This window comes from Enhydra lutris, unplaced genomic scaffold, assembly GCF_002288905.1.
Source record: "Enhydra lutris kenyoni isolate GAN:26980312 unplaced genomic scaffold, ASM228890v2 scaffoldscaffold3, whole genome shotgun sequence".
NCBI lineage: Eukaryota > Metazoa > Chordata > Mammalia > Carnivora > Mustelidae > Enhydra > Enhydra lutris.
In genome coordinates, this window is record NW_019154087.1 from 39367470 (window position 1) to 39439558 (window position 72089).

The 72089-nt window shown below is 36.7% G+C and overlaps 2 pseudogenes; one reads left to right on the forward strand and one right to left on the reverse strand.

Annotated features, from left to right (window-relative positions):
• Positions 1–11798: 11798 nt before the first annotated feature.
• LOC111152761 lies at positions 11799–30559 on the forward strand (annotated as a pseudogene).
• A 2221-nt stretch (positions 30560–32780) lies between these two features.
• On the reverse strand, positions 32781–33522 carry LOC111157516 (annotated as a pseudogene).
• Between the last annotated feature and the right edge of the window lie 38567 nt (positions 33523–72089).

The following is a 72089-nucleotide window of genomic DNA, read 5'->3' on the forward strand; positions in this document are numbered from 1 at the left end:
TGTGGACCGGTTTTGCAGGCTGAGAGATCCTATTTTTAATTACATTTTCCCAATAGTAAAGAGGAAAATTCTCTTTCATTGCACCCAATGTTTATCAGGCCAGCACTGAAACGAGCCATAGAGCAGGTTCTGTTACAGAATTTTTACCCTTGCTCCCTCATCTCTGAGGTGTCTTAAACAAACTTGAACCCTATAATCACCATTCATGGGTGTAACGGGTAGCTCAGCGTTACTTGTGGCCCTTCAACCTTCTCTTTTGATTATAGTGAAGCTGTTAAAAACAGTTCCTCACATGATTACTCTTTCATTTTTCCTTCCTCTGACCTTTCCTGGTTATTGTCAGCTCTTTGGGCTTACCCCAGGCTTCAGTCCGAGCATTCCTTCTAAGCAGCTGAACTTAGCTCTTGCTTGTCCCTTCTCATTATCTTTTTCTACAGTCCCAAATTACAGCCATGGGTCAGGAATTCTCATTCCTCATGCTTCAGAATTCACTTCATTTCAAATGGGTTTTCCTTTACCCCATTTTCAGATTATGAATAACTTGCACATTGAAAGAGATGCTGTATGCTTGCATTAACATTTTTCTCCCAAGAAAGGTAGAAGAAGGTCCAAGGTAATTCCACTATGCCTGGGGCAGTAATTTTAAATCAACAAGTCAGAACTACATTTCAATTGGCAATTATCACGGCATCAGCTGACTTAAGCTCTTGAGTTCTAGCATCCTGTTTCCAAACTGTCACTAGTACTGTGATATCCCAGGCGTGAAATGTCAGTAGCACTGATAGAAGCATCTTACAAAGCACACGGTATGGTAGGTGATGTTCATTAGCGATGACCATGTACTTACTTCCCAAACGTGATTCCCAGACAAAAGTAACACCCGGGACATCAGCTTGTTTAATTGGACTGTTCTGTTCAGCAGTGATTCAATGACAAAGGGAAGAAATAACATGTGCTCTTTCAGAATTCACTGATGTCTCAGTCACACCACTCCACAGTGATTTAAAGGGTGCCTGAGGCTGTTTTGTGCTCAAAAAAATACCTCTTAATTTTGATGGAAGTCCCAGTTGACAGTCTCATCAGGAATACTATATATCCTTTCTGCTGTTAGCGAAAATTTTAACAGAGTTGCCCAACACATACGTCTTTTCACTTTAAGACACCATATTGTAATTCATGGTTTGTCTTTTTCTTTTCACTAATACAGGGGAAAAAATCCATGTACAGATCGCTATAACATTTTGAACTTCCCATCAGTGATTCTTGGACTAGTGATTATAATTCCATGGCTCCTTAAAATATACTCTGCTATAGAGCAAAGGTAAACCATCATTTTCTTTTACCTGGAGATTTTGAGGACAGACATTAAGGTGGATGAGAAGGCCCCTATCAGTGATGCCACACAATCAATGTCTGGATCAAGTGAACCACTTTGAAGTCAACACAATAAAGTTATTGTAAGAAAACATCCCTAGTGGAGAAATTAGAAGTCTTGTACAATGTTGGTGGGAATGTAAAATGGCACAGCTACCATGGAAAACACTATGGAAGTTTCTCAAAATATTAAGAATAGAACTACCACATGACCCAACAATTCCACTTCTGGTTATTTATCCAGAAGAACTGCAAAAGAAGAAAAAAAAAGAATTTCTATTTGCACTGCCATATTCATTGCAGCATTATTCACAGTAGCCAAGATGTGGAGGTAACCTAAATGTCCATCTGTACATGAATGGACAAACAAAATGTGATGTATACATACAATGGAATATTGTTCAATCATAAAAGAAGGAAATCCTGTCATATGCTATAAGATAAATGAATCTTGAGGACATTATCTTAAGGGAACTAAGCCAGTCACAGCAGGAAAGTAAGTACTGTATGATTTCACTTATATGAGGTATCTAAAGAGGTTACATTCATTGAAGCAGAAGGTAGAATGGTGGTTTCCAAGAGCTGGGAGCAGGGAGAAACAGAGAGCTGCTGTTCGACGTGTAAGAAGTTTCAGTTATGCAAAATGAAAAAGTTCTAGGGATCTGCTGGGCAACATTGCTCTTAGAGTTAATAATACGGTGATGTACACTTAAAGTTTTGGTAAGATGGTGGAGCTAATGTCATGTGCTTTTTACCACAATAGGAAGGAAGGAAGGAAGGAAGGAAGGAAGGAAGGAAGGAAGGAAGAAAGGAAGAAAGGAAGGAAGGAAGGGAGGGAGGCAGGGAAGAAGGGAAGGAGGAAGAAAAACGCACCCTTGTGACTAGTATAGTCAAAGCATAATTGTCATAATGATGAGCTAAAAAATATGACCCCTACTCTCACACACAATGATATAACTATCAGTGATGGCACATTCCTCACCTCTGTCCATGTTCCACGACCACCAGAACTTGCATGTTATGAAAAAAAAGGAGAAACAGAAAAATTGCCAATCTCTTTAATCCTCAATTTTCTGTATATCGCAATGAATAATAATATTATCTTACAGATTTGCTGAGTATAATACATGTATTTAAAGAATATGTCCAATTTCTGATATGTATGAGGTGAGCAAATAAGAAATGACAATTATCATGCTAAATTAAATGTATTTAATGTAGACTTCTTTAGTTGGTAAATTTATATGATCAACACTGATATGTCTACATTTAATTGGACTTTTGTGTAATGAAGTGACTCAATCATGAAGGGAAAAAATAGCATGGAGATTTTCACAGTGGACATAGCAGTTTCTCTAAGAACCAATAGCAGTTCTCAAGTCAATTAAAACACATTCCTGTTAATTTGTACTAAGTTGTGTTTTATTTTTAATTCACAGGTTGATTTTCTGGGGAAAAAAATCATTGATCTTTTCAAATGCCAGTGCATATAAGTTGTACCAAAGTTTAGTTTTTGAATGGGTATCAGCAAAATATGGTGTTACTCTTTGGTATCAGGTAAATATGAACTCATGGGTGATCAATGGATAGGTGACTATGTATGAAACCTCCATGCATAGTCGTTTAACATCATTAATGATATGAATAGGATGAATGGACAAGGGAATACATTGAGGTAGTCATTCTTCCTAAAGCCAGAAGAATGGACCAATGAGGTTCACTGCTGAGTCCTTCCCAATGATTTGCCTCCCATCGAAGGAAGCTGCCTTACCCAAGCTTACATCTCCTTCCTGATCTTTCCACAGAGATTCTGACCTGAAATATAAGGCATGTTGTTTTAGAATTATTATTTTCCCAGGATGCCTGGGTGGCTCATTTGGTTAAGTGTCTGCCTTCAGCTCAGGTCACAATTGCAGGATCCTGGGGTCGAGCCCCTCATCAGGCTCCTAGCTCAGCAGGAAGCCTGCTTCTCCCTCTGCCTCCTGCTCCCCCTGCTTGTGCCCTCTCTCACTCTCTGTCTTTGTCAAATAAATAAATAATATCTTTTTAAAAAAATTATTATTTTTCCTACCTATGAATATTGTCAAACATATAGAAAGATTGAAAAAACATTACAGTGACACCATGTATTTACCACCTAGTTTCTACCACTTACATTTTATTATACTTGCTTTATCAGATGTCTATCTATCCATTTATCTACTTGGATTTATTATGAACATCTGAATATTTAATTTAAAATATTAGTAATCATTGTAAAATGCAAAATTGCAATGAAAATCTACCTCACCTACATCAGGCTGCACTGTTATCAAGATATTTTAAACTGCCTTATCTTGTTCTTATATAAGATGTTCAACCAAGACAGAATTAAACTCATCACATGTTCAAAGCCTGCTTGAACAAGGAAAGCAAGCCTCATTATATACTTTGCAGATATACTGACAACTAATAGAGCCTTCCTCTACTGAAACCTGCTGAAGAAATCAAACCAATACATCATGAGGTATGAGTATTTCTTCAACGCTACCTGATGGACAGAGATCCACCTATCATTCCATCATTCCTCTCCAGGAACACTTGTCAATGAGAGATAGCTAGAAACCTGAGTGGCAGATAGAAAGTCCAGAACAATTTCATTATCCTGAAAGCCGGTCATATTTTTCTATTGCCAAAGTTCTAGTCCCAGGTTTAAGGACAAATTTTTCTCAAGAGATTTTGTGAAGCAGAAAATGCCTGTGAAAATATTAGATATAAAAATACAAGTGAGATTCATAGTTGCAAGACTGCTTCTGAAAATATTCAGAAAGCATCTTCTTCAGGGGTGATACAAGAGCTTCAGTTTGTGGGGCTACATCATTAGCATCACCTTATCATCATGCTAGTCCAAAAGCTAAAGTGGTGGGAAACTTAGTTACAGTTGGGTGGGGGTGTATGGGGGGTGTTAATAACTTGGTCACATTGTTATGTCAGCTGTACCCTAGATTGTAGAAGCTAACAAAGGAAGTTGCTCCTCCACTAACTGCAGTTGAGAATGAAAATCTATTTAGTCTTACTCACGTGCAGTATAATTATCATAGGAGCAACCTAGCAGTCGTCAGTGCTGAAAAAATATTTCTGTTCTATAATGTCAAGCCTTAAAATGCAATTGTCAAAATTATACAAAATCTCAATAGCTAAATTTTATCTAATAACATTTCAGATTTATTTTTGTATTTGACATGTTCTTTCTATTTTATGATATCCATATTGACCAGCTGTTGGTTTTAACATTTGAACATTCAACCTCCAGCCAAAATGTGTATTCACTATACCTTCAGTGAATTTGATAGATGGTTTTTCCTTTGTTAAGGTGTCAGATTATTTTTATGTTAAAAACTTATGTTCTGTGGCGCCTGGGTGGCTCAGTGGGTTAAAGCCCCTGCCTTCAGCTCTGGTCGTGGTCCCAGGGTCCTGGGATGGAGCCCCACATTGGGCTCTCTGCTCAGCGGGGAGCCTGCTTCCTCCTCTCTCTCTCTCTACCTGCCTTTCTGCCTACTTGTGATCTCTTTCTGTCAACTAAATAAATAAAATCTTTTAAAAAAACTTATGATCTATATTTTTATATTTTAAAATCATATCATATTCCTGGAAAATTCTTCCCATTCAGAATCTTTAAGTACTTTTGAAAAGCAGTATTAAAGTTAATTCTCACAATTATCTCTTTTGGAGTTAGTGTGAGCTTCCATAAAATCAAAAACAAAACAAAATGTAAAACAAAAACCCAGACTGTGTTTTATTATTTAGAACACATACACGGATTTCAGAGCTTGTATGGAGTGATTTCTGGTTTCAAAAATTTCACTAACCTGATGTTTTTTCACCTTTCATGGACTGCATTATTTTGTATAAAACTATTTTTATATTTTGTTAGTACAGACAAAAAGTCAGAAATCAGATTTTGAATGCATAGCTTTACTCATTAAATATCTGATACTCATTAAACGTGGTTAGAAGTGAAAGAGTGAAATGCAGAGCATGTATGAAAGAAATGGAACATCTATGCCATGGGAAGATGCTGCTTGCTGTGAGTACTTTGTGCACAATGAGCCCAGACTTACTCCCTTATTAGGAGCAGGTGTACATTTAAACAACTTGGGTCTATTTTTAAGGCTCTTATTAAAAACAGCTGGACAAATATTTCATGAATCTCAGGAAAGAAACTGGAAGAGAATGGCTCATGGAAATAAATAATATGGAGGGCAAAGGGCATTTGAGTAAAGTATGGAGAAGGGAAATTTGCCAGTTTAAACAGGAAACAGAGAAAGGAAAGATCAAGCTTCCTGACATGAAGCAAGACTTTGTTTGTCGAAATGAGATTCATCTTCTAAGTGAAAATAGGATTAGTAGGTGAAGAGCTAGCTGACGCTATATGTAAAGGTTGTATTGACCTAGAGGGAGGTCGTAAGTTCTAACTACATTTGATAGGTGACTTTCAAAGGAGTTGTTCATGCTGATGTTTGTAAAAATGGCTTAAAGAAAGTGTTTGCATTTCCGTATAGTGTGGGTGTACCCAGACTATTCAGTAAACAAAATGCTCTTTCACTCTTGATGGTTAAGGAGAAGAAGATTACTCTTGTCATGATGGAGTTGTAACCTCTTTTCTGAGTAAGATATATTGGCTCTTTATTTAAAAAATAAAAATAATAATATGGTTTTCTAGGCTGTACAGAAGAAACGTGTACTTTATTTCTCATTAGGGACCAAAGAAGCAAGTGGAATACTTTGGGTTCTATATTGTGGTACAATTACACTTTCTCTTAATAGCTTTCTTGTAGTGAATCTTGGCTCACAATTTATTTTAGGAGAGGTAATGATTTCAGCTGAAGTTTCACCAATAACCTTGCTCAGCTACATGACTGGAATATAAAAATGCCAGCGCATTACCTTCTTGGAAGCACAAATCTGATGGCACGCCTAAGACCCCTAGAGGGAAATGCTCCTCTGTAGGCAGTATTCACATTGTCAGAACAGATGCAATTAGGAAAGCTAAGAGTATTTAGTCCCTAGAATTGTGGCTTGCCTGAACAAAATGTGTTAGCTTTTGTTGGTTCCAAATCTTGCCAGTTTTCTCATCTTTGCTACAGCCATTTTAATCCCTTCACTTTTCAAATGCTATGCCTGCCTCTGCCACCACATTCTTTGAAGTGAAGACAAGGAGAAGAAGAAATACAATTCTCTTCAACAGTGATAGATCCAGGAATGGATGCATAGGTTAGACATCGCTTGCCCACAAGCTATTATTTGAGAGATAGAGGCAAAACCTCCCCCAAACTCCAACTTCAACCACTGCCTTATTGTCTGAAATTATACGTTTTTAAAGGGTTCATTGGATGGAAGAATTCAAGGCACAGCAGATCTTCTATGGCAGAGAACTATATATACATATATATAGCAGGGAGTCTCCTATAGGGTGTCCCAAAGAATTCACCCATGCTCCTCCAGAGAGAATCTGCTTTTGGTCGTCTTTCACTCAGAGGTCATCACCAAGGAAACTGTCACAGTCAAGAAAGGAAAAGACCAACCCCAATTAAGTAAGAGTCATTTGACTTACCCTTTTCTCCCATCTCACTTTTTTGTCCTCAATACACTAGACAAAAAGAGCTTCAGTAAAGGAAGGATGGAGAAATGTTCCTGGGCCAGACCTTTTCACTTCCCAATTCCTAGTCCTTTGAGCCAAAGTCTTGTCACTGATGGCAGGAAGAGAAGGATTTAAGTTGGATATAAACTGGTCCAGCCTGATGTTTAATAACTGAAAGGGAGGATAAAGCTATGGGGGTTTCTCTTAAGATGTCACTATGTAATAAAAATGAAAATTCTCCAGAGAATAGTTGAAGGAAGTGATTTTGAAAAGGAAAAGATTAACAATGTTGTATCTTTGTCCCATCAAGTTCACACTGTTCATTAATCTGATTACACATTGTTACCAGTAATTCATATTTAAATGAGTGTGCCTAATCCTTTCCTTATTTAGTAACTGACATGAAGTCACAGAGGAAATGGGAGAGCTGATAAGGGAAGGGATAGGAAATAATTTTGAAGTAGGAAGGCATTTTTGAGGGGGGTAGCCTGGGTAGTAATAATTGTAAGAATCAGAGCTACTGTGGATTAGGCTTTTTTTTTTTTAGATTTATTTATTTGTCAGAGAGAGAGAACCCAAGCAGGCGAGGCAGCAGGCAGAAGAAGAAGGCTCCTCACTGAACAGGGAGCCTGATGATGTGGGACTGGATCCCAGAACCCCAGGATCATGACCTGAGCCAAAGACAGAGGCCCAACCGACTGAGCTACCCAGGTGTCCCTGTATCAAGAATTTCACATGCACCTTTGGAGAATCCTGACTGATGAGGGAGGAGAAGGCACTCTGAAGACAAAGCACAAGCTGACACCATGCAAACATCCCCTTCCTTCCCCACGCCCCTCCCCCACTCCGTGGGATCTGTGTGACATTCCTTAGGCATTCCTGTCTGCCCTAAAACTAAGGGAAGGGGAAAACAAATGGTGACCTAATAGAGACCACTGTCCTACAGGACATGAGCCCATCAGTTTACCAGTATATGAGGTGATTTTTTTTTTTTTTTTTTGGTCAGAGAGAGAGAGGGAGAGAGAGTGAGCACAGGCAGACAGAATGGCAGGCAGAGGCAGAGGGAGAAGCAGGCTCCCCGCCGAGCAAGGAGCCCTATGTGGGACTCGATCCCAGGACGCTGGGATCATGACCTGAGCTGAAGGCAGCTGCTTAACCAACTGAGCCACCCAGGCATCCCTATATGAGGTGATTTTTAAAGATTTACAAGGAAAAAGCATTCTTATCAATTGCCTAACTTTCAGAGATCCATAACTCAACTTCCTGGAGCCCTAACACCACCCTCCGCTCCATAGTGATGTGGGAAATAGAGCCAAAAGGGAAGTAAGCAAAATTCAATTTCTTTATGACCTGTAGCCTATTGACAAGGACCTGAGATAGGTAGAGTACAACATTCCTCCAGGAGCTCCTAACTGTCTCAATGTGAATGCCTTACTAGAAGGAAAAACAACTTTAACATGACAATCGCCAGGCCTCCAGGATCTTGTGAGTCTTAGCATATGAAAATTCTTTTGAACAACTAACTTTTTCCTTACCTCCCCCAACTCCCAAGTATATTATCAGTCACCTCTCACAACCCAGTGCCGTAGCTCTTTCTGCCCACAGGTCCTGTCCCTGGGCTTTAATAAAATCACCTTTTTGCTCCAAAGACATCTGGAGAATTCTTTCTTGGCCATCAGCTCTGGACCTCATCAATATTCCAAAACTATGTCACTGACAACTGTATAAATTAACTATTATTCATCCCAGCTTGCAAATAAGGAACACACCTCAGAGAAATCATGTGAGTCATCTAAAATAATGAGTCCAGAGTCAGGACTAGAAGATAGAGGATTTGATCCCAAGGATCCATACTGCAGTCATTATATATGCCATGTGTTCCCAAGAGGGCAGAAGGGCAGGAATTTGAGGAGTAATAGCGTTTGGGGAGTAATAGTGGTAGGGAAAGAGAAGAGGAGACAGGAACCCAGAAGAGAAAAAGAAAAACAGGAAAAAGTAGAAAGATGCTGGAGAAAACATTTTTCAACCTACAATTATGACAAGGACTGACCTAAAATACTTGACCTCATTGTAGTTTGTCCATGGAAAACCAAAGCACCGACTTAAAAACACATAACATTTTAAGTGCTTTTTCTTTATTAACCAGCCCTTGGTTGTATATGTCTGTCTTTCGGAAAGGAAATTGTATGAACCTTCAATATTCAACCACAAAACCTGTTCCAATAAAGGTCAATGTTTTTGTTTCAGATAAGCTGTTTGTTTCCATGTTTGGAAAGATCTGAGCCAAAAAACAGAATGGTAAATGGAATGAATCCCTAGTCCTTCCTGTGACTTGGGTTCATTCCAAGTGTTTTCTTATGTTACAAAACATCAGACATAATAATATTCAAGTATGACCACATAAATACATCATTTGGCAAAAATATAAAATTACATGCCATTACAAAGAAACTTGATCTACTGTTTTCATTCATTAATGAAGACCTGTGAAAATTTTTAAAGTCCTCTTACATGAATACAATATAGAAATAAAGGAATAACATTATTTTTTACCCAGTGCCTAACCTCTCCTTGAATACCTGTGGGCAAACCTAGAACTTAAAATCAGATTTACTTGCCAGTGAATTTATTCCCTGTATACCAGTCTAGTCAAAGACTGCGCACCCTCACAAACTGAGGGTTGCTGGGGGGAGGGGAGGAGGGAGAGGGTGGAGGGGTTATGGACATTGGGGAGGGTATGTGCTATGGTGAGTGCTGTGAAGTGTGGAAACCTGGCGATTCACAGATCTGTACCCCTGGGGCTAAAAATACATTATATGTTTATTAAAAAAATAAAAAAAATTTTAAAAAAAGACTGCATACCCTCAGTGTGTGTATACATGTATTTCCATGTTCGTATGTGTGCATTTGCACGCCTGTGGAAAATTCTGCTTCTGTTTACTGAGTTATGCAGATAAATCTAGAGATCCTGTCAGAAGTAACTTTGGCTACTTCACAATCACACTTCGCATTCTCTCATCATCTATTTGTGAAAAAAAAACACCTGCTTTTAAATCTGAGACCAAAATACCTAAAAGTTAATTTAAAGAAATTTTAAGAAATTGTGTCATAATTAAACCAAGGGTTTAAAGTACAGTTGGCATGCTCCATTCAAACCTTTTTTTCCCCTATTTAATTCACACAGAATTTCTTTTCTTAACATAAACTGTTCTCTATGTATCTGCTGCTCACCATAAAATGATTTCTTCTCTTACTCTGGGAATATTAGGATATGAGCAATAGAAAAAGCCTGCATGAACTTTGGTTTGAATGTAAACTCTGTCTGTATCAGCCATGGGAGCTTAGCCAAAGAAAGTTCTCTGTGCCTCAGTTTCCCTCTCTCTAAAATGTGAACAATAATACCTATCTCATAGTGTCCTATAAAGATTAAATGACAGAATATAAGCATACTGCTTAGCACAGTGCCCAGGACACACTGGGAAGCAGTATTAGCACCCAGTGGTTAAGGGGCTCCCTTGGGAGCCAGACTCTGATAGTCCTAGCTTAGTGATTCGGGGCAAGTTTGTTGATATGCTATGCTACACTTTTCTCATCTGTAGTAGTGAGGGTATAATAATAACATTCCCCATGGTGGTTGGATTAAATAAGATAAAACACTTAAGCTACTTTTAGAATACTGTCAATAAAAGTTAGCTATTACTACCAAATCAATGGTAGTAATATTTGCTAGTAATATTAGCATCTCTAATAAAAATGCAGTTTTATTTTTATGAGGAAAAATATTTTTAAAAAATAAAAACAAAATAAAATATCCATTGCAAATGGCATATGCCCCACGACGTTAAGGTCACTCACCTCAGCTCTAGCCTTGTCTCCATAGAGCAGGGATTGGCCAGAGCTTGACCACCAGAGGGAGAGAAGAGCTGCTGTGTGGTGCTGCCTCCCCCTACCCCGTGGGAGCTGCCACCTACAGAAGCCTCTTTTAAGGGCTTTCAAAGAAACAGTGATACACACAAAAGAACTAGACCAGTTCTACCCTTTGGGAAGAAGGCGCTTTCCTGTGTTTCACTGTACATCTTATTTGTGGACCCATTCAGCCTTTGCAGATCATTTTGAATCCAATTCCAGGTTTGCCCTTTCTCCCCATCTCTGCTCCCAAATCCCCCCAACCCAAGGCTGGCAGCCAGAATATTCGCCTCACCCTGTAGTTTTTGCTCAGCCAGCTATTTCCTGCCAAAATGAAAAACAACTAGACATTAAAGGGAGTGAGAGTGTTCCCGCCCACATGACACCCTGAAGTCTGACAATCACATCAGGCTTTTTTGAAGGAGGTCGCAATTCAGGTTTGGGAACTAAAGTCACGAAATGAGTACAAGTGAGTAATTTATACACAAAGGAAGGAGTCCCAGATGTAGACAAAAGTAAAAATTGTAGAGTGAAACAATTGTCAGTAATGGAATTAATTGATTTGAGATTTTGATTCAGAAAAACCTGTTTTCTAGGTACCATGTGATCAGTATACCCACAGCAAATCTCTGGAAGGATATGTATATATCAACGTGGTAACAGAGATGATCTCCATGTAGTAAAACAGTACTTTATCTCCTCTAAATCTCTTGTTTCTGTATTTTCCAAAATGTGTGATTCTTTTGTGATATAACATTAAACTTAAATTTATATTAGTGATAGCCAGCCTCCAAGATGATCTCCCAATGATCCCCACCTCCGGGTGGTGATACCCGTGGGCTGTCCCCTCCCACACTGTGCCAGTGTTGGTCTGTGTGACCAATAGGATATGACAGAAATGACGGTACAACACTTTCAAGGTGAGTTTATAATAGACGGTGGCTTCTATCTTGGGTTTCCCTCTCTCTCTCTTTCTCCCTCATCACTTGCTCTGAGGGAAGCCACTGCCATGTCATAAAGACATGACCTACTTGGCAAGGAATGTGGGCCTCCAACTGACAGCCAGTAAGGAACGGAGGCCTGTCAACAACCTCATGAACGAGCTCAGAAGTAGATACTCCAGCTTCAGCAGAGCCAGGAGATGTCCAAGTCTCTTTCAGAAAGTTGTCCTATAACCTCACAAGAGACCCTGAGCCAGAACCAGTCAAGTTCCTCACCCTCTCAGATTCTTGAGCCTCAGAAACTTGGTGATAATGAATATTTGCTATTTTAAGCAGCTATATTTTGGGATAATTTATTACTCAGAAATAGCTAACTGATTTTTTTTTTCTATAATATTGAAGATAAAGACAAACTGATGGAGAAAATGTATTTTTTCTTAAAGGCGGCTTGCAAGGAGAGGAGAGGAGGGCTTAAGCATTATTAACCTTTATCCATAAAGGCTTCCAAAGTGAAATATCTGGTTGATATGAGGACTTCAGAACTCCTTCTTCAATTATGTTCATATCTGTGAAGAGGGAATATTTCCCATCACACATTATATCTGGACTGATAGAAAACCTGAGGTAAAGTGAATCTAAGTGTGGGAAAGAACCCTTAAGGCTAAAGTAATTTTGTACCAGCTTGGGAATTTTATAAAAATAGCCTATGGCTATAATTTTATTAAAAACTAGACTCAAGGAGCAAATCCAAATGGAAAGCATTGAGTTATTACTTTCCTGCCCTGACAGCACAAAGAAATCATTCTAGATCTAGAGGGGCCCTCGGGCTCTCTGCTGACTAAATTATACCTCTGAAGAGGCTGACCGAACATGGTGCTTTATGCAATATCAACATTTTACCAAAACTTGTCTGGAAGGTGAAGCCTTTTTTTTTTTTTTTTAATGATACTTATTTCCTTGGAGAAATAATAGAAATTATCTTCCACGTCTTTTTTTTTTTGCTCTACCCTTGATACCTTTCCAAATAGGCCCCAGCTCCCTTTTAAAACAGACAACAGATGAAATGATCTGGGTTTTTCAATTTGTTCTTACTCATTTGGCCATTTCTAGCTCCCTACCTCTTAGGAAATGTCAAAAAAAGAACACACAGCAATGTGGAACAACCAAACCTTTTCATTTCACATCATTGAGTATGCACAGAGGTAACCAGGATGACTGGAAGCCAACCTTGTCATCTGACCACGTGAGCACATCAGCACCCTCCCAGACACTCAGGAAGCAATGTCGGAGCACACTGGGGGCACCCTGTCAAAATCTCACCCATCAAGGCCCATAGCAAATGCATTGCCTTCTTGAACCTCTCCCACGATTGCTTAATCTGATTTTTTTTTTTTTACTTTTTTCCCCAATTCCTTCATCAGTACATTTCTTACACCATTCTTTTATTCTGACTTCTTGTTAATGTTGTTGGTATATTCATCTTCATTACACCCAGATGGTCTGCTAGTTATTGTTCTGGACACTGGCAAGACAATGATAAGGGATGCATAGTTCCTCAAAAGAAACTAGGAAGACACCACAGGGATCCTCACAATCCTGTAAAATGGCCCCTCTCTTTCCTATCCCATTTAAAAATGCTGCCTGTCTCACCCCCTAACAACCAAAGAGATCAGTATTTAGAAGACTATAATTAGAACCCATTATTCACCATTATTCAGCATTATTCAGCACTACTTCTCCTTGCAAAAAAAATATGCAGAACACCCTCATCATATTTGCAACCTTCTTCTTTAGACACAGGAACTCCTAGTTTTCCAGAATTTTCCTCTGCATTGCCCCGTAGCCACCCAACCTCTCAGCAGGCCCCTTCACTTGTGCCTTCTAGGATGGTTTCTGCAAAGAAACTTCCACCCTCATGTTTGTTGAAGTTTCCTATAGTTTTCCTGCTTTCTTGAAACCAGGCTATGCCTCAAGGGCACTACATTCCCCATAGGTCTTGGACATGGGGAATGTTTGTGCTCCCTCTTCCCATATAACACTAGGAGTTAGCACAGTTGGCAGACTCCTTGCTTTCCATCCTGGCTTCCAGATCAATGCCCCCACCCCATTGTCATAAAAAGAAAAAACAAAAGTCACGTGTTTAAAATACATGTCATCATTATACCAACATTCATTCTCACAGACATCTCATTCTACCTACCATTCACCTACCTTTCCCCTGGTCACTTCCTGTATTCACTGGAGATTTTAGCACTAGGTTTCAAGTGCTTATTCCTACAGAATTTCTGTCATTGTTCATGGTGAGCTTAACATCAATGTAGATGACTCATCCGAACATCTAGCTCTACAAATCCTTAGTTCTTTTCATATTCAATGTTTTGTACTTCACTCTGCCACTTTTGTCCATGGCTTATAACCTTAAACAGAGGGCTGGCCTATGGCCTACATGTCCAGCCCACTGCCTGTGTTTGTACAACCTGCAAACTAAGGATGGATTTTATATTTTCAAGTGGAATATGTCCATGTTCATTTGCTTATTATATTGTCTATGACTGTGTTCATGTTACAATGGCAGAGTGAGACATTGAGACAGAGACTCCATAGACTGCAAAGCTGAAAGTGTTTATTTTCTGTCCCTTGCCCTACACTGTCTCATTAATAATAACTGCAACACCTTCAAACTCCCATTTGCAAAAGGCCCCCTCTTATGGCCCCCTCCTCTCCTTCAGGTCTGCTTGAGCAATCTTTAACCACGGATCCTATAGATGCTGCCATCACTTACTCTTCACCTCACCTCTCTCATTGCTTGGGCTGGATTCCAAATCATTAGTATATTTACTCCCTTGCATATAGCCTCAACATCTACACCCCTCTTTTTTTCTATCATTCCAGCCTGTTATGACTGTAACTAAATCCTTGGTTAAGTCTGTTGGGTCCGTTATCAAAGAAACGAGACTGAGACAAAGTGAAAGTTATGCAAAGCCTTATTCTATGCCAAGCATTAGAAGTTAGACTGACCGGCTAGGGGAACGAGGCTGAGACAAAGTGAAAGTTATGTAAAGCTTTATTCTATGCCAAGAATTAGAAGTCAGACTGACCGGCCAGGGCCACCTCTGAAGAGAGCGACGACCCCTTGGTCCTACAGGCTAGTTTTATAGGGCACAACCACAGACCTCTACATATGTGGCTTTTGGCTGATTGGATGTTTCCACCTGTCTGGCCTTGTTTTAGGTGTGTGTTTTAGTAACAGTTACCTGGAACCGATATCAATAACTGTTGAAGCATTTATTAAACAACAAAATGTCTACCTAGGCAACATGGAGTCACTATGGTGAAATAGGCCCAGGCAGGCCCTAGGGGTTTAACAGGTTTTAATGTGGAATTGGCCCAACAAGTCCAGCTGTCTTCCTATTCTGTGCCTGTCCCTGAGGAGCTGAAGATGGCTAGAACGATAGCAACAGCCACAGCACTGATATCCCCAGTGGCCAGCTAGCCCCCCCTTACTCCAGAGGAGTATCTTTGAGAACAGTCATCCTTGCCACTCCAGTCAAGTACTCATGGAGGATTGTTCAGAGTTCTCATCTTTGATGGATTATGCATCACCATGTTAGTCTTGCTTTCCTTTCAACTCTGTTGTATCATCAATTTACCTTGAACTTGTCTTTTTTTTTTTTTAAGATTTTATTTATTTGACAGAGAGAGAAAGAGAGAGTGTGCACAAGCAGGCAGAGAGGCAGACAGAAGGAGAGGGAGAAGCAGGTTCCCTGCTGAGCAGGGGGTCTGACACAAGACTCGATCCCTGGACCCTGGGATCATGACCTGAGCTGAAAGCAAACACTTAACCAACTGAGCCACCCAGGTACCACTTGTACTTGTCTTTTACAGCCTTAAAACCTTTTTGGTTCCAGCTTGCCTGCAGTAATGTTTTTACATATTTCTTCTGTGTGCATTTCCTCCAAACGCATATCCTTTAGACAATATCATTCAGTTTATTTCCAAGTGAACAGTGATGAAAATCATGATTAAAATGTGTATCTGAAAATTTCCAGGATATCAGAAATTGATATTGAAAAAGGAGGTGCCTGTTTAAATTATGAAGGATGCAGGATTATAGAAATTACAGCATATTTAAACTGAGGGCTGAATATATTTCAATGTTATCATTGTAGCTTGGTGTGTATTTATATAAACTAATTGGGAGGTAATGTCAAAAGCCTGAATTTGAGTTGTACAATAAAGGAACCTTCTGGCCCTTTTATGTGAAAACTGGCCGCATGGCTTCTGGAAGACATTTAACATTTCTGCATTTTAGTTTTCTCATATGTGCACTGAAAGCGTTTGCTTAGCTACTTCTAAGGGCCCTTCCTATACTAAAATTCTATTATTCTGAGATCTACTCCTATTCTTCCTCTCATATTCCATTGAAGTAAAAGTCCCTTTGGTCTCATAGCCAACTTCATCTCTTATTGAACAAGAATTGTTCTGTGTTCTCAAGTCTGATCTAAATAGCTCTTAAAGAGAAATAAAAAAAAAAAATTGAGTCCTGATTGACTCAGACCTTTACATCCTAACAATAGCTATTTGATATAGTCGCTGGATAAAGCAATGGCTCTTCTATTGATGTGTCTGTCTGCAAGTTCAGCCAACCAAAAAGTCCATTTGGTTGAGTCGTCTTAGCACCGAACAAGGTTTCATCCCAAGGGAATATATCTTATTGTAAGATAAGAGAAAATGTGGGGTAATCTCTTTTTAAAATCTTTGTAAATCCAGACGCTTCAGCTGAGAACCTGTCAGGGGAAGTGGGGGAGTAGTTTAGGTAGATTTATATATATATATATATATATATATATATATATATATATATAAATAAAATATAAAAATATATATATATAAAGAAAAAATATAAAAAAATATATATATATATATATATATTTTAAAATTTTATCTTTTTTTAAGATTTTATTTATTTGGCAGACCGAGATCACAAGTAGGCAGAGAGGCAGGCAGAGAGAGGGGGAAGCACGCCCCCTGCCAAGCAGAGAACCTGATGTGGGGCTTGATCCCAGGACTCAGAGATCATGACCTGAGCCGAAGGCAGAGGCTTAATCCACTGAGTCACCCAGGCGCCCCAGATTTATATTTTTTAAAACTAAATTCTACTGGATCTCAACAAAAACAGCAATCACTGAGGGAATAGGGACGCCTGGGTGGCTCAGTCATTAAGCGTCTGCCTTTGACTCAGGGCATGGTCCCAAGGTCCTGGGATCAAGCCCCATATTGGGCTCCCTGCTCAGCGGGAAGCCTGCTTCTCCCTCTTCCACTCCCCCGGCTTATGCTCCCTCTCAGCTGTCTTTCTCTCTTTCTGTCAAATAAATTAAATAAATAATCTTTAAAAGAAAATCACTGAGGGAATAAACTACATGTAATGGTGCAGTTAGAAAAAATTGCAGGTATTAGTTCTGTATTTCACAGAAATCTTTAGAGTGAAATAAACAAATATATATTCTATGTGCACTTACATACACTGAGACCAAACTTTTATATCTTAATAACTATGAAAGCATAAGATAAAATCAAGTCATTTTTCTGAACTATTAGTCAAATGCCTTAGGAAAAGTTGGGCTACTTTACGGCAAAGGGAGTTCTGTTTCAGACAGGATAGCTCTTGTTGGAAATGTATAAATAAGGCCAAAAAAAAAAAAATCCCAAGCAGAATTTTTAAACATGTATATGATGGGTAGTTGTATTTATAAGGCTTTTGACATTTTCAAAGTATCTGAATATCACTTTTAATGATTAGTTCATATTATTAGCATCTAGCCCGACATCTTGTTCCAAAAATTCAAAAGGTATATTGCTAAGATCATGAAAATTTAAGCTGTCTTTAATGAGTTATATGAAATGACTTTCTCTCTTTTTTTTTTTTGTCAAACTAACTCTTTTTATTCTTAAACATCTCTCCTCTGAAGTTTTTCTAATCCTATTTCCCCTAGAAGATTAATCACTGACATTCTGTTTTTTTCTTTAAATAGAAAAAATGGTCTATAATTTTAACATGCATATTTTAATCATTTGCATATCTATCTCCTTCACAATGCTGTTTTTTTTTTCCTTTCTGTGACCCTAATACCAAGCGTGGACCCTGGCACACAGTAAGGACTTAATAAATATTGTTAAACTAGTGAGAAAACTGAAGTCCAGGGAAAGGTTTTTGCTACAGATCACATAGCTTATTAATGATAGTGCTTGAACTAGAATTCCAAAGTCCCACCCTTAGCATGATGCTTTTCATATGATTTGCAAATATTTAAGGAATTAATAAATCTATAAGTTAATAAGGCTAAGATTCCTAGGAACTTCCCATTATACTTTCTGTTCAATAAGCAATACAGCAGGTCTCATTTTTTTTTTTTTTTAACCAATCTTCTGACAACCTGGATTAAATGAGGCAATAAGATTACTATAAGTGGGGCGCCTGGGTGGCTCAGTGGGTTAAAGCCTCTGCCTTCGGCTCAGGTCATGATCCCAGGGTCCTGGGATCGAGTCCTGCATCGGGCTCTCTGCTCAGTGGGGAGCCTGCTTCCCCTCCTCTCTCTCTGCCTGCCTCTCTGTCTACTTGTGATCTCTGTCTGTCAGATAAATAAATACAATCTTAAAAAAAAAAAAGATTACTATAAGTAACTTTAAAGGGACCAGATATTTAATGTACATTTGACTATTTTGGTTTCATGGACACAAAGTCTTCACCAACCATAAAAGCTAATCTTTATCTGTTAATAAAAATCTACTGAATCTCTCATGGTTTAAGCCAATGATCTAAGAGACAACTTTCTTACCAAGTTGAATATTTATGCTACCAACACAGCTATCCAAGGGTTTTTGTTTGAAAATTCATTTTGGACATGGGTCAGTCCATGTGTCACAGATGTTTTAGGGAAAGTTGAATGTCTTCTCTCTTGTTTTGAAAGCAGAGGAGTAAACTTTTTGTTGAATTAGACAGGATATTCTTATTTGACCTTAAGAATCATAGCATGGGGGCGCCTGGGTGGCTCAGTGGGTTAAAGCCTCTGCCTTCGGCTCAGGTCATGATCTCAGGGTCCTGGGATCGAGCCCCGCATCGGGCTCTCTGCTCAGCAGAGAGCCTGCCTCCTTTCCTCTCTCTCTGCCTGCCTCTCTGCCTACTTGTGATTTCTGTCTGTCAAATAAATAAAATCTTAAAAAAAAAAAAAAAGAATCATAGCATGTTTTGGATGTATCACTTCTCAGAAGCAAAAGAAGAAATCTCTTCCCTTAAATATCCCCAAGTCTTACTCTCTCATATCAACCAGATATTTATGCTTATATGACATTAAGAGAGGCCTTTTCTGATCAACCTTTTCTAAAGATTTTAATTTATTTGACAGAGAGAGAAAGAGACAGCAAGAGAAGGAAGACAAGCAGGTGGAATGGGAGAGGGAGAAGAAGGCCTTCCACTGAGCAGGGAGCCTGACTCGGGGCTTGATCTCAGGACCCTGGGATCATGACCTGAGCTGAAAGCAGACGCTTAACAACTAAGCCACCCAGGTGCCCCTGATCAACTTTTTCTAAAATAAGACCCTATTCAATTAATTCCTGGGTTGCAAGGATGGTTCAATATTCACAAATCAGTCAATGTGGTACCTCATATCAGTAAGAGAAAAGGATAAGAACCACATGATCATTTCAATGGACACAGAAAAAACATTTGCAAAGTACAACATCCATTCATGATTTACAAAAAAACAAAAAAACAAAAAACCCTCAACAAAGTAGGTTTAGAGAGAATATACTGCAACATAATAAAGGCCATCTATGAAAAACCCACAGCTAACATCATACTCAATGGGGAAAAACTAAGAACTTTTCCCTTAAGGTCAGGAAGAAGACATGGATATCCACTTTCTCTACTTCTATGCAACATAGTACTAGAAGTCTTAGCCACAGCAATTGGACAACAAAAAGAAATAATGGGCATCCAAATTGGTAAGGAAGAAGTAAAACTTTCACTATTTGCAGATGACATGATACTATATATAGAAAACTTGAAAGACTCCACCAAAAAAACTGTTAGAGCTGATACACAAATTTAGTAAAGTCGCAGGATGCAAAATCAATGTATTGAAATGTTTGCATTTTTATACACCAATAATGAAGAAACAGAAGGAGAAATTAAGAAAATAATCCTATTTATAATTTAAATAATTATAATAAATAAATAATAATAATAAAATAATAAAATATGAATAATAAAATATGAATTATCTATGAATAATCTAACCAAAGAGGTGAAAAACCTGTACTCTGAATAAAACACTGATGAAAGAAATTAAAGATGACACAAATAGAAAGATATTCCATGTTAATAGACTGGAAGAACAAAAATTGTTAAAATGTTTGTACTACCCAAAGCAATCTACACATTTATTGTAATCCCTATCGAAATACCAAGGGCACTTTTCACAGAACTAAAACAAACAATCTTATAATTTGTATGGAACCACAAAAGATCCCAGGTAGCCAAGAAAGCTTGGGGAAAAAAAGGGGGGCGGGCAAAGCTGGAGACATCATAATTCCTGACTTTAAGTTATATTACAGAGTTATAGTAATCAGAACAGTATGACATTGTATGATAGTGACACATAGGTCAATAGAACAGAATAGAAAACTCAGAAATAAACCCACAATTTGGTCAGTAAATCTTTGACAAAGCAGGAGAGAATATCCAACGGAAAAAAGAGTCTTTTCAACAAATGGTGTGGGGAAACCTGGACAGCTATAAGCAGAAAGATGAAACTGGACCACTTTATCATACTACATAGAAAAATAAATTCAAAATGGATCAAAGACCTAACTGTGAGATGTGGGACCATAAAAATCCTAGAAGAGAATACAGACAGTAACTTCTCTGACATCGGCCATACCAACTTTTTTTCTAAATAGATCTCTTGGGGCAAGGAAAACAAAAGCAAAAATAAACTATTGTGACTACATCAAAATAAAAAGCTTCTACACAGCAAAGGAAACAATCAACAAAACTCAAAGACAACCTATAGAATGGGAGAAGACAATTGCAAATGATATATCTGATAAAGGATCAGTATCCAAAATATATAAAGAACTTACACAACTCAACAGCCCAAAAGTGATAATTCAATTTAAAAAATGGGCAGAAGACATGAACAGACATTCCTCCAAAGAAGACATTTCTCCCTTTCTCCATGAACCAACATTTCATCCAGATGGCCCACAGGCACACGAAAAGATGCTCATCATCACTCATCATCAGGTAAATGCAAATCAAAACTATCATGAGATATGACCTCATACCTGTTGGAATGGCTAAAATCAACAACACAAGAAATAATAAGTGTTAGTGGAGGATATGGAGAAAAAGGAACACTTACGCACTGTTTGTGGGAATGCAAACTGGTATGGCCATTGTGGAAACCTGTATGGAGTTTCCTTAATTTAAAAATAGAACTACCCTATGATCCAGCAATCACACTACTGGATATTTACCTAAAGAATACAAAAACACTAATTCAGAGTGGTACATGCACCTTAATGTTTATAGCAGCATTATTTAACCATAGGCAAGATTTAGAAGCAGCTCAAGTGTCCATCAAGGCATTAATGGATAAAGATGATGTGGTACACACACACACACACACACACACACACACACACACAGAGGAATATTATTCAACCGTTAAAAAAAAGAATGAAATCTTGCCATTTACAATGACATGAAGGGAGCTAGAGCGTATTATGCTAAGTGAAATAAGTCAGTTAGAGGAAGACAAATACCATATGATTTCACTCATATGTTGAATTTAAGAAACAAAACAAATGAGCAAAGAGAAAAAAAGAGAGATAAAGAGATAAACCAAGAAACAGACTCTTAACTATAGATAATAAACCGATGGTTACCAGAGGGGAGATGGGTTGGGGGTGGGGATGGTTTAAAAGGGTGATGGGGATTAAGGAGAGCACTTGTAGAGATGGACACCGAGTGATGTATGGAACTGTTGAAACATTACATTGTACATCTGAAACTAATATGATGCTGTATATTAACTAACTGGAATTAAAATAAAAACTTAAAAAAAGAATAAATGGCATCATTCAAAATAAAGTAAATAAATAAAATAGGATCCTACTCATGTTCTTCCTTTATCCCCTTACCCTGTTTCCTACACCTATTATCACCTGATATATTGATTGCTTACTCTTTTTTATAAGATTTTGTTTATTTATTTCAGAGAGAGAAAGAGAAAGAGAGCACAGGTAGGGGCAGAAGGAGAAGCAGATTCCCTAATGAGCAAGGAGCACAACACTGAGCTCGATCCCAGGGCCCTGGGATCATGACCTGAGCCAAAAGCAGACATTTAATCGACTGAGTCACCCAGACACCCTGTATGCTTACTTTTTTCATTTTCTTGTTATTACATATGTACTGTTCATATATAACGTATATGTGTTATCCACATTTTTCACACTTAATATTTTTTTAGTAACGAGTGACCAAAATCATAGATAAAAGAGAGATCCTACTTTGGGTAAAGTTTAGGCTAAAGATTTAAAATTTGATGAGGATATTGTAGGCCTTATCATATGATTTCTTTCATTTTATAAGAATGAAATCAATAACAATAGGTAATTGGTTCGGACCTCGCTGCTCCAGCCTCTGGGACACGTCCTGTCCTTCCAGCCTGCAACTAGCAATACAGAAAAAAAATTCCATATCATTTACTTGTCCGTATACAACTTAAGTGAGCAAAAAAATTAAAATAAATTATAACAGTGAGGGAAATCGTGCATATCCAGGCTGGTCAGTGTGGCAACCAGATCAATGTCAAGTTCTGGGAGGTAATCAGTGACAAATAGGCATCGACCCTATGTGAACCTACCACGGTGACAGTGACCTGCAGCTGGACTACATCTCCTTGTACTACAATGAAGCCACAGGTGGCAAATATGTTCCTTGTGCTATCCTGGTGGATCTAGAACCCGGGACCATGGACTCTGTTCCCTCAAGGCCTCTTGGGCAGATATTCAGACCAGACAGCTTTGTTTTTGGTCAGTCTGAGGAAGGTAACAACTGAGCCAAGGGCCATTGTACAGAGAGGGCTGAGCTAGTTGACTCAATCCTGGATGTGTTGAGGAAGGAGGCCGAGAGCTGTGACTACCTGCAGGCCTTCCAGCTGACCCACTCCCTGGGTGGGGGCACAGGCTCTGGAATGGTCACCTTGCTCATCAGCAAGATCCAAGAAGAGTATTCCAACTGTGTCATGAACACCTTCAGTGTAGTACCCTCACCCAAAGCATCTGACACAGTGGTCACGCCCTACAATGCCTTCCTCTCCATCCATCAGTTGGTAGAGAACACAGATGAGATCTACTGCTTTGACAATGAGGCCCTTTATGACATCTGCTTCTGTACTCTCAAGCTGACCATGCCAACCTACAGGGACCTGAACCACCTTGTCTCAGCCACCATGAGTGATCTCAACACCTGCCTCTGCTTCCCTGATCAGCTCAGTGCTGACCTCCACAAGCTAGCCAACAGCATATTGCCCTTTACATCTCCCCACTTCTTCATGCCTGGCTTTGCACCTTTGACCAGCCAGGAAGCCAGCAATATGTATATATTCATATATGTATATATTCATATACATATATGTATATATTCATCCCATTAGAGCATCTGCTCAAAATCATGTCAATCAGTCCCAGGTGTAAAGGAGGTTACGGAGTGTAATCTGTTAAGTACAGCTCTGGTTGTATCAGCATTTCCTGTTGAGGAAAGAATAGTAAAACAATCTAATAATAATAATAATAACAATGACCTCAAGAAGCTTGGAAATCATGTAAGCCATCGCTTTGAAAAAATATATATATGTGTACATTTAACCTCATGTCACCAAGTTATCATAATCTGTCAGTTTATACTTGCATTTAGCTGCTAAAAATAGTTCCAATAACAGGGAGTTAAAATAAGATTCTTCTTACCAAAAGAAGTAAACAGTTAGTGACATTGGTTCAAAGTTATTAGTACTGAAGTATATGATCTTCCTCACCTTTTTTCAAGGTCCCAAGATGGATGCTCTAACTTCAGCCATTCTATCCCCTTCCCAGAAGAAAAGGGAGAAGGACCTGGCTTCCAGCTGGGGCGGCTCCTTAAAAGAGTTGTCCTGGAAGCCCCACCCACTGATGTGTGATCCCGTCTCATTAGACACCCAATTGTAGAGAGGCTTGGAGCTGTGATGTTAAACTGGACATAGTACTGTGACCAACAATAAGCAAGAATTCTGTTACTCAGTGGGGATGGAATTGACACTGAGCAGGCTTCTGGGAGTTTGCAGGCTGCTGGGAGTTCACAGCCTCCCTTCCCTCACATTTGGTGGTCCCAAAAGAACTACTTTAAATTACTCTTCTCTAGTTAATCCCTTTTTTTTTTTTTTTAGATTTTATTTATTTATTTGATAGAGATCACAAGCAGGCAGAGAGAGAGGAGAAGGCAGGCTCCCCGAGGAGCAGAGAGCCCGATGTGGGGCTCGATCCCATGACCCTGGGATCATGACCTGAGCTGAAGGCAGAGGCTTTAACCCACTGAGCCACCCAGGCGCCCCACTATTTAATCCCTTTTAATTCACACCTTGATACATCGGTCTTCTGTCATCTAACTTCTCTATAACAGTCTATTTTTTTCTGTATTTTATATCTATCCTAGATATTTTATATCCTTCCATCTGAAATATTTATCTATAATTAAATCCCTTCTTCTAAAAATGTCTTTTTTGCTTTGTAGAACATTCTGCTGATTACCCACACACTGTCAGGCTACTTACTCCTCAGCCTCCTATCTTAACTCTTTGCCCCTTCTTATTTCTATACATTCTCACTAGCAATATCATTTGCACCTATGGCATCAATTTTAATATAACCCGCCTTCCTAGGGTCCTCTTAGCCTCAGAATTGAATTGTGAATCACCTACTAGATACGTCTTTGAATTGCCAACTCTCCGGTAGATTCTTGCATCTTGACATCTTACAGGAAAATCGGATTCTGGGTTTTCAAATTGAATTTGTCTCCGCCCCATCTTTCACCCCAAATCTCTCATATTTTCTATCCTAGTGGATATGACTGAATGAATAAGGAGAAAAAAGATAAATTCAAAAAATTATAAATCCCCTATTATGGATCTAAATATTAAAATGTTTTTACGCCTCATCTCGTTTCATTTTCACCATAACTTTTGAGGTACTTTAGGGGCACCTGGGTGACTCAGTCAGTTGAGTGGCTGCCTTCATGATTCCAGGGTCCTGGGATCGAGCCTCACATTGGGCTCCCTTCCCAGTGGGGAACCTGCTTCTCCCTCTCCCTCTGCCTTTCTTCCCCAATCATGTTCTCTCTTGCTTGCTCTGTACTCTCTCTCTCTCTCTCTCTCTCTCAAATAAATAAATAAATAAACTTTTATTATTTTATTATTTATTAACAGAGACTTGGAAAAGATTAATGATTAAGACCAGAGAGCTGGTCTAAATGGTGTTCTCCTTTAATCTTGAGTCCAAAATCATTACATTAGGCTCTTTCTCTCTTTCCCCTTCCATTAAGATATTTGATGTAAACTTCCTTATACCTACTTGCCTAGGGAAAGTGACTTCTACCTCAATCCTCACAAAATTCAGCAAAGTGTACCTTATAAGTAAGTTTAAATACCTCTGTATTCCATAGCCATTGATTTACATGCAGTATCTTAACAGTTCTTATTCACACTAATACAGATACTTTTAAAAGTCTTCTTACCAGTGTTCCCAGATTTTCTTTTCTTCATTCTCACAAAAAAAAAAAAGAGAGATACTTGCAAAACTAAATTCTGACCATGTCAGTACTTTGATTTTATTCTTCCAGTGACATTTTATTATATACAGAATAAAGGCCAAGTCCTCAATGTGATAAATAGTCTGTCATGGCTGAGCCCATGTCTGCTTCTCCCTGTCACCTCACATTTGTCCTATGCTTCAGTCATGAGGTAGTACTTAATGACTCACTATTTTTGCATATGCTGGTCCCTTCCCCTTCAGCCTATCTTGACAACTCCTTTTCATTCTTTGGCATTTGAACTACATATCATCCTCTCTTGGAAATTCCCTGGCTCTTCCAGATAAATTTCTCTCTCTCTCTCTCTTTCTCTCTCTCTCTCTCTCTCAAACCATAGTACTCTACTGCATGTCCCAATACCTAAATGAGAATGAGACCATCAACTCTGACCTCTTTGAGGTCTATAACTGTGTCTCTTATCTCTGTGAGTTTAGTGCATAGAAACAGTACCTGGTGCTAGAAGTTCACCATCAAGTATGAGACATGTTTAAAAACACATAATATAGTAGACTATGTCCAACCACAGGATGGACTTAAGATATCATATTAATATAGACATTATTTGGGGCACCTGGGTGGCTCAGTGGGTTAAAGCCTCTGTCTTCTGCTCAGGTCATGATCCCAGGGTCCTAGGATTGAGCCCCATATCCGGCTCTCTGCTCAGCAGGGAACCTGCTTTCCCCTCTCTCTCTGCCTGCCTCTCTGCCTACTTGTGATCTCTGTCTGTCAAATAAATAAATAAAACTTTAAACAAAAAAAATATATAGACATTATTTATCTGTATCTTGATGTGTTATGCCATTTCGCCTTCTTCCTCACAATTAGTAAAAATAATGAAATAGGTTAACTCAGATTTTGTAAAATGTTAGTGACATGAAAAAGAGACTAACTAGTATTATATCCTTCAAACATCCAGTGAAAAACAAGGAATGCATTTTACATGTATAGGACTTTGCTCTTTTCTCATTCTAAAACACATGGGATACTTGCTGTTGATTCTCCCAATACTAGTCAACTTTGCTGAAGTAATAATTCCAAGTTTCAGTGAGTTACTACCACAAATGTTTCTTGCCCATTAATGTGAAATATAACTGTATCTCTATACAAGGCACAGGCATTGTGTGGTGGGATTTCTCCTTCCAGGACCCAGGATAAAATAGTCACCTCCTGGGATTTGTTAAAATAGCATGAGAGCAACCTGCCATGTATGCAACTGTATGCCATGATTCTTTCACACTTACTCACATTTACCTCAGCAGGTCACCTGGTCAAGGCTGCTGATAGAGTAAAAAGTGCTAGGAGGCACTGAAAGGCAAGTGGTAATGGCAATGAGATACAATCCTCCTATAGAAGAGAAAATAATTGGTCGTGAACAATAAGATCATCTACCTGAGTCAGTCATGTGTGTGTGTGTGTGTGTGTGTGTGTGTGTTTTATTAAAATTTTATTTATTTACTTATTTGAGGAAGGTGGGGAGCAGAGGGAGATGGACAAGCAAACTCCATGATGAGCATGGAGCCCGAAACTGGGCTCAATCCCACGACCCAGAGATCATGACCTGAGCCAAAACCTAGAGTTGCACGCTGAACTGACTGAGGCATCCAGGAGCCCATCAGTCATTTGTTTTGTTTTGTTTGCTTTTATTTTTATTTGTATTTTGTATAACATACAGCAGTGGAAAGAAGGCTCACCAGAAGTCAAGAAGCAAGAACATCTGTCTCAGCCCTTGCCCATCTCACTTAATCTCAATGAGATTCAGTTTCCTCCTTTACAAAATGAAAGGATTAGACTAGATCATCTGAAAGGTACCTTCTAGTCTGGATTATATGATAGATGGAGTGTAAAACAAACATAAGAAAATTATGAAAAAAATCACTTCCCACTAGGCCACTCAGGTTTTGTGTCACATTTTCTCATTCTATCATGATCAGGAGGAAATGCAAAACAGAAGAAAAGCTGCCCTCAGCTTTTAAGGCCAGGTTCAAACACATCATACCACAGATGTAAATCCTTTCATACTTTTTGTGGGGTTGTTATTTTTTTCTGTCCCATGATAGAAAAATCACTCTTCTTCTCTTTCATCTGACAAACATATAAGCCATATGTATTCCTATCTGTTAAGAGTTTTTTCAGTTACACATAACAGATATTATAACTCAAATTGTTGTACACGATAAAGATGGTTTATTAGTTAACAGAGTTACAAAGTTTAGATGAGAATAGGTTTCATGTGCCTGATCTGATGACTAAATGATTTCACCAAAACATTTATCCCAAGACTGGCTCTTCTTGTGGTCATGAGATAGTTGCCAGCTACAAATGAAATAATGCATGTTTCTCCTTCTAGTTCAAAGGGGGAGTGCTTACCATCCTAAGGATGGACTAAAAGCTCTGGGCTATCCTTTGAGTGGATCAACTTTTGTCCAATGCTGTGAACCAATCACAGAAAGAGAATATGATTTTTTTAAAAAAGATTTTATTTCTTTGTCAGAGAAAGAGAGAGAGAGACCACACGCACAAGCAAGGAGAGCAGCAGGCAGAGGGAGAAGCAGACTCCCAGCTAAGCAGGGAGCCCGATGTGGGGTTCAATTCCAGTACCCTGGGATCGTGATCTGAGCTGATGGCCCACGTTTAACTGACTGAACCACCCAGGTGTCCCAAGAGAATATGATTTTGCTGTTTGGTTTCTGCCTATTCAGATGCCCATCGCTTCACCCCAATGGTGAAGGGATAGAGTGAATACTGGAGGCATAACTGATCAAGGCCATAATAAAAGTCAAAGATTTAATGAGGATATTTTAATTACTGCTCTGCAATTAAAACACTTAATGAAGATATTTTAATTACTGCTTTGTAAATTTTATCAATATTAAGAGCTATATCACTACCATATAAAAAGAGAGAAAAATACAGTAAAAAATCTACCACATTTACATATCCATAAACATATTTTTTATGCTTCCAGTAGAAGCTTCTTGACTTCTGATTAACTAATTCTAATCTGAATTTTGTAAATTTCCCTTTTTTTTTTTCCTAAAAGAATATATTTGAATAAAGTTAAATTATCTAACTTGGAGAAGCACCTAAAAGTCTTTCTGGGGGAAAAAAATGTTTCTCTATAAATGGTTAAATTTTATGGCGGGGGGATAGAAATCCAATCTATCATCCCCAGACATTTCCCTTGATTCTTTTAGCTTGCATTCTTGATCTTCAGGGTGTCATAACCTATATTGCCTGATTAACTCTTTCTGACATAAATAGAATATTCTTGTATATGTGGAAATAACAGGAGACCACTGCATTTGAAGGGGAGAGGTCCAAGAGTAAAACACACAGCACACCACAAATGCCAATCCCTTTCTTGTTTCTTTTTATTTCATTAAATAACTTCCTCTTAACTTCCAGAGGAGTCCTCAGGAAAGCAGACCATACGGGTAGTGCGTGGAAGAACTATATAGGCCCCTTTTTTGGCTTCTGGAGAATCAGGTCTTACAGACATGGCTTGAATCTTTTACATGAAATACTGGGAATGTCTAGATCATTGGCCATACTTATTCCAAAAGAAATGCCAAAATGTATTTCACACACAAACGTAAGTGATTTTTGGATTATCTGCTTTTGTTCCTCTCCAATAGCTTGGAAAATTGAGTCAACTGCATGTGAACTTCTTATTCACAGCTAGACAGAATATTGCCTCCTCTGAATTATTCATGCTAATTGTGGAGAAGGAAAAAAAGTATGAATACATTAAATTTACAGATGAACAAAAATATCTGTATTTCCATGGCATATTGCATTTATCACTGAGATAGACTATTTCACAGTATATTATATTTATAATGTTTTGTCTATTAGAGTTGGAATTTTGGAGGTACCCAGTGATAAGCAATTGAGTCATGCACTAGAACCACAGAAATTAAATCACAGTAGGTCATCTTAAAGAATTATGTGTTTTTTGGAAGACAAATACGAATACTAAGGTTTACAAAACAGTAAGACAATTGCATAGGAACACAAGGGCAGAGAAAGAGGGAGTTTGCAGGAACCAGGATATTTCAAGAGTAGGTAACAAAAAGCTGAATGTTAAAAGATGGGCTCTCTAGCTGATGAGGAAGATATAATGAAATAAGGATACCTCAGAACTTGTAAAGAAAACAAAACATTTCATTGAATTTTGTCCAGCTCTCAGTAGAGGCGGTATCTGGGGCTTGGCTTTTGCCACAACTGTATCACAAACAGTTATGGCAGCTAAGATTAAAGTATTATACAAAGAACCAAAGCATTTGAGGGCTTACTTTTTTAAAATGTAGGTTACTGGATGCCACATCTGATCAATAAATATGAGTGCTAGTGTTGGTCCCAAGAATCTGCCTTGTTATAAAACTATCCAGATATTTTATTTTTCGAAGATTTTATTTATTTATTTATTTGTCAGAGAGAGAAAGAAAGAGAGAGAGAGAGCACACAAGCAGGCTGAGTAGTAGGCAGAGGCAGAAAGAGAAGCAGGCTCCCTGCCGAGCAAGGAGCCCTATGCGGGACTCGATCCCAGGACCCTGGGATCATGACCTGAGCCGAAGGCAGTGGCTTAACCGATTGAGCCACCCAGGCATCCCCAGATATTTTAAATATTTACTGAAATTTGACAATTATTGTTCTATGACATTCATGCACATTGTAATAACCTAGGAAGCCTTAAAAGATGCCAATGCCTGGATCCATGAAGATGTTCTAACTCAGTCGTCATTATTTTTTCATGGTTTCCCAGCTGATTCTAATGTACAGCCAACTTTGAAAATCACTTGTTTAAAGGAATGATCAGTACATTGTTTTTCTTACCTTTCTTAAAAAAGATTTATGGATTTATTTTAGAGAGAGAGGGAAAGAGAGAGTGTACAGCTGCACATGGGTTGAGGGAGATGCAGAGGGAGCAGAGGATCAATGCAGGGCTAGTTCTCTTAGTCACCTCATGAGATCATGACCCATGAGATCATGAAACATAAGATCATGACCTGAGCCAAAACCAAGAGTCAGATGCTCAACTGACTGGGCTACCCAAGTGCTCCTGCTGACACATCTCTGCAATGACATTTGGGATCAAAAATTCATAGCCCATTTCTGTAACTAAAACCCACTTCTACTAGTGCCATAATAATGACAATCTGATTCTTATGTTTGTGTTTGCCAAAAATTTGAAACAGACCTTGCAATCTAGTCCAACCACCTAATTGTTGCCTTTATCCAAAACACAATCAGGATAACCAAAAGAATATTAAAGAAAACAAAATCTTTAAGGAGAAAGTATCTGGCAATCTCAAGTACTGTGTGTTGAGATTAAAGAAATGTTCCAAGAGTTCTATGTCAGGTGGCTCCCAAACCATTGTTTCACAAATATATTTTGATAGTGATATGTCCTTCTACACATGTGAATACACCAACTAATCATTGTGGGTTTTCAAGTGTAAATGGCTTCTTTCAAGATCTGGTGTTTGTTGTAAGATAATTTAGGGAAAAGTCACAGTGAATTTTTTTTTCCAATTTTATTGAGATACAATTGAAATTACATTTTATTAGTTTAAGGTATACAACATAATGATGGGATATATGTATATATTATGAAATAATTACCAAGATAAGTTTAGTTAAAATCCATCACCTCATATAGTTATAATTTTTTTCTTGCAATGGATTTTAAGGTCTACTCTCTTAGCAACTTTCAAGTATACAATACAGTATTGTTCACTATAGTCCTCAGGCTGGACATTACATCCAAGGACTTATTTATTTTATAACTTGAATCTTGTACTTTTTTATCATCTTCACCCATTTCCTCTACCTCTGGCAACTACCAATCTGTTCTCTTTTTCTGTGAGTTCATTACTTTTAGATTCCACATATTTAGTATTCATCTTTCTCTCTCTGACTTATTTCACTTAGCCTAATGCTCTCAAGTTCACTTCACATGTCATAAATGACAGGATTCCTTTTTTTAATGGCTGAATAATATTTTATAATTATAGATATAAATATTATAAAATATTTAATATTTTATTGTGTATGTATACACACATATACACATACATATACATATATATGTGTATATATATATATATATATATAGTTGTTTTTATGTATATATATAGAGAGAGAGAGAGAGAGTTGTTTCCATGTCTTGGCTATTGTAAATAATGCTGCACTAAACATGGGATGCAGCTATCTCTTCAAGGTAGTGATTTCATTTCCCTCAGATATATACCCAGAAGTGGGATTGCTGGATTATATGGTAGAGCTAGTTTTAATTTTCTGAGGAATCTCCATACTGCTTTCCATAGTGGCTGCACCAATATACATTCTCAGCAATAGCACACAAGTATTATTTTTACTCCACATCCTCACCAACACTTATTATCCCTTCTCTTTTTGATGATAGCCATCCTAACAGGTGTGAAGTGATATCTCATTTCGGTTTTGATTTTTTAGTTCCTTGACGATTAGTGATGTTGGGCACCTTTTCATGTCCCTGTTGGTCATGTACAGGTCTCCTTGGGAAAAATGTCTATTCAGTTCCTCTGTCCATTTTTTAATCTGATTGTTTTTTTGCTACTGAGTTCTACGAGTTCTTTATATATTTTAGAAATTGACCCCTTATCAAATATATGACTTGCAAATGTTTTCCACCATTCAGTGGGTTGCTTTTATTCTGTTGATGGCTTAATTCGCTGTGCAGAAGTATTTTTACCTCACTTGTTCATTTGCTTGTTTTTTCCTAGCACCTATTGGAAGCAATACCTCCCCATCTTCCTTAGATAAAACCATTCATTATAGGAAGGTACTATTTACTTTATTTTAATTTTAATTAATTAATTAATTTTTGCATGGATCTTTTCAGTTTATTTCATCAGGGAGTTATACTAGTTCAAGTTAAAGCAGACTCCGAATGGTTATATTATACAAGCTGGGAGGTTTTGTGACAACGGACTGAAGGGAAATTCTACTCATTGCAAAGAAATCCTCACATAGGCTGAGTGAGCCAAAAGTGCTAGAAACCCAGGACCCTCAGCTAGTCATCCTTAGCGAGTCCAACGTTTAGGAGAAAGCAGCGTATGTTCTCGTGCTGGTCACCCTGTAGCAGAATCACTTCACATTCTGGATGCTCAATTACAGTTTTGTACGTATACGTATATATTATATATTATGGTGAGTAGGGAAATATTTGGAAATGTTATATCTTCTTGTTGTTTTGACCCTTTTATAATTATTAGAATCCTTTGTCTTTTATTAGCTTTTTTTTTTTTAGGTCTGTTTTCTCTGATACAACTATAAGTACACCAGCTTTCCATTTGTTTCCAGTTGCATAGAACATCTTTTTCTATCCCTTCACTTTCAGTCTGTATATCTCCTTAAATCTGAAGTGAATCTCTTATATGTTACTTACAGATGAGTGATGTGGTTTTTTTGTTTATTTAATCCATTTAACCATTCTGTATCTTTGTATTGGAGAATCTAGTTGGTTTATATTTGAAGTAGTTATTGACAGGTATGTGCTTATTGCCATTTTGCTTTCTTGTTACTAGTTAGCACTGTACAAATTTCCTCTTCAATGCCTCACTAGTTTCTTTCTATCATGATCACCAGCCACTCCTCAGAAGAGTAGTAAGGGTCTTCCTACTGTTTCTCTGCTGAATTCTTCTATGGATATAATCCTCAGTCCCAGCAGGAAGATCACCCTTATTTGCATCAGCAAAGGGATAGAAAGAGCAGAGCATCTGGATAGCGGACATAGGATTCCTTTTTCCTCTGTAGAAACTGCCTGTAGAAGGTGGAGGCAGGGGAAGGTGAGAGCAAGGTTTGGGTGGAGGGCAAGGAGCTTGGGGAAGCCGGGGCCTCCAAAGGGAGGCTGCTGAGTCCTCAGGGATAGCTCAGTGACTGGCGCCTGGAAGGTACTTTTTAAAGGGACGCTCCAACCTATACTGTACTTGTTCGGCAGTACATCTCCCAAATGTTAAGGTGTGACAAAGGAGGCAAAGGCAACCCCTGACTTAATTTCCAGCTGTGCCAGAAGGTAGGAAGAATCTCTGGATACATCTGGGCAAGAAAGATAAGAACATCAAGAAGTTGAATTTTTTGACTGGAATAATGGAAGTACCAGAAGTTTTAATACATGTTAATCAAGTAATAACGGGAGATGAGGGGGAAAGAAGAATAAAGCAATAAATCATTCTCTTTATTTCTTTGCCAAAGATTGTTCCCAGCTGTTCTGAGTCTGGGGCCAATGTTGTTTACCATAGAAACTTAGGGTGCTGAAAAGAAACAAAGAACAAGGTCATGCCTGATTTTGTGTGTGGTAGGTAACGAAACCACCGCCCTTCCCCACAGTGTTCTCTCCAAACTATTTCCACATAATAAGAGGAAGTGAAAAGGAAAATGTTCAGTCCATCCAAAAGCATCTCTGTCATCACTTTCCTAACAGTGTCTTCAGGCCAGATAAGAGCATTCATTACATTTTGTCCAGTGTAGTGCACCTAGCAAAATGCTGCTTTGTTCTTGGCCTATGCCATCAGTATCCCCAAAAGCATTTATGATATGGCACCAAGTATTATAAACAGGAAACCAAATACATTTACTCATTGTTTTTATGAGGTTAAAAGTCAAAGCCAACTGGTATCACAGATAGGACAGGCAAGTACAAGATAGACCTGTGACATCTTATGGAGCCAGGAAGTAAGGCAGTATTAAGGAAAGGGGTGGGGAGGACATGTTATAGGAACAAAGGAGCCAGCCTGAAAGGTCACAGTGATCAAAGCTAGAACAATCTGAATAAAACAAATAGTTAAGGTAGTGTTGGATTATAATCCAAAGTATAAAATAAATATCTATCAGTCTATATGGATATAAACAAATGGGGGAAAGGAGATGAATCTCTCTTACTGAAGAATTTCTAATAATTTATGTAGATATTGTTCTTCTAGAAAATGGAGTCTAATTCACCGATTCCTTGAATGTGGGGTGGACTTAGTGACTTGCTTCCACAAAGTAGAATAGGGAAAGGGAGAAATAACTTTACAGTGGAGAAACATGTCAAACACTACCTTGACCAGCTGATCAATATTAAGATCACTGGTGATAAATCATGTTAATAGCACGGACCTCCTGATATGATATGATGAGAAGAGCATTTCATCATGTAGTATTCTCCCCCAAAACTCATGAACCTAGTCCAGTCAGGAGAAAAACATAAGACAAACCTGAATTCAGGGACATTTTCTTTTTTTTTTTTTTTTTTTTTAAAAATTTTATTTATTTGTCAGAGAGAGAGGGAGAGAGAGCGAGCACAGGCAGACAGAATGGCAGGCAGAGGCAGAGGGAGAAGCAGGCTCCCTGCCGAGCAAGGAGCCCTATGTGGGACTCGATCCCAGGACGCTGGGATCATGACCCGAGCCGAAGGCAGCTGCTTAACCAACTGAGCCACCCAGGCGTCCCTCAGGGACATTTTCTAAAATACCTAATCAATACTCCTCAAAACCATCAAAGTTCTGAAAAACAAGGAAAAACTGAAAAACTGTGGCAGACCAGAGAAGATGAAAGGAAACATGAAAGCAAAATACTATATGGTATTTTGAATTAGGTCCTGGACCAGAAAAAGACACTGATAGAGAAACCAGTGAAATCCTGCAGTTCAATAAATCATAATGCATCCGTGTTTTTAGTAGTGACAAATGTGCCACAGTTGTGTAAGAAGTTAATAGCAGGAGAAACTAAGTGAGAGGTGAACTCTAAGTGAACTCTTAGGCTATCTTTGCAACTTCTCTGAAAATCTAAAACTATTCCAAAATAAAAAACTATATTGAAAAAATAAAAGACAAGTCAGCATTTAGAAGCATGTAGGATGAAACTATCCCAAAACACATATTTGATACATGATATGCAGGAGTTTAAAAAATTTGTGAATTAGGTGTAGTTTAGAGGGAAAATATCAAGAACATATTATGATTCTTGTATGCAAGTAAGTTAAAGTGGTTTGACTTCTTTGTGACAATTCAGGATGGCTTCCTCTACCAACTTTCTTCCTTTTTCTTTTTAAGATTTTATTTTTTTATTTGAGAGAGAGAGAGGAAGAGCAAGAGACAGAGCATGAGCAGGAAGGAGGGACAGAGCGAGAGGGACAAGCAGACTCCCTGCCAAGTAGGGAGCCTGAGGCAGGGCTTAGACCCGGAACCCTGGAATCGGGACCCAAGCCAAAGGCAGATGCTTAACTGACTGAGCCACCCAGGAGCCCCATCTTCCTTTTTCTAATACAAACACACAACCAAAAGACTAGTATCATTTAAGTGTTTTCAAAGGTAAATTTCCTCCAAGCTGTATCAAACCATTACACAGCAGGATAAAAGCTTCAAAGATTTTTGTCCCAAGTACTCACCAAGTATTTATTGCTAAATCCCTAATCCACCTGCAGTACCATTATTTTTTCCGTTCATTTGTAGTGTGTGAGGCTCTTTCTCTCCAACCGGTTGGGTGCTTTAGTTCCAGGCAATGTCCTGCTGTCTCATTAACTGCTTCTGTTTCTCCTTCTCTGCCATCACTGCCTTTTCTTTACTCTATTGCTTGGAGAGGAAGCAACAGAATTTGGAGAGCTTTATTTCCAACACAAATTTTCTAAGTTTTGAGGAGTGTTGGATAGTGTCCAAGTTACTCTGACCTCGTTAGTCTTGCTGCTAGGCCAGTGTTTCTTAAGAAGGAGGGTAAAGACCACCTGCATTCGAACCACCTGGGGTATGGACTCCTGGACCAGACCCACCAATGGGGGTGAGGCCCAGAAATCTGATTCTAAACACTGGTCCCAGCTGACTTTTTTGTCCACTACTATAGGAGGTCACAACTTTCTGGACATCCCAAAGGAATCTTCACCTTTGCTTTCAGCTTCATTCTATGAAGAACTTGAAACATTTTTAGCAGTCTCCTGACTCCAACTCTGAGTGAAAACTGAGATGCTCCAGTATTCAGAGGCTGAGAAAGCTTTGCTCTGAACTTTTTATTAGGAAGACTCTATCGGCCCCATACTAAAGGACACATAAAAATAAATTTTTTTGTGACTGTTTCTCAAGCTCAGCATTTCCAAGGACACTTTAAGACCTCTTCTAAGACCCAGACATAAAAGGCTACATTGAGAAGTGTTCTTATACATCTAAGCATTATTTCCATTTATGTGCTCCCTTATCTTCGGTGGATTTCTTGCCAGTCTTCCAGACTAATGATATAATATCATGTGTCACATACATAATATAAACAGAGAATTAGGCTAAACTTTGGTAAAAGAATGGATCGTTTTAGCTGACACTACTTGGTTTAAAAATTCCCTGAAAAGATGTTTCTTTTCTCAAAGCTAGCATAATTTGAAGTGTTTATATGTTTCCACTTTTCTTTGATAGCTAAATTTCCATTGTCTGCCTCATTGTGGACATATCACTCTCATTTCCCACTCATTTCATTTAAAATGGTCAAGTTGTCTCTCATGTTAATTAGCTTTAAACAAGAAAAAATATCTCTGTGCACCTAATAACCAACTTCAAATGGGCATTATTTCATTAACTTCATGCTTTAGAGACATAATGGCTGCTTGTTACAGCACAGCAGAGCTGGTATAAATTAAATCTCAATGGGTCATTCATTTAAAAGGCAGCATAAAGTGCCCCGGAAAGCTAAGTTCTTTAGCTAAATTTAATAGTATTTTTCCCATAAAATTTTCCTAATATTGCTCTTGTAGTTCAAACACAAATCTATTTTCATTAATTTTTAAATCCTTTACTCAAAAATAATAAAAGGAAGAGATTAGGGCTGATTAAATCTTATGACAAAACAAATCTAAAACATCAGCCCTGATGTTTCTAACCAAATGCTATTAAGACCTGTACATATGTTTTTGTGTACGGACTCAATATTTCCTAAGAAAATAATATGCAAAAAAGCTGATGGCAGCTAGTGAAATATTATATTTAATTATTTCATAGACATTAGTTTAAAACAAGTAAATCATTCCTTTAATTTTGGACAGTTAACACAATCTTTACCAGGTTACAATGATTAACAATCCTTTAGACAGAACCCTTTGTATTCTAAATACCTTTGTAGTATTTTTTTTTTCCTGATGGAAGATATATGTATTTTCATGGTATCTGTCTCTATTTCAGTCCAGTTTTAGAACATACAGAAATCTAGTTATGATGTTTTGAATAAAAATCCTTCCATTCATTCACTCAGAAAAAATTTTCTCAACCCTTCTCATATGCCAAGCACTGTACCAAAAACCCTTTGAGAACAAATGTGAGTAAGGCAGATATGCTCCCTTCCCTTACGGAGCTTGGAAATTAGTGTTATTATTTCTAAAATAAAATTACTAAAACATAATGATTTTTTGTCATTTTTATGCTAGTTGGATTCACCTCATATTAATCAAGAAGATTGTGTAGCACCTAATCGTTACTGTTTCAACAGCACAATGAAACAAATACAGAATTTTAACATGGTAGAAAACCTAAGGTATACATTATGCATGAAATAATTAGTGGTCAAGGCATTATGGGTTTTACAGGGTTTGCAATCACTGCATTTATGACATGATTCAGTCAACTGTCTGGTAAAATTTGAAAACAGGAAAGTACCTGCCAAGATTCTAATTCTGTGATATGAAAAACACTCTTCCCAAAATTAGAGGATGTATTTTTTGGAAAGTCTTTATAGAGTGATAAATCCTGAGTCCAGAAAGTTCATGATGTTTTCTTCCCAAGTAAATAATGACATAAATAAGTGGAAGAGGGAAGACTATCTCTTTTACTATCCTATAAAACTGTTACATGGTTGTTACCATTTAGAAAATTATATCATGTAAATTAATTAATAAGGGATCTTTGAATAATGCATAACAATCCAAAAAGCAGTTTTTCACACTGAGATGTATATCATACACATATACATATACATATATGTTTGTATATCATATATAAACATTAAAATTTAGAGTTTAGCCATTTTACTACCTTATGAATAAATTCAAGAATGACCTAGAAACTACTTGTTTCTCCCAACTTTTAGTCCAGTTCAACCTTCCCGTTCACCATTACTAAGTCAGTAAAGGATTTCTACTGGTCTTCAAGGAAACTACAATGCAAAGAGGCTTGAAAATGGTGATAATCTCATTTCCCATAAACCTGTAAACAAGAGATAAACTGAATAGAGAAAGCACTAACACATTCACTGTCTCACTGGAAAAAATAGGTTTAAAATTATCCTACAAAGTCTCTTCAAAAACAGAGCATGTTGTTTTACAGTAGGAAAAAAGGAAAAGCAAGGATCTGAAGAATTCTCTGGAGGTACCTGGGTAAAAGAGGAAGGAAATGGAACATGGAGTATAATGATATACGTTCATTACAAATGCAGAGGGGTATTTTTTTTCTTGTCTAATTTAAAAACTGGAATTACAAGCCTGAAATTTTGCCCGTACCACTTTGCCTTTAATGCACAGTGGGACAATTTTATTCAGTAATACAGTGTAAGCAACTTTTATCAAGGTTTAATGAAAACTAAATCTAAGCAGTAGCATTTTCATATTTCACTGAGAGATTTTTGGAAATACCAGAACTATCGCTTTACTAAAATTTTTGAATTAACTTAAATGTGTTAAAGTTTCAGTTTCTTATTTTCCAAAATCGTAATTATAAAATTGAAAAAAAAAAAAAACAAAACAAAGACTCTTTGATAAAAACAGAGCATCAGGAGGAAGAGGAAACAAGAGCAAAATGGCCAACATAGACATATTTGCAGGAGAAAAGTATATATGTTGACTTCATATAAGCTTCATATACCATGGAAGCCTTCATAAGGAAGTATAGGCCCAAAGAAACAGCTGAACGTGAGTATTTTGATGGCCAACATCAAACTGGAATTTTAGCCTGGTTCATTCTGATCACAAAAAGATCTAAGTAAAAGTTAGGAGTAGGGAAGGAACAGGAAAAGTAAGTATGCATATTGATAGAAGGGAAAGATAGCAAAAATAAATTTTAATTATTTTATAATTTCGATCAAAATGAATCTGTACCAATAACTGTTGCAACACTAATTGCCTGTAGCACTTGGTTGAATTAGCACTTGGTTATATTCAGTTAAATACATCATTACATACTTTCTATGGTCCTCTGTTTTACACTACTAATATCCATCTCTACAAATACTAAAACTAAGGCCCTTGGGGCCCATAGCATGCTGTATATTTCCTACCTGCTTCCCATCCCCTCCCTCCTCCAGTAGCCAGCAGAGAACTGATAAATGCTCCGAAGACAGAAGTAAAATCCATAGGAATGGGATTGATTTTCTTAAAGACTGAGTCAGGAGGTGTGTTTTCAGCCTTGAATTCTTTGCTTCTATCATAGAGTAAAGGGACTTAGCACAAGCTACTCCAAAATAGAGCACTTGGAATACTGGCTATTTTAAGCGGAAGAATTGTAAGAAAATAGCAGAAAGGAGGTCACTCTGACTGTCTCCCCTGCCCTTCTCCTCAGAAATAGGTCATAAAACCCTCATGTGAGGTAGCCCCCCATACCTGGAAGAAAGGAACATTCTTATCTCAGGAGACAAAGGGACACCAAGGCAAATCTGAGCAAACGCCCGGCTAAATTTCCCTCAATTTGCTACACTTACCTCATATTCCTTTGACCTGTCATATTTTTACAGGACTGTCCACTCTTCATCAAACCTAGCATAAAAATACTCACGTTCAACTGTTTCTTTGGGCCTGTACTTCTTTACGAAGGCTCCCATGGTATATGAAGCTTACATGAAGTCAACATATATACTTTCTCCTGCAAATATGTCTTTGTCAGTTTATTTTACAGACTCAGCCAGAGACCCTTAGAGGATCAAGGGAAACTTTTCCCTCCCATACAAGAGATACATGTTCATAGCTTCCAATGTTGATTTTTCAAGGTATCCTTCTCACTGAACAGCTTTAAAACAGAAAAGTCTTAAAAGTAGTTGTTAAGAAAGCTATGAAGAAAGTTTAAAGGTGTAAAAGGAAATTTCAAAATCTATTTAGGTTACTTAAAATTCCTTTGACAGATTTTCTTTAAAATGAAGAAAGTAAAGGGAAATGGGATAATACAATGTACACAGGCTTTCTCTTGAATAAAAAATGGCTTTTCAAAGAGTAAGTTTGATGTCCCACGTATTTGCTTAACAACCAGTTTAAATTGCTACATGGAAAGGGAAGAGCGAGCTCTTCCTCAGCCGCCTGTTGTCCCAATACCCGTATGCTGCACATCTCAGCACCTACCGCAGCTCATTCTTACTGGTGGTCATCCCTGCTGGACCATAAGCCGGAAAGGGAAGGACTGTGGCAAATTCATGACTAATTCCATTCAGGTAATAAATCATGAGTTTTGTACAGTTTCTAATTTTTTACAGAAAAAAGGAGATTTTAAGTCATCATAAATCTAAACACTAATAATAAGAATCATGCACCTATTTATAATGCTTCATCACTTATGAGTTAATTGTATAAATATTTCTCATATGATCATCAGTACAAATCACAGAAGCAGACATACCAGTTACTATTATCTTCACTAGGCAGCAGAGGGAACTCTGACTTAAAGACGGTTTAACCTGCTACACTTAAATGTTTAATCATAGATACATCAAAACATACATAGAGGAACTACTCATTCATCTCTCAGCGATTCCATTTATAAACTACATGGTGATCCTTTGATGGGTTAGAACCCATGTTGTAAGCTATGTAACGTATCTCATACTTTTGCTCTGTTTAGTGATGTGAAGGAAAAGAATTCAATAGTTGAATAGAACTTCAGTAATAACAATGTCTGCTTTAGTGAGTTTTTCTCTATTTAAGGTATAACTTACCTTTTTTAGTATAACTGAAAAAATAAAGAAGTCAAATACTTTAATGGAAGCATCTGGTATGCATCAAACCTTAAGGTCACTATTAAGTAACCATGGAATTTGTTGTCAATACTCTTATCAGGAATTCCCTGTAAAACTGTAAGGTTCATCCAGAACTAGTACAATAGGTGATGCATTTCCTTTCAACAAAGTAAAACAAGAAACATATTTTACTGTTGCTATTACCAAATATTCTACTAGCAAATGCCAAAGGGTGGGAACCCTTGTTTGTGATAATGGAAGAGCATCACCCCAAAGGAAGAGATTGAATAACTACATGGGAAATTCTGCTCCTTAAATTTCTTGTTGAGAATCCCAATTAAGCACCTCTTCTCCTTACAAGGTAGATAAAATGGAAATATTTTCATTCTTTTCTGTATTAGTCTTTATACATGTTGTAAACATATACAAAAGCTTATGTTTCACATCTGTATTTCAAAAATAATGATCTGCTTTGAAAGGTGAATCCAATGTTATTTTAACATGCATACAAATTTTGGAGTTCAGTCAGGAAGGTCCCATTGGGAACATTTTTCCCCAAAAGTCACAGGCTTCTGGGTCACAGACAGCTTTCCCTTCTTTTCCTTCCTGCCCTTGTCAAGATCCAACCATGCCAGCAGGGAATAAAATCAGCAGGATGCTTGGCAGCCAGCTTCAAAAAGCCACCTCTTCGCTAATGAGGCATTGAGAAGTGACAGCCACAGAATCTAATGAAATTCTACTATGAAATCTGTGATGCTTCCACATACATTTTCCACTAGAATCAGATGAAAGTAAGGAAATATATAAGATCATGAAAAATAACAGAATTGTCATAGCCAAGTGTGACTACAGCAGAGAGACACAGCTTTGAGATTTATTTAGCTCGATACAGTTTGTCCTCGAATGTTTTAAGAGAGATGAAATTTTAAATTATGCCACGTATTATTTTAATTTTCCAAAAAGTTGTCTTGAAAATGAAATAAAAAATCATTTTCTGATGTAAAGATTTATTCCTAGAAAGATGAGAACATTTCCCTAACTGAAAAAGAAATCTGAATGATCTGAAGTTCCACCAGAAGACACGGAATGACTTGTTGCTAACAAAGGCTTGGTGAGACTCTATTGTGAATGTAGAGACCACAGCTGGAAGAGTCTCACCTCTATTCTGGGCCATCAGGTGAACACCTTCCTGCAGGTAAAACACAGAACAATTAAGATCAAAACTAAGAGTAGATCATGCATAGGCCCGTGGCAACTCTGGTGTGGGGAAATGAGAGTAATAAAGAACATTCTTCTATAGTCTTTTCTCTAGCATAATTTCCCAATTGTATATTTATTCCACAATTCTGGCTAATTGGAAATTATAAACCAGGAGGCTTAAAATTTCAAACCTTGGGTCTAAATGATTTAAATGTGGGGTGGAGGATTTTCTGTGTTGTCAGCATGGAGGTTCAGACACATGGACTCATCTGGAGGGATAGTGGAGCTGACCAAGAGCCCCCCAGCACAGCCTCCAGAGAAAGGTTTCATCACCTGGCTTTGGAGCAGTGATACCACTCAGAGGTGTCCTCGCTTTGTTACCTAGTCAAAACCACGTGGTCTCCTATAAAAATCATCAGGAAAGAATTCCTATAAGAAAAAGAAATTGATTTTACAGAGGAAATGTGATACACTAGGAACACAATGCTGGATTGGTTTGAGACCAAAGTAAGTTTCTCAGGGCCAAGCTAAATACATCTTTCCTGAAGGACTGCACACGGACCTCTAAAGGGACTCTGTGGACCTTTGAAATACTCAGGAAAAAAAAAACCATATATATATATATGATTTTAAACAGGGTTCTTGTGCTTTAGAGGATATTACTGGAAAAAACCTGGAGAAACCTGAATGAGGTATTAGGATGAGATACATAGTTGTGTTCATTTTCTTATTTGAATGGTTATTTCACATTTGGATATTGGGTGGCTGTGTAGGATAATGTCTGTTTATATGAAATACATACTAAAGTGTGCAAGACAATGAGACATCAGATGAACAAGTTTAGTCTCAAATGGTTGAAGAAAATAGAAGTTCTCAGTCCTAAATTTGCAATTTTTTGCAAATTTGTAAGTTTGAGATTGCTTTAAAAATTATATATATGCATGTGTGTGTGTTGTGTGTGTGTGTGTGTGTGTGTATGGATCACTCTCCCTGACCTAGCCTAAACCTACCATCCCAGCATTTTTGCTCTTTATAAATCCTTACCTGTCTGGTTTATTGACTATTTTAACATAACAGGCTATAGACTTTCTCAAAGGTAACTTTGCTCTGTTACCTCCATCCAAAAACCTTTTCAAAAAAAATATACCTGTCATATTCTACCCATCCTTGAAGGCATCTCCTAAATGACTTGTCCTCCATGAAACCTTCTATCAGAGCCTAGTCTAATGCCTCATATATAGTATGTGTTCAAAATACATTTAGTGAAAAGAATTTAACCACTTAGGACTGGAATGGTTAAAGATAAGACCATAGAAATTATACATGAGCTCGGCCTTTCAAGATCAGAAGAAATCAACGTCTGAAGATAGATAAAGACTTGACTTTTATTCTACACACAGGAAATATAGAAGAAGATTTTAAAAGGAGGCACACACAATGGAATATTATTCAGCCATTAGAAAGGATGAATACCCGCCATTTGCATCAACATGGTTGGAACTGGAGGGGATTATACTAAGTAAAATAAGTCAAGCAGAGAAAGACAATTATCATATGGTTTCACTCATATGTGGAACATAAGGAACAGCACAGAGGGCCTTAGGGGAAGGGAGGGAAAACTGAAGGGGGAGAAATCAGAGAGGGAGACGAACCATGAAAGACTATGGATTCCAGGAAACAAACTGAGGGTTTCAGAGGGAAGTGGGGTGAGGGGATGGGGTAGCTGGATGATGGGTATTGAGGAGGGTACATGCTGTGATGAGCACTGGGTATTATATGCAACTAATGAATCATTGAACACTACATCAAAAACTAATGATGTACCATACGGTGGTTAACTGAACATTAAAAAAATAAAAAGTTTAAAGACATACAACAAATATACCCCAAAATGCAGCAAAGAGAGTATAGTAGAAATTTTTAAAAATAAAAAAATCAAATTAAAAAAAAGTAGACAGTAGTTATTTGAAGGTAGATCTGGGGCTGTACTTTAATACATATGAGGAGTGTAGAAGAGATTTGGAGCATGGTCATTGGCAGAACAGAAACCAAGCCCTGCTATATTTAAGGACTGGATACTAATTTCGAAGACTAATGAAGCCGAAGAGAAATGAAGAGATTTTCATATGAAAGCAAGATAAGATCCTTTTTAAGTATGAAAAATGTGTCCAGATTTTATAATGTTCAATTGCCTGAAGGAACACATTGTGGAATCACAGGCAAAGACTAGTGATAATCCTAAAACACTGCATTGGGAAGAACAGCCAAAAAAGAATCACATATTCTGGCTATATATTTCTTAAACCATTTTCCTGGAAAAAGATGCTCTAAATTGAGAACATATTATTAGTCATAGTCATGAGAGACAAAACACATAATTGCTAAAGAGATGAAGTGTTCCAGCTTCTCCTTGAATTTCCGAATAAAACCTAAAAGGCAATAACACATAATTCCAATGTATCCAGCATAGTTAATCAGAGGACTACCAAGAATTGTGTAGACATAACTGACTGCTACTTGAATATGAGTTCCAGATTTTAAGAGAAGGCTTCCTCATGGAAAAGAGAGTGATTGCAGTTTTTGAAGGACAGTATTGGAATGCTGCCATTTTTTAAGAATCGGCAGTTTGGCAGATGAAGGTATCACTCACAAAACAAAAAGAAGCAATTTCATCATCAAACAAAATTACCAGCAATGAAACATCTGTCATATCACCCTTAACCCTGTACTCGTTCTCTCTATGATGTTTTAGGAGGTTCAGTATTTCTACTAAGCTGTGAATCACCTTGTTTTTTCAATATCTTTACTTCACTAACAATCTCACTACAATACCAAAGAAACAAATCTCACAGGAGCCTTACAAAGGGATGCATTTTTACAAGGATTTCCTTGTAACATGTTGAAATTGATGCCTGAACACTTGGAACTTCTCCATTCCCTTATGCCATTCCTGTTTCCTGTTTCTAGCCTTTCCCACAGACTGACACCTTGTTTTCCTTGCTAGATCTTTCTCTTTTCTCATAGCAGTCTCCTGAGGCTAGTGTGAGTTGAGTAGAAGACCCTCTAGATACCTTCTGACCCTGAGATTCTCTCATCTAGAAGTATGAATTGTCCTTGATATGATCAATTAGAATGAATCATTTTAAGTCAGTTCCCTTCAGCCTTTCCCTTAGAAAGCCCCAAATTAAATTTAAACTCACTGGGCAAAAAAAAAAAAAAAAAATAATGTGTCCATTTTTTTGCAAATTATAATTCCCTTGGGGTGCTTTTCCAAAGAGAAATTAAAAGGAAACAAACTCATTTGCACTCTAGGAACAAATAATAATGGCTTATAATGACCATGACAATAAACACCAGTCTGTGGGGCATAGGGCTTAGACTAAATCAGGGTGAACCTAATGTGAAGCAGGCAGTGGTCCTAATAGGTAGTGGGCAAAGGCACTAACAAGAAATGCAATGATTTTGTCATGCCTTTCCACGAATTTGTGGTGTGCTTTCTGTTGTATCAATTTGCAGTGAGCTTTAAGAAATGTCTCTTCCATGCATACGCCCGTGTTCTCTTATCTCTCAATTTGGAAATCACTAGATGTTACGGAGGAAGACCAAGAAAATTACATCTGAAATGTATGAAGAAGACAAATATTCAGTTTATTTCAGTCCATTTGAGTGAGTATGCCAAGCCTGAGAGATTAATATTGTTGTCGGGAGGGTTGTGAACACTCAGCAAATTGTAGTAAATCTCTTTCTGCATAAAATACTTCATGGCTTCTGAGTGGGGTAGTAGATATGTTCCATATTTATGAAGCTGATGATAGCATTTCATCTTCTCAAATTCTTACATAAGGGAAGAATAGCCTTCTTTGATCCATAAACTGCAATATTCTAAGGCCAGATGTGTCCATACAAACAAAAAATTCACAAGTCATGTGGTGTCAAGCAGTCTTTTAAAAAAAAGAACAAGTCAACTTGAAAGCAAATGGTAACCTTTCAAAAAACCAATTAGAAATTACCTGGTTTTGGTTAAGACAAATGATATGTTCTGTAGAGCAATGATCAGTTTTATTACATTGGGAGGAAAAAACTTCAGAAGAATTCTCCTTGATATTTAGAGTTGGGTATTAAAATAAGTTGAAGCGAAAAAAATATTGCCTAAAATTCACAGAGCTAAGCACACTGTCTTGAAATTTGCTGTACTTCTAATTATTAGCAAGTTTTTATTTTTAGTTATTCCCAACAAAATTAGTTAAGACAATAAATAATAATTTACAGCAAGTGTTTCAAAGTTAATGAGAATTATTAAAGATAATTTTTTTTCACATGCCTTCCCTGCGATGCCAGTAGATTAATAACTAAATTGGGACATTACTCACAGCTTGGCTGCCAGGAAGAATTATATAAACTAATTAACAAAGACCTTGGAGGAAAGTGGTCTCATTTACAATCTTGATAAAAAAAGTAGAGAGAAAAGATACCACAAAGGAAAAGATTCTTCTATGTATTAGCTATCCTTTCTTTATAATAAAATATATCATAACTAAAATAAAGAGGAAAAAATTAATGAAATATTTTCAGGAAAAGACATAATATCAAAAAGAAAAAAATTGAGCACATAGGAGGAAAAATAAGTAAACAAATTAAAACTGGACATTAAAATTTTAAAAACATGTTATGACTAGTGATTGTGTAAAATGAAAAAATGAGGTAATTATCTAGGCTGGCTAATGTATATACATAAACTGATAAACATTTTAGAAATCATTTTTACTATGCGTCCCAAAAATTATATAAATGTTGATATCCTTTGATGCAATAATCTCACTCCAGGAAATATTCCCAAGGATTATCTAAAAGAAAGAATATCTATACTCATTGCAGAATTATTTATTCTAAACAAAAAAATATCCTAGATATTTAACAATAAGAAATGATTAAATTTTGGCCTATCGACTTAATACAAGACTATTGGGCAATCATGAAAACATGTATCAGAATTCCGTAGCAACATATGGTAAATATGAAGTGAAAACAGCTGTCAAAAACTGCATAGCTGCAGAAAATGAAAAGGAATGTGGAAAAAGAAAAAAAATCATCAAAAGTAGAAATACTGCTAATTCTGTGTCTAACTTTTACCCATAGTTTATTCTAACTTATCTGGGGAGAAAACTGGTAAAGATTGCTCAGGTTTCTTTTAGAAGTCAGTAATTTCAAGTTAAATATAAGCTCTTCTAACTAAACTTGCACTGCAATTTATTTCCAAAACAATATCCTTCCACTATGTATGTGCTGTGAAATTATGTTCAATAAAATATTTGGTCAGTGCTGTTAGTTCAGGCAGATGGATTTTGACAAGATGGTTTACTGGACTAACTGACAATGTTTTGGATACAAGAACAAGGGCTGAGCTCTCCCGCAGGTCAAGGACAACAAAAAGGGGCCATACAGATAGAATCAGAACTGATCTAATCGGATATCATCTCCAAGTACTTAGGAGAAATTGAAATGATACCAGAACTTTCCTCCAGATCCTTTATAATTTTACCTTAATAATTTTATCCTATATAATATCCTTTATAATTTTACCTGTATGATTATGTGTTCAATTGCTGCATGAAATCACTAGAATGCGAGTTCAGTCAGCTTGCATAGATCCTTTGGTTGTTTTCATTAAGTCCCAAGTTAATGATTTGTCTAAGTATTACACATAAATATCCAAACCAAGTATTAAGCAAGGCTCAAATGCTCAAAGCCTAGGGGCTTACCTTGGTTTATAGATTTATGTTTGAGCAGACACAGTGCTGGCAAAGTTTGAATTGGAATGTCTTACGGTGGAGCAACCAGTGTGGACCAGTTCATACATTTCTGTTATCGTCCTGCTTCCCAGCGACATTGGAGCTGATACATTTGACACCCTATTTTAGAGTTTTAGGACTCAGAAATAGTGGGAAAATGACAGTGATCTGTCTAAAAGGTCTCGGGGCACCTGGGTGGCTTAGTCATTGAGCATCCAACACTTGATTTTGGCTCAGGTTATGATTCAGGGTGAGGAGATCAAGTGTCGTTTCAGCTCAGACTAGGTGTGAAGCCTGCTTAAGATTCTCTCTCTCTCCCTCTCCTTCTCCCTCTGCCCTTCCCTACCCTCTCTCTCAATATTAATGAGTTAATTAATTAATTAAAATAAAATAAAAAGTCTTGTGATAGGTCCATCAGGGGAATCTTTTCCTAATTCATTGATAGCTCAATTTTTCCTTTGGCTGTGGCTGCTGCTGGGTATGATTTCCTCAAAACAATGTGGTTCCTAAGGTTGGGGAGGTGGGGTAGCCTCGCCCCTGCTTTTCTTCCTTTAGCCCAAGAGGCTGAGATTATTTTGCAGTTCTCTTGGGATCAAAACATTAGTGTAAGGTTGGAATTGGTCAGCCCTTCTCTAAGTTGAGAAAGCAGCTGGGAGGCCCTCAGCCTCTTTCTTGGCCTCCTACTGAGAGGTGGCTCTGGCAACCCTTAATTCACTGTTAGGCAGTCACATTCAAACATGATGATGTTGGCGTTACTGATAGTAGCTGAAGAGTACTCTGCCCCCGCTTCAAAGAAAAATAGGGTAATTTGGCACATATTGTAATTAGGCATACATTTCATTTAACACCTCTCACCTGAGAATCTCAGAAGTTTATAGAAATTACTAGTTAACTTTCTATTCTTAGAGTCTGCAGACCACATATGAACATTATAAATGGAATTTCAAGATGTGACAGAAAAGGGTAGAATAATAAAAAGAAAGCACATTGTTCTTTCAGGAAAAAGAAATAAAATACATTGTCTTTTTGTGGGCTTTAAAAATATCTAATAGTAGGAAAAATTGCATTTAAAGGCATCAGGGGGAAAAGGTTTATGATAAAGAAGGATTTCTCCCTCTAACATTTTTTTCACAACTGGATTCAAATAATAATTAATAACCTCGGTGTACTGAGTGGCTGTTACTCAGGCATCTTTAACTTTTTGGTGACATCTACCGTCCAAAATGGGAAATGCTATGGAATCATTCTACACCCAAAGAGTATCTAGAATGTATTTCATTTTATTTTATGTTGGTATTTACAATGCTACAACTTCTTTGATTCTTCCATCTGTTATAAGCAGACCTCATTGAAAGATTTAGAGTATATTTAAATAACTTCCATATGCATTGCATCATGGAGCCATGGAAATACTGGGCTGTGCTGACAAATCCTAGTTTTGGTATATATAAAGAGGTCATTTCAAATTAAAGATTTTACTAAACCAACTGTTCAAATACTAGAAAAAATATTAAATGGATATTTAAATGCATTTTCTTATATTTAATGGAAACCACCTCTAAGACCTGATTACAAAGTTAATATTTTTTTTAATTATTTATTTATTTATTTGGCAGAGAGAGACACAGCGAGAGAGGGAACACAAGCAGGAGGAGTGAGACAGGGAGAAGCAGGCCTCCCACCAAGCAGGGAGCCCAATATGAGACTTGATCCCAGGCCCTGAGCTGAAGGCAGACACTTAATGACTGAGCCACCCAGGTGGCCCAACAAAGTTATTAATATTATTATAATAGTAATATTTATAGTAGAATCCCAATTTTAAAGGAAATCAGAGTTCCTAATCACTTGTGAACTTGACTTTCTACTTCTTATTCTAGTTATAAAAAATAAGCCGAGCTGGGGTGCCTGGGTAGCTCAGTTGGTTAAGCATCTGCCTTTGGCTCAGGTTGTGGTCCAGGTCCTCCTCTACCCCTCCCTTTACTCATGCTCTATCTCTTTCTCATTCTCTGTCTCTCTCAAATAAAAAAATAGAATCTTAAAAAAAAAAAAAGTTATCTGTTATCCAGCAGGAAATAAGCATCATTTATACTCCTAATTAAGTTGCATCTGTTTCACAGTTGATGGTTTGCAAAGACAAACACTTCATTTCATAACTCATGATTATAACTAGAAAACTTTTTCAGAGGCATTTGGTAATGCAACAACAAGGTAAATAATTTTTTTATTGAGTATCTATTATATATAGACACTGTGCTAAATGCTTTCAACAATGTAACAGGTGATAAAATGGCATAGCTCCCAAAGAAAACCTCGAATAGGAGGGCCTCCGGTTCTATAATGTAACCTACTTCTCCCCAACTCAAGTAAGAAGGGAGAAGATATTTCCTTCATTGACCGTGGTTCTCCCGTTCTTAGAAACAAACAAACAAACAAAAATACCCTGCTGCTTTGCCTTTTTTTTTTTTTTTTTTTTTGAACCTTCCATTGTACAATGGAATCATTTCAAGTTTACTACTTGGTAAAATCATTTCAAGTTTACTACTTTGTAAAATCATTTCAAGTTTACTACTTGGTAAAAACTAGATATGGTAGAAGTAAACAAATCTAGAGTCTCATGTAACATTATGTAAACAGGTTAAAACTGTAAAGTAATTCCTTCTCCATTGTGATTTGCTTTCCAGTCCTCAGTTTCCTTTTTTAAATTAGTGACCCTGAGGTGCAATGACCTGCTTGAAAAAAGAAGAAAGAAAACATCCATGCCAATTAATTTTTAGCTATTATTTTTATAATAATAATAATAATAATTTAATAATTATGTATATAATAATTAATTATTCTGTAAGTATTTATTGGTAAGGTTGGCTCTTCTTGTGCACAATAAAATATGTAGCTATTTCTATGGCTTTACAGCCTAGAAAAGGTAGGCATCAACAGTTCCAATGAAAGTAGAATGGCCTAAGAGATGAATGAGATATATAGCAATAGAATTTGGATTTAGAAAAAGGCAAGAGGGCTTCCAGCTGAGCGAATCCAACAGAGACTTATGGCAAAAGTAAGGCATTTGATTGAACATGACAAGTGTGTGCCTCTTCAAAGTGGTGGTGTGGATAGTTTAAGGAAAGAGGAGTAGGAGAGCCCAGTTATTACAGAGGTGGGAAGGCCTGGATATGTGCCTGACACAGAGCAGTCCAGGGTGTCTGTTTCCTGGGACCAACTAGGAAACAAACGGTGGCTGAGACATCTCATAAAGGGACCTGACTTGCAAAGTAGAATTTGGATATTTTTACCAGGACAGTGGAATTCACTGCTCCATGGAATCCATAGATCACAGAAGGGGAGGATCTTCAAACCTGAGTTTCAAGTCAAGCTCCTTTTAACTTCATCACAAAGGTATTGCTCTGGGCTGGGTTTTTCCGAGCTCTCGGTTCTTCCGATACTTTTGATTGCTTCCTGACCTTAGACTAAGGTTTCTGGCAAGTTATTATCTCTAGATATTTCACATCTGATTAGTTTGTGCTTTTGATTGTTAAAAAAAAAATCTTTGTTTCCCTACTTCCCCTTAAAGTTACAAATTACAAATAACCATCATCTTGCCCTGGAAAATTGTTTTTTATGCTTTACTAAAAACAGCCAAATATTTCTGATTTCCCTCTCCAAATATATTTTATCACATTTGGCCCTAGAATTCCCCTTAGCACTTTCGGTAATATTTTGGTAGTATGAAGGAGTATTCTGGAAACATATCCATCGTCTCCCCTGACCACCGAAGGTGGGAAAGTAGCATATAGAGAAAGGCAGAGACAGGAGGGAGATTCCCCCAACTTACTTGCTCTCACCCACCTTCCAAAAAACCCTCTCTTCCGTTTCTGTGAAAGTTCAAAATAACTCTTTCTGCGACCTGTCAATAAAATACATAAACAGCATATTTGAATTGCCTAATATATAAGTACAAAAATATTCAGAGCTAATTACATTCAGTTGACAACTTGACTACAAATCATAAATATATGCATATTATGTGAAATTCTGCCTAGAATTTAATTTTCACCCTAATTCTAGAAATAACTAAACATTTTTCTACTAGATCAAGTTGGGAGTTCTCAGTTCTACCCTAAGCCAATACAATTTTGAGTTCGTCTATGTGTATAATTTTTTTTATCATTTATCATTATTCTTTCACAACCTTAGCATATTGGTAAAACTAAATCACCATATTTTCTTTTTAGTTCATAGCCTCAATCTAACTTCACATAACCTATAGAAGAAAAATAGGACAAGTGCAACTGACAGAAAAAAAAATTATAAAGGTATTTCACCTTTCTATACTAATTTTTTAAATGTCTTCATGAATCAGGCAGCTTAATTTCAGCTCTACACGAATCTATGAGACATGGATGAAATGGCTGCAAATTAGCCACAGAGCTCTCTATAATCAAATTATAACCTCTCTCTCTCTCCCTCCATCTCTCTCTCTCTCTCTCTCTCTCTCTCTCTGCACTAAACTGGCTTTCCTCATGTGCTTGACTCTCCCTTAGACGTTGTCAGGACTGCCACCTACTGACAGAGCAGGTTACACAGAAATGACATGATTTAAGAATGACCATGTTATTTGTTGTCCAAATCAGGACATTTCTGAGAATGAGAAAACTTTTTACATCAGCCTCAAAAGTATATAAAATTTTTTTCAAAAATTAAAAATTAAATATCTGTATAAACAAAGACAAAAATTTCAAAACTTCTTTATATTCGTTATCTGAACATAAGAAGATAACAAGCAAAATAAATGCTCTTGGTACATATTCACATCTTTAAATGAATTTCTTAGGGGTATCTGTCTCTAATTCAATGTCCTCTGAAATTTTCTGAAAAGTATATTTTAACACAATTTTATTATTTTTATATTTTAAAATGATCAATGCTTTGCTAAAATCTTCTCAAACGATTTCTTATGGCTAATAAAGTTGAAATTGTTGATATATTCACTCAACTCTTCTTTGAAGGCTATAATTAAGAAAATGCTTTCCATGCACATGCTGAGCTACTTAAGAATTTCCAGAGTAAATTCTGCTAAATGGCAATGTTGTCATATGGTTTTATATTGTTCCCAGTAGATTTCTCCTCAAAATAGTAATAAATGCAACAGGACCCAGTAATGGCAAAGCTGTAAGTCTCATGTGGAACTCTGTCTGATAAACCAAAGTTGCAATTTGTGAAGTGGATAGCTATGATAACGTTTTAGAGTGAATGTCTCACAAACTAATGGTATTATCAGATTAAGGTAGTGGGAGATCAGAGGCCATCCAGTTAGGACCTTGCTAAGTGTTTTTAAGAAAAATATAGAGTGTTTCCAGTCAGAGATAGGACCTAAAAGATGGAATCAGGGTCCCAAGTAGTAAAACCAAGAAAACTGAGCCTTCTGATACTGTTTGGAAGCATGGTTCCACAATCCCAAGTTCTGATTTTTATTTCAAGGGACACCAAAGCTGTCTTTATTATTGTTTTAATTTAAAATGTCTAAAGACATCCTACTCTATAATCAACCTAAGTGTCCTACAACGGTATTGCAATACAATGGTATTCACAGTTTGTTCAAAATAAGTTGAAAAAAAAATTTTTTTTAAAGATTTCATTTATTTATTTGACAGACAGAGATCACAAGTAGGCAGAGAGGCAGGCAGAGAGAGAGGAGGAAGCAGGCTCTCTGCGGAGCAGAGAGCCCGATGTGGGGCTCAATCCCAGGACCCTGGGATTATGACCTGAGCCGAAAGCAGAGGCTTTAACCCACTGAGCCACCCAGGCGCCCCAAGTTGAAAATTTTTAATTGAATATTTAATAAATAGTGGTTTTTAAAAGCCTTCAACTTTTGAAAGTTTTTGAGAATTATAACGAACATAACAGAGTTTACAAACAGGAGGACATTGAACTGTTTCCCTACAAATGCAAAGGACAAATCAAACACATTATATCATGGGAATTCCACTGGCATAAAAATTTAATTTTGAAATTTTATAATGCACTTCAACGTATTTTGGTTTGTGAGGAAAATTTATGATGAAACTAAATTGGAAGAAAAATTCAAAACACTCAAAATAGAGACAATGTATTTGATCAGTTTGGTCTAGTGAGAGTATTTGCTGAAGAAAGATACCTTGAAAGGGTGACAAACAGTACTTACCTATGAATGGATTTAGATAGAAATATTTATACATTTCAAGATGAACAAAATTAAAATTAAGGAGACTTTCATGGAGCAGAATTTGTTCTAAACTTACCAAGTACACAATTTTGCGCATTACACTATCAGGATCTGCCTTGCACTAGCCTTGCACTAGCCACCATGTGACTTTAAAGGTTACCCTCTAAAATCCATGTTTCCCCTTCTATAAAATAGTCATAGTAATAGTACCTACTTCGCAAGTCTTTGTGAGGCCTGAATAACATTACGGATGTGGAGGACTCATCGAACGCCCAGAATAGAGTATGTCAACTTTATTCAAACTTTGTTCAAAATAAACGTCAACTTGCTATTGTTTTGTTACTGTCATCATCACCACCATCAGCATCATTTCCCTCAACTCTAAAGAGGGAGGAAGGGGTCGAGTTGTAGACTTATATTTAAACAGCACATATGTCTTAACACCACAATGAGAATAAATGTGGGTAAGAATCGCTTACTGATCAGATTGTAATTTAGAGCAATGTAAAGCAGAGATAAGTTTTGATGCTCCTATTTAGGGTAAAATCTTCATTATTTTAAACTCCTTTTGAAATGCCAGATGCATGTTTTATAAGAGGATGGAGAGTGATTGGTCTTCTCTACATTTATGATGAGATGTAGCCTCAATAGATACATTTTCTGCCACCTAACTACTTCAGAAACAGCAGATAAAGATGAATTGCTCTATAACTCAATGCGGAAAATTTGGAAGACATCTTCCAAAATGTATTTGATTCACAATCAATAACTGGATATAGCAAAAATATCTACTCCTTTTCATGTATGTGCATTTTGCTACAACTTTATCTAAAAGGTCCTAAAAGGTCCATCAGGAAGATATATTGCTTAAAATCAAATATTCCAGAGTGAAATTATTGAGTTTTCCACAGTCAAATGGGCAATAAGGATATCTACTTTAGGAACAATTCTTTATAGTGCAAAAAAAGATCTTTGTTCTTGTGGGGTTTCATGAGTATATACTTATCTCTAAATTCAGCGAGTTGTATAAATTAAATACATATTGCTTTTTCTATGTCAAGAAAAAGTCTGGATGGTCTAAGGATTCTGTGTTGTTGTTAATGCATGACAGTTAAGAAGTAGCTTCTGCAGAAAGGAGTAATTTGATAAGTGAGCCATGAAATACAATTATGTTAAAGTACATTGAAGATGGAATCATATTTTTTACTCTGTTTGCATTTAGGCATTTAATTATTTTTCTAGCAGATAACAACTGAAATTGTTTTTCTGAAAATGCAAATACAAATAATATCATTTGTTAATAAAGATTCTGCAGCTGTCCTTAATCTAAAAATAAATATATCCATATGTTCTTCCACTAAAGAAATAACTGTACAAGATCATAAATATACATATTGTCATTATTGTTATTTGATTTTACCTTTAATTTTCTTTATTTGAATATGCAGTATAGATATGAATATAGTACAAATTTTGAATGGTCCAAAATTCAAAAGAAATAAAGATGAGTATATGAAAAGTTTTTCTTACCCTTCTTTCAGCTACTTACTATCCCCCTCGCCCTGCCAAATCAGGTAAAACCATCATTATCAGTTTGGTTTTCTATTCTTCAAGAGGTCTTCAAAGCATGTATAATCATGTGCATATACTTTTTTTTTCTTTCTTTCTTTCTCTCTCTTTTTTTCTTTTTGGCAGAAAAGAAGCAAGCCATACACATGATTTTATCCTTTGCTATTTTCTTTTATCTATATATAGAGAAACATAGTCCCATATCACTACATACAGATCTCCTACATTCTTATTACAGCTACATAGTATTACATTCTTTGTATGTATCATAATTTATTTAACCCAACCTGTACTAATAATGTTAGGGTTGTTTTCAATCTTCTGCCATTTCAAACAGTACTACAATGAACAAACTTGTAAGTATATTATTTTTTCACAATATAAAATTTGAAATTTTGAGAATTTTCCCAAAAACTTTATATAAGTATTATCAATTTATATTCCCACTAGCATGCCATTACTTTTTACATATACCAATATGATCGGTGAAGAATAATGTCATAATGATAGTACTGTCTCATTGTGAGTGGAGTTGGGAATCTTTTTATGGTTAAGATCCATCTGTATTTTCCATTAATTGTCTTTTTATATCATTTGCCCTTTTTCTTTTGGATTGATGATCTTTTCCTTACTGATTTTTTTTAAAGATTTTATTTCTTTATTTGAGAGAGAGAGAGAGATCAAGAGGGAGAACATGAGCGGGGGGCGGGGGGTGGGGAGGGAGAAGCAGGCTCCCCGCTGAGCAGGAAGCCTGACATGGGGCTCATTTGCAGGACCCTGAGATCATGACCTGAGCCCAAACCAGAAGCCCAAACGATTGAGCCACCCAGATGACTCTCCTTCCTGATTTTTAAAATTTCTCTCTTTTTTTTTTAAGATTTTATTTATTTATTTGACAGAGAGAGAGAGATCACAAGTAGGCAGAGAGGCAGACAGAGAGCGAGGGGGAAGCAGGCTCCCTGCTGGGCAGAGAGCCGGATGTGGGGCTCAATCCCAGAACTTTGAGATCATGACCTGAGCTGAAGGCAGAGGCTTAACCCACTGAGCCACCCAGGTGCCCCCAAATTTCTTTTTATATAAGGAAAACTAGACCACTGGATGTAATGGGTTGCAAATATTTCTTCCAGTTGATCATTTTTCTTCAACTTGAAGAAATTTTACTATTGTTGTTGTTTTATGCACTTGAATGTATTAATCTTTTATTTTATATATTCTAAGTTTTGTTTCATACTTAGATAAACTTCCTCTCAGAGATTATTTAAAAATTCATAATTTCTTGCAGTACCCACTGATTACAGCCCTGCTGTTTAGTCTTCACTGATTATGGAATACTTTCCAACTATCTTTGAGTCTGGGGTTTTACCTGTCAACTAGTTTAATTGAAGAAGAAATTTGTGTTTTCTTCTTATTGTGGCCTTCTCGTGATTTCTTAGAGGAGAAGGGGGAATATACTCACAGTATGTTCTGTTTTTAAACTGAAAGTCCTTTTTCTTTTAAATCTTATTTTACCCAATGTATTTCTATAAGTCAAGTCAAATTCTTTGTACAATGATATAATAAATGCATAAACACAATTATTTTGATACATAATTTGTGAAGTTTTTTGTTGTTGTTTACCACTAGTTTCCTTTGACTAAAATACATGTTATTTTTCTAATGGTCTTGTTTTAAGATACTGTCCTTATAAGATTAAATTGTAGGACAACAGTTTTTAAACTTAAGCACAAACTTTTGCATACAATTAATTTCAGGAGTTTTAGAGAGCTCTTCAGAACTCCTAATGCTTATCATGACCTATTTTGAGAATCAGAGATAAGCTGAATGTGAGAGTCTCAGACTCAAAATACACAGTCATTTATGATAAAAGAGAAAAACTTTCCTTTGTTGTTACCACTGAAGTGTGGAAAGTAATATGCCAAACAAGATAGGACTTACTCTAACAATCCATCATAAATATTTTTTAAATGATCATGGAATATATGATTCAGTGTAAAAATCTTACCAGTTCCAAACATGAATGTGAATGAACTTAGTAAGTATATACTCAACACCATTTTAAACAAATTACTGATTGTTCTCCAAAATCTTTGGTTAAAGTAACAAATCTACTGATAACTAAGTTCCCTTATAGAAAAAGTCTAGTCAGACTGTTGAGAATATAAATTAATTAATGTTGTATAAAATAAAATTTAGATACAAAATATAACAGGATATTGAAATAGAATTTCATCTACTTCAGTTTTAGGTCAAGACCAAACACAAAACAACCTTCATGCCACCTACCCTCAATTTTGAGGTAGTTTGTGAAATCATCTATGCAAGACTTGCAAAATAGGCAATCAAAAATATTTTTGCATTTTTTGGCTTATTACCTAATTTAGGGATATATAAGAAGTTAAAGAAATCTAAAGAAGAAAGTGAGAATTTCTTTAGGCCAAGTTATCCAAAAACAGTGGTACTTTACCTATACTGCCCTCAACACACACACACTGCTTGGTTAGGGAAGAAAGTGTTTCTCCCTCACTCCAAGGCTACTGAATGGAACGAGCTAGCTACTGTTGAGAGAATTGAATGTTTGCCTAGGTTTGGAAAACATAAATATCTGGTATTTGTCTCCCACCTGAGAAATTCCAAAGTGAAAGTCTGAACCAAAGAAATTGCAAAGTGAAAGTCTGCAGAGTGAAGAGAGAAAACTGTACATTCCGCTAGTGGTAGGTCAAAAAGAGATGATTCCTTCCTATACTTAGTTGTAGGTCTGGGGAAGAAAGAGCCACACAGGGATGAGCTATGGTACATACATGTATTTCCCAGTTCAATCCAGTAAGAGGTACATTTTCTTTGCACGTATGAGAAACAATTACTAAATTAGTGAACTTATAATACCTGTTTATTTTATGTATTATTCTACCAAAGGTTCTATGGAAACTAGAACTTTGTCTTTCTTTTTTATCATTTTATCATATATTATCTTTTTATATCATATCATCATATATGCTTACCATGGTAATCAGCATTTGACAAATATTTGTCATATGAATGAATGAATGAAGTCACCTGGAGCTTAAAATGTGTAAGGGCAAGTAGACATGTAAGTAGACACCTAAAATAACCTTAATAAAAGATAGAATACTAACCAACTATCTCTGCTTATGACAAGGAAAAAAGACTTCTGAGTGTAAGGGTATAGATCTTAAAGAATTCACAGGAGATTGATAATGATCTTCTGAACTACAGAGAAACTTAGAAACTTTCTTGAGGTTAAAATCATTGATTTTGTACTTAATATTTTCTCTGCACCCCAGCACAGTAACAGGCATTCAGTAAATGTATTGATGTGACTTGAGTTTCAGTTTACAATCCATTAGGTAAAAGAAATTGCCATTGCCTGAAATGTATTTCCAATTGATGATGTTAGATAGAACACATTTTTAAGCTAAACTGATCACTGCAGGGTCTTGTGTAGTTAATGGGGTTTATTTATGAACTTACCTACCATGAGATCAAATCAAATAATGATCATGAGTAAGCATACAAATACATTGACTCTCACCAGAATCTGATCATGCTGGTACCCTGATCACACTTGCAGCCCCAGAGCATTCCTAAATTTCTGTTGTTTATAACCACTCAATCTACGCTATTTTGTATGAATACAGCCCAAACAGAATAAGACAGTTAGATTATTTGCCTTTTACTATTTAATTATAAATGCTCTTTATGTATTCTGGATACCAGCCCCTTATCAGACATATGATTTTCTAATATTTTCTCCCAATATGTGGGTTGTCTTTTCACCTTCTTGACTGTTTCCTTTGAAACATAAAAATTTTCAATTTTGATAATATCATTGTACCTTTTGTTTTTTTGGTTACTTGTGCTTTTGATGTCATCTGAGAAACCATTGCCTAACCCAAGGTCACAAAGATTTATTCCTGCATTTACTTCTAAGAGTTTTGTAGTTTTAGCTCTACAATCCAATTTTGAGTTAATTTTTTTGTATAGGGTGTGAGGTACAAACCCAACATAATCCTTTTGCATGTGACTATCAAGTGTTTCCATTTGTTGAAAAGACTATCCATCCTATATTGAATTGTCTTGACACATTGGTTGAAAAGCAATTTACCATAAATGTAAGAACTTATTTTGTAGTTTCAATTCTATTCCATTGATCTAGAGTTGAATTTATAATAACGCTTCTGCTAGTACATGACCTCACTATGCTTATTTTCTTATGAACCTAATTTAAAATTAAATTCAATCCTCAAAATCAGCAGAGATTGATTCTTTCCCTGTTTTAGCACTAGCCCCCAGAGACAGTATTGAGCCAGTTCCAAGAGGCTCGTTGTTGCCTTTTCTCTTTACATGCATCTTTCCTCATTTCTCTTTGGACATCTAGCCACTGAAAGCCAAATTAAAGTGCTTTATTCAGTGGTCAAACTGGTTACAGTTGCCCTCTTTATTTTCTTGACTTCTTTCTAATCCTCTTCCTTCCCTCTCCTCTCCTCTTCCCTTTCCTCCTCCACCTCCTTCTTTTTGTACCTTTGTTCATGTGACTTCTTCATCAAGTCGGTTAGAAGGGCAACAAAAATTTTAAAAATTGGTTATTTGATTATGGTGGGCTAATTCAATTTCTAATGTATAAAAAGAATAGAATTATTTGCATAGAAATAACATATTTTAAAGTTTTCAATTCCAACCTAAATCTAACAAATAGGAGATAGTATTTGTGTACCTCTGATCAGAACAAATACAGGTTAATTTGATCACTGTGACTGCATAAAAGCCCAGGCTGTTGAAGTACAAATGTTTTTATTTTAGGTTTAAGATTATTGTTGCTGTCAAAAATAGCTCTTTACTTAAAAAAAAAAAAAAATAGCTCTTTACTTAGTCTCCTTTATGACATGTGGATTCCAAACTGTTCAGGGTGACAGATTTGATAACCCACATGCCCTGCTGATAGTTACCTGGTAAATATCAGCTTTTGCAAATCTGTCTGTATTCATTTCTTTTGGTATTTCAGTACTATAAAGACAAGGGGGAAAAAGCAAGATCGGCTGTGAAAGATCTAAATTTTAAATTGAGTATTAATTAGAAAAGAGCTGAAAAAGCTTGAATACTTATTATTATTGTGATTACTGTTATAATGACAATCAGTGAAGAATACTTAATGCCGTATTATCATTATTTAAAGATTTCAGATTCTAATGGATTCCAAAGCTCCTAAAAAATTATGAGTTAATTCATTAACCCAAAAAATATTTAATGAGTTCCTCCTATGCAGCTGTTATGGGGTTAGTAAATGGGAATATAAAGATAAATGTGGTCCAGTCCCTCTTGGGAAATAGCAAATAGTCTGCTAGAAAAGAAAAATTCACACTTAAAAACCATAGTAAATGTGATCTAGATTATTTAAAAACCACAATAAGAATTTAAGGCAATTGAGATACAGTAGAATTGAGATTGAAGCAAATCCCATGATTGAACCATGGGAAACAATTCATGGAAGAAGGTAATATAATATGAAAATTTAGTCTAGAATTCACTTCACCTCTCTCTAAAATATCATACCTATAAGTCCATGGAGCTCTTCTCTCTTATTCCAACATTTCTCCCTCCTTCTCTCTTTTACTCTCCCTCTTTCTTTCTTTAATTTCTTTCTTTCTTCCATCTTTCCTTCTTTCTTTCACTTTTTCCGTGTTTTATTTGCCAGGAACCAATCTGGAGTAGAGGAGAGCAACAGGGTGCAGACATTGGATCCAGCTGATGGAATATTTGTACTAATGGTGATATCTCCATGTTGATATAAATATCATCAGCTTTAAGTCACTGTAACTTCAGTATCACAGTACTACATTGACGACTGATGAGTTTTAAAAGTATCAATTACACAAACTGAAAAAAACCTCATTAGCTGAACTTTTATATCTCTCTTAAGCTTCCCATCCTAATGGAACTTTTTTTAAAATTTTTTTATTTTTTATAAACATATAATATATTTTTATCCCCAGGGGTACAGGTCTGTGAGTCGCCAGGTTTACACACTTCACAGCACTCACCATAGCACATACCCTCCCCAATGTCCATAACCCCACCACCCTCTCCCAAACCCCTCCCCCCAGCAACCCTCTGTTTGTTTTGTGAGATTAAGAGTCACTTATGGTTTGTCTCCCTCCCAATCCCATCTTGTTTCATTTACTCTTCTCCTACCCCTTTAACCCCCCATGTTGCATCTCCTCTCCCTCATATCAGGGAGATCATATGATAGTTGTCTTTCTCCGATTGATTTATTTCGCTAAGCATGATACCCTCTAGTTCCATCCATGTCGTCGCAAATGGCAAGATTTCATTTCTTTTGATGGCTGCATAGTATTCCATTGTGTATCTATACCACATCTTCTTTATCCATTCGTCTGTTGATGGACATCTAGGTTCTTTCCATAGTTTGGCTATTGTAGACATTGCTGCTATAAACATTCAGGTGCACGTGCCCCTTCGGATCACTATATTTGTATCTTTAGGGTAAATACCCAGTAGTGCAATTGCTGGGTCATAGGGTAGTTCTATTTTCAACATTTTGAGGAACCTCCATGCTGTTTTCCAGAGTGGTTGCACCAGCTTGCATTCCCACCAACAGTGTAGGAGGGTTCCCCTTTCTCCCCATCCTTGCCAGCATCTGTCGTTTCCTGACTTGTTAATTTTAGCACTAATGGAATTTTGAAACGTTAACTATTTAGTCTTTGATAACAAGTTGACAGAAACATATGAATTAAACCTCAAATTACACAGGATCTTTTTTTATTTGCAGGAAACATGATAATTGCTAAATTATAATTTTGACCTATAATATTCGACATTGAATAAACCTGAAATGGAACTATATTAATTCATAATTCAAGGATTAAAAAAAGCAAATGCAAGTCATAAAATTTTAAAAATATTTAAGTAGTACTTCCAAATAAACAAAAAGGAAATTATATACATAATGTGGATAACTAGAAAATATACATAATACATTTAAATTTTTCTATCTAAAAAAATGTAAAATCCTGCCTCTTATCTACAAGAAACTTATTGATACTATTCACTCTAAATATTCAATATATTCTTCTTTATGAAAGTGAGGTATGGAAAAGTTAAAAAACAGTAAATTATTGATGTTGTCATATGTTATTAGAGTACAGCATTTGAAATCAGCCACACTGAAGAAGAATAAGATAATGTATCATGCTTGCTAGTAAATCCTAAGGGATCCTTTTAAACTACAGAGATTATTTCCATAGGCATTAATTGTAGTAACTTACTTAGTTGGACCTTTTTAAGAGTAAATGTGTGGCGCGTGGGTGGCTCAGTGGGTTAAAGCCTCTGCCTTCAGCTCAGGTCATGATCTCAGGGTCCTGGGATTGAGCCCCACATCAGGATCTCTGCTCAGCGGGGAGCCTGCTTCCTCCTCTCTCTCTCTGCCTGCCTCTCTGCCTACTTGTGATCTCTCTGTCAAATAAATAAATAAAATCTTAAAAAAAAAAAAGAGTAAATGTGTGTGTATGTGTTTGTGTGTGTGCGCATGCACGTGGACACATGCACACACATGTGGATAGGCTAGATTGTAAGTAAAAAAAAAATAAATGTTTGTATTGAAAATACTATACTAGATATGAAAAGCTGATTGTCCAAAGGCTCATTTATCCAAAGGATCATTTTATATTACTTTTATACATATAGCCAAATATTTTTCAATTCCATCTAGAAACATTTTATCAAGATTTCTTGCCCAAATCTACGAAGAACAATCTCTTTTTTGCTTAACAACTTATTCGTTACAATGAACATGGCACCTTCACAAACTATGTTTGCCGTTTTTTTCGAGCAAAATTTAAGTATTATAACTATGTCATTAAACTCTAAAAATGCCATGTAAAGCAGATGGGAGCCATGAGTGAACAATGCATTGTAGACCACTTTGACATTGATTTCCTTGAAACAGGTACCTCCAGGAATCAAGAGAGACTCCTGTACTCTTGCTTCTGGTCTCTTACCTCTCCTGGTACCTTGCTTTATCACTCCATTGTTTTATCTTATGTATTCTTCCCCTCTAACTACAATAACACAAGTCTCTTCCCTCCTAATAATTCCTACTCTCTCAAATTCTATTCAACATGCTTCCCTATATCTCTACCAAGTGTTTCAGAAAATAGAGTGTATTTTCCTTTTTCTTATATTCACTGAGACAGAGACTGTGAGCTGCCTAATCAATATCCACTTGCTGTTCTAACTGGATCCTAATCACTATGCCCAGCTAAAATATTTCATTTCCTAAGATTTTCTGGCAACTGGTATTGTCCAATGGGTTCTGAGCAGAAATTAGGAGAACTTCAAAAAAAAAAAAAAAAAAAACTTAAGAGAATGTTAAGATATCAACATTTAGAATGTTCATTCTCTAAATGTTGATATCTCCCTTCTTGTTTTTAGTCCTTTCCCCCTTCTTCTGTCTAGAATACATGTGGGGTATCTGGAGTTCCAGCCACCATCTGAGACAATGGAAAACCTCAGGAAGCCATGGCTACATGGTAAAGTAGAAAGATAAAACAGCCTGTGAACCAGGTAACTAGAGTTTCACACCATGTCTGGGATAGTCCTCCTGACTTCCTTCAGGAAAGAAAGAAATGAATATATAATTTGGGGGGCTTTTTTTAATTATTATTTTGTTTTGTTTTTAGTTACCAGTTCTTTTTTTTCTAACTACACTTTAGACTCTTCTATTTATTGATGTACATTAAATTCATATATTTAAACATTCATATATGTAGTAAATATTCCAGTTTAGATAATATTTAAATCAATACTTTAAAATTAGAAACAATATTTTAATATCAATAGTTCAGTCTCTATACTATATTGATCTTAATTAGTTTATATTACATAATACATATATTCATATAGATAGAAGAATATAAGTAAAAATGATTGTATGAAAGCTCAGTTTTTCTGATTTTTATGAATCATCTTAGAATCTTTTACATAAACAAAAATTATTCACTAATTATTTTTAAGGTCTCAGACTCAAATAAAGTTCACAGAAATTAATCCCACTGTAACATTAAAGAAGAATACAATCACAGGCGCCTGGGTGGCGCAGTTGGTTAAGCGAAGGTCTTTGGCTCAGGTCATGATCCCACAGTCCTGGGACCGAGGCCCGCATCAGGCTCCCTGCTTAGCAGGGAATCTGATTCTCCCTCTGACCTTCCCCCTCTCATGCTCTCTCTCTCTCATTTTCTCTCTCTCAAATAAATAAATAAATTCTTTAAAAAAAAAAAAAAAGAATACAATCACTTCTCTGATCAGTCTTTTTCATTGATTTCCTTCTTCTATCTCCCTGTTAAATATTAGCTCCTTTATATTTCCTGCTCAGCCATCTCTTCTTACTATCTCATAAAATATCTCAAACTTGTTCTTATTAATATGACAATGCTACCAAAATGTGTATCTCGAAACCTGACATATCCCTTGAACTCTACACTCCTGTTCTAGAGCATATGCCATCCACAAAAATATCTGTTCAACAATTTAAATGGATGGAACATTTACTATCATTCCTTCAGAGTCAGTCATCTTTCATCCTTTGCTCTGTTCCATGGTCCAGGCAGAAACAGCAGAAATACCACAAGATCCTCCCACAGGAAGTGAGAAGATAAAAATCTTGTGCATATGAGTAAGAGTTCTTTCTGTTCCAAGTAAGGAAATTCCAGATGAATTCAGTTTAAGGGAATAAGGGAACATATTGGCTCATGTATTTCTAGAATAAACAGCTGCTAGCATGGCTCCCTACTGTTGTATAATCATACTCTTCAAGAACATATTTTCCCTTTTCTCTCATGATCACTTCGTTTTGTTTTCAGTTTTGCTGGTTAATATCCCAATCATATTGCCCTGAAGTGAGGTTCTAGAGACAAACCTTGGTTCCAAAAGGGTAGTATGGTGAACAGATCACTGTCACTGATGAGCACAGGATTTCTTTGACAGTGCCACGTAAGATTTTGTCCGCAGAATGGGGCAGGCACACTGATTTGGGGTGACTCTTACATACATCACAGACGAAACCTTTATACTAGGACTCGTAAGTCTCTTTTACATTGTTTGCTGTGTTTTCCATACTTTTTTTCACTCATTGCTTTAGTTTACATAGATTTTTTAAGTAGACTATCTTTTACTTCGCTAATCCTCTGCTCAGTGAAATCGGCTAAAACCCCAAATATTAAGTTCTTAGATTTAGTTATCATAGTTTTCTGTTTGAGAATTTCTGTTTCTCTTTTGCAGGTTCTAGTTCTTTGGTGAAGTCTCCATTGTGTCATCTATTTCCCCAAAAATATAAATAATGGTTATTTAAAGTCTATTTATTCCAAATATGGATATCTTCAGTATATTAAATATATTTCTGTTGCTTGTTTTTTCTCTTGTTTACATTACTAGAATTCCCAGTATGACATTTAAAAGGTGTAGTAAGAGAGGACATCTTTGCCTCTTTCCTAATTTTAGTAGAAAAGCTTCCAGTTTTTCACCATTAAGTATGATGTAAGTTGTAGGGTTCTGCAGATAATTTTTATTAAACTGAAGAAGTTCCCCTCTGTTTCTAGTTTGATGAGAGTTGTTATCATGAATGAGTGTTAAATTTTGTTAAATGCCTTTCTGCACCTATTGAAATGATCATGTGGTTTTTCTTCTTTGGCCTGTTGATGTGATGGATTATAGTTATTGATATCCAGATATTATAAAAATCTTGCACACCTGGGATAAATGCCACTTGGTCATGGTGCAGAATTCTTTTTGTACATTGTTGATTTCAATTTGCTAATATTTTGTTGAAAACTTTGTATCTGTATTCATAAAAAATATTCGTCTAGATTTGTTTGTTTGTTTTTTCTAGTAATGTTTTTGGCCTGATTTTCATATTTAGGATAATTCTAGCCTCACAGAATGAGTTAGGAAGTATTCTCTCTGCTTTTATTCCTGGAAGAGATTGTAGAGAACTGGCACAAATTCTTTCTTAAATTCTTATTAGTTCACTAGTAAACCCATCTGGGCCTTCTATTTTCTGTTTTAGAAGAATGCTAAATATTGACTCGATATTTTTAATAGACATAGAATGATTCAGTCTTATTATTTCTTCTTGAGTTTTTGCATACTGTGTCTTTTGGAGAATCGGTCCATTTCATCCAGGTTATCAAATTTGTGAGCACCGAGTTATTCATAGTATCCCTTTTTAAGTCCTTTTAACATCCATGAGGCCTGTAGTGCTACCCCCTCTTCCATTTCTGCTATTAGCAATTTGTGCCTCCTCACTCTCTGAAACATACTCTCCACTTTGAACGCCAATCTCTGGGACGTCCTTCTATCTCACACCAAGCGAATGCTTACTTTAGACCTCCTTATCTTGCTGTTCTTTAATATTTGAAGTGCTATTGGAGTTCCTCTGACCACTTACCTTTGATCTGTACTTATCCTCAAAATAACATCTTTTAGGGGCACCTGGGTGGCTCAGTGGTTAAATCCTCTGCCTTTGGCTCAGGTCATGATCTCAGGGTCCTGGGATCGAGTCCTGCATCGGACTCTCTGCTCAGCAGGGAGCCTGCCTCCTCCTCCTCTCTCTCTCTCTGCCTGCCCCTCTGCCTACTTGTGATCTGTCTGTCAAATAAATAATAAAAAAAAATCTTTAAAAAAAATATAACATCTTTTAATCTCAATTTTTAAATACCATGTATTTGCAGATGACTCCAACATGCATACCTCTAGCCCTGAACATTTTTTTAAAGATTTTACTTATTTATTTGAGAGAGAGAGAGTGAGCAAGAGAGAGAGAGAGCACAGGAGAAGAAGCAGAGGGAGAGGGAGAAGCAGGCTCCCCACTGAGCAGGGAGCCCAACATGGAACTCGATCCCAGGACCCTGGGATCAGGACCTGAGCTGAAGGCAGATGCTTAACTGGCTGAGCAACCCAGGCAGCCCTGGCTCTGAACATTTTGCTAAATTCCAGACTTTTATATCTGATGCTTGACTAGATATTTCTGCTTGATTGTCTAATAGGTTTCTTAAATTTAACATTTTCTGAAGGGATTTCTTTAAGTAGAAGCAGCAGCCCATCCCCCACCCCCATAAAATAGTTTTCCCAGTTTTCCACCTTGTGGTATATGGCAACTCTATTTCCTATTCTTTATAGTTTCTTAGGTCAAAATATTGGAATAATTCTGCACACTTCTCTTCCTCCCACCTCATATTAGCAAATTCTGTTGGCACCATATTCTAAATAAACACAGTTCTTTCTCAACAAGCATCTCTACTACCTTTGTACAGTCACAACCATTGATCATCAGGACTATTGCAAGAGGCCCCTAATGAGGCTCCCTGCTACTATTCTTTCCCCCCTGTATTCTATTTTCAACATAGTAGCTAGAAAGATAATCTCAAACATAAACTAGATCATGATGCTGGTCTGCTTATATCATACTAAGCCATCACTGTTTATTCAGAGAAACATCCAAGAACCACACAATAGTGTCCTCTTTGCACCACCCCCTGCCCCAGCCCCAAACTCATATCCCCTCTCACCTGGTCTCCCACCATTCACCTCTTCACTCACTCCAATCTAGCTTTTTTTTTCCCCCAAGGCAAAATCCAAACTTCTCACAATGGTCTGTCTACACGATCTCTGATTCCATCGCTTAGTGCTCTCTTTGCTTGATGCCCTCACTTGGTTTGCCCTGTTGGCCTTCTTGCTCTTTCTCGAAGAGTTCTTTCTGAAGAAAAGTTGCACAGTACTCATTAAGTATGCCTTCCTTTTTTCTTCTCATTTCATATTCCTCTCTTTTCCCCTTCTCTCTTTATTCGTGGATGCTACTATGTCCCACATAATGTGTTTATATATAAACACAACTTAGAAATAGAAATATTTGGTTTTAAAAAAATTTCCCCAATTGTGGAATTAAAAAAATAATAATTCTTTGGTATGAGAGAGTTAACAGAAGAACCAGCTTCCCACTCTGCCTAGACTGCTCTTTTGCCCCTTCGCTACAAGTCTTATCTCTACTCCCTTCTGGCCTCCTCTCAAATAGTGCTCGATGAGCAAGGCCTTTTTTGATCATGCTGTGCAAAGAAACAACCCCGTTTTCACTCTTCATATTTCTCTGTAGCAATTTATACCATCTTAATACGTGTTTGTTTATTTCCAGTCCCTTGTTTATCCCCTGTCATAGGTCTGAGGGGTCAGGGAAAGCTTTCCTGAGAAAGTGGTGTTTCAGCTCAGACATGAGTAGGAATGGATAGCAAATAATGAGAAGCAGCACATGCAGGCAGAAGGGTCAGAGAACGTAAGGGCCTGGATCTAGAAAAGTCAGATTCAGGAAATACCTGTGTTGTACAAAGGAACTTGTTAGTCATTGAAGGATTTTGCATTTTATCCCAAGCACAATGAAAGATTTAGGGAGTAGGATGATAGAATTAGAATTTCAGTTTGAGAAGATGCCATTACTTAGTTGGAAGAGGAGATGGATTCAAGGGAGACTCAGCTGGTGCAGGAAAGCCAGTGAGCTGTTCTTGCAATGACTCGTGTAGGTGAGTCATGAGGAAGCTCCTGAAATTTGTCTCCTAGAGTATTAACTGTGAATCTCTTGTCGTCTCTGGGTCCAAATTTCTCCTTCAACTAATTTCAAGATAGTCCTTTTCCTTGGTTTGATAGAATCCATATATAATATCTTAAAGTACAGAATTAACTCTTCCACAAATATATGATTTTTTCCTCTTTAAGTGTGCGAACACTGAAACTGATAAAACGATTCTTTTTCAGTCAACTGAGATTTTGGATATGGGGTGTAGTCAGGAAATTTGTCCCAGGATCCCCTTAAGAACATGACCTGCTATTGCAAAGAGAGACCAATACAAACAGAAAGGGAAAATAGAGCATAGATTTCAAATTGCCTGCCTTGTGCTGTGAATGTATTCATGTCTGCAGTCCACAAAGGGAACAATTTTCTCTTACAGGATAATGACGTCTAGGAGATGAAGCTGTAATGGGATATTTCTGTGATGAAATAAACATTTGTAAATGTTTCCATTCATTTTTTTTCTACAAACCAAAGTGACAAAATAATACCCCATGCCCTTGATAACTCTATCTCTGGTGCTTTAACTGGCATCTCCTGTAATATGCACAGATTCTATTTGCTGCTTTCAACCTCGTATGTGCCTCTTTTAGCTATCTGTATTTGACCTTAATCTGTCATGTTTTAAAACCATAAAATGACCTAGAGCACATCTACAAGGGAGTGCTTGATAATATTTGAACCAGTGACTGCCTCACCTAGTAAATGATTCCATATGGTTAAAATCTTAACATGTGATCTAAAGTCAAGGTTGTTTTGATTTAGTAAGAGACTAGTTGAATTTTTGCCTCAGCCCTTGTCTATTTTTACATGTTAAAATTATCACTACACGTAATGGGCCCATTATACATAATAGTTAAGGCATGAAAAATTCTGAGAAATAAAGTATTTTGCTTTACCGCATCTATGTGTGTATGTCTGTCTGTGCGTGTTTGAAATTTCTTTATAAGGTATAGATAGCCTTTGATTCCATGCTTAAGAATAAAACTTAATGCTGTGAAATGTGTAAACCTGGCGATTCACAGACCTGTACCCCTGGGGATAAAAATACATTATATGTTTACAAAAATAATAATAATAATAATAATAAAATTTTTAAAAGAAAAAAAAGAATGAAACTTAAACTTCTTATGGTCATGGAAAAGTTAACAATGGACTTAAACTCTGTGTATGTATTACCAATCTGTGTGAAAAGTTAGACCGCAACATAATTGACTTACCTTCCAAAGCTACATTGACCAGAATGTAGCCTTTTTAAAGATAAAAAATAGATAATGTATTTTCAAATTATGTTCTGTGTTATCCCACAACAGATGAAAAGGGAACCTACTCCCTCAGCTGCCCATCCAGAGCTATTTACCCAATAGTTATCCGGTTTGCTATAGTGACTTTTAGGTAAAATTATGTTTGAAGACTGTATTCTACAGATTTAAATAATCCATTTGGTGAAGATTAAATGAGATAATTTATATAAAGGAATGTTGCACAGTACTAAGTAAATGTTAACTCTCCCTCTCCCTTCCTCTTTCCTTCCCATTCCATATCCCTCTCTTTTCCCTTTCTCTCCTCCTTTACTCTTGGATGCTACTATGTCCTAAATAACAAATTTCATATAAACAAAATGGAGAAATAGAAATAGTTGAAATTGAAAAAACTGCCTAATGAGGGCAAAAATCTTTTGATATGAGATAGTTTATAGATTATATTCCCCATGAATAAAATACAGAAAAGATTTTTGATCACTTGATCTTTGTAATTGTTTGCTTTATAAAAATCAGTGATTACTATATCAGGCTTCCATAGAATTATGAATATGCCATCTTGATCTTGAATTTTCTTTTAATCATAAAAATATTTATTGATAAGGGATACCAATGCTGATAAGTTACTCAAAAGAAAGGCAGGATATAAATAGTATATATGTGTCAGTTCTTTTGAGTTTTCAGCATTCATTCTTCTCAATGTTATTCTTGTTACCTTATGATTTGTGGCGTCCACCAAGTATTATGAAAGAAGAGA